The 56408-nt window shown below is 43.6% G+C and overlaps 1 protein-coding gene and 1 pseudogene across 1 annotated transcript; both read right to left on the minus strand.

The window, feature by feature from the left end:
* Positions 1-2878: 2878 nt before the first annotated feature.
* On the minus strand, positions 2879-42838 carry PLA2G4D (phospholipase A2 group IVD). Its single transcript, XM_078151643.1, has 20 exons — positions 42794-42838; positions 32759-32831; positions 30698-30834; positions 28884-29015; positions 28016-28056; positions 27110-27152; positions 25732-25795; positions 23304-23440; positions 22544-22654; positions 22307-22344; positions 21974-22109; positions 20090-20226; positions 19282-19504; positions 13974-14091; positions 12686-12823; positions 9368-9475; positions 8963-9154; positions 8490-8656; positions 5004-5190; positions 2879-3471 (listed from the first exon to the last, which is right to left on the minus strand). Exons 1-20 carry the CDS (start codon positions 42836-42838, stop codon positions 3263-3265), a joined length of 2436 nt encoding a protein of 811 aa, XP_078007769.1. The 3' UTR covers positions 2879-3262.
* On the minus strand, positions 15847-18891 carry LOC110223634 (lupus La protein homolog; annotated as a pseudogene).
* Positions 42839-56408: the final 13570 nt, after the last annotated feature.

Consider the following 56408-nt stretch of genomic DNA (forward strand, 5'->3'; position numbering starts at 1 on the left):
TCACCAACTCTTCTCAATTTTCAAATCGAGTTGGTCTCTTTACAGTCGTCTGTACAGGCTATGCCTTTGCTCATGCTGTTTCCCCTGCCTAATGTGCCCTCCTTTTTCTCCTACCTACACATATATAAATCCAAACTAACTTTCAAACTCGGTTTCCACTACCTCTGTGAAGCATTCTCTGGTAATCTGAACCTACACTGATCCTCTCCCTTTTCTGAATTCCTAAAGCTTTAAAGTATTTCAAACAGTTTAACACTTAGTTGTCTGTAATTGTTTCATGTGTTTTTGTTCTCTCCTAGCTAGAATAAAAGTTCGTTAGTGTCTTGGACCATGTGTTGTGGCCATCTGACCCTCTTCCCTTGAAACTCCCATGGTGTCTATCAGAGTGGCACAATCTTCCTCATGAGACAAAGTGGGATAGTGAAGAGAGCACTGGATTTGGAATTCTAAGACCTGAGTTCAAAATCCAACTCTGCTACTCACGTCCTCTGTGACCTTGGGCGAGTCACTTTCCCTATTGGGGCCTCAGTTTCCTCATCTGTAAAATGAAGAAGCTGCACTAGCTGAATTGTAAAATTCCTTCCACCTCAAAATCCTATGATAACCAATTAACAATAATCAATTAATCAATAAACATTTATTAAGTACCTAGTATGTGCCAGGACACAATAGATGCTCAATAAATTCTTGATGGATTGATGGAATATCCCTCCAGTTCTGTCCTTGGAAACCCTAGCCTCAAAAGCTGGAACAACAGAGTCACCCAGAAAATATGGCACCTGTTCATCCAGACCACCTGCCCACACCACAGAGTAATACTCAGAAGAAGCAGAGAGCCAGATCAGCCTGGCATAGAGGCTTGAACAACCTGCTGGGGCCCTTTCTGTCTCTTCTGTAATTACAACTGTTCTGGCCAGCTCTCAGATGCAGGAAGTATCTTATGCAATCATCTTCAGTCCCCCTTAGGGGAGGGCAGGCTCAGTTTGGGACACCAAAGAGCAGTCTTCACACAGAGCCAGGCAGGGTTTGCAACATTTCACACCCTTCAGTGTGGCTGGGTGGATCTAGGGTGTTACAGCCAAGGCAGAGGAAAAAGCCAAGACACAGAAGCTGGGGGAGCTGGGCAATGAAGAGAAAGCCCAGAAAAAAAGACTCTAGGGTCATTAGAGGATACCTAAAGACAGAACAGAGAGCACCAGATTCAGCCCAGGAAATTTGCTCTGAAAAGGTCTCTCCAACAAACACACCCTCTCTGGAAGTCGGTCAACTTTAATGCCAGTCTTGACTCACCTGCCCATGCCCAGAGCCAGCTTTGCCCAGGAGAGTCCTTTAGCCCCAGGCATTGCTCTGAGGGCCCAACCCCAGACTGAGGGCAGTCAAGAACTCCCTCCTTGACAACTATAAATGCTTAAGATTAGAGATTTTTTTTCTTCCACTTTTGTGTCCTCTAAACTTCACTTTACCTGAAACACACAATGTAGGGCTGGGCAAATAAGAAACAAGTAATTTATACCTACAGAAAGACAGGAGGAGTTTAAGAGGAGAGGAGAGGAGAGGAGAGAGGGATATTAAGAAACAGAAACAAAGGCAAAGAAAAGAGAGACCAAATTTATTTTTAACGGACGTAATTGTGATTTATTAACATGAGTTAAAATGCCCAACCAATGCTGCAATGTGACAGTATATTAAAAAAAAATGTTAATGGAGAGACCAAATTTGAAAGAAGACACCTAGACCCCTACTAACTCTAAATATGGAAAAATGCTGATAGTTGCTATCTATCTAACTAGGTTTTTTTCTGGAGGAGAGGAGCCCTGAGAAGCAGTCTGGAGAATAATGAGATCATAAAAATGGGCTCTGTGAAGGAGGAAGCTCATAGACTCTTAGAATGAGAAGAGAATTTTCAAGTCATGTAATCCAAGTCCTTAGCACCATATTGGAATCCCTCTCTCTGTCTCTGTCTCTGTCTCTCTCTCTCCCCCTCCCTCTCTCTCTCTTTCTCCTTCTTCCTCCCCCCTCTCCCTCGGATTCATCCCAAGCTAGGGCCTTCCCTCCCTCACTACCTTGTGTTTATTTATTTTACAGATATTTTGTAGTTTCTAATTTTCTCATTTATGTGTGTATTGCTCCCCCCCCAACAGAACGTATGCTCCTTGAGAGCAAGCACTGTTGAATCCTTTTTTTGGCCTTTGTATCTCCAATCCCTAACACAATGTTTGGCACACAGTAGGCACTTAATAAATGCTTGGTGTTTGATTGGCCGCAATAATTAAGAAGTCTTTCTTTACATTAACCAGAAATCTGCTTCTTTTCTCTCTCATTAGAATGTAAGCTCATTTTAGATAGGGATTGTTTCATTCTTTACGCTTATATTCCAAGCACCAAGCCCAGTGACTGGCATGTGTTAGAAGGCTCATAAATGCTTTTTATTTGATTGATTAATAGGATTTTCAGTGAAGTCCTGGTGCCTGTCCAACTAGTGTCCGACTCAGAGCCATAATTAGGAATTTATGCAGCTAGGACAAGTATAAACAACGCATAATTACACAACTGTACCCTGTGGGTAAGAACAACATATACTCACAAGTGACCAGAGGGCCAGTGCACTGTCCCACCGTGGGGAGACAAAGACCCCAGAACAACAGCATAAGATGGCTTTGGGGGAAGTAAGAGTGGAAAAGGAAGTGTTCATACCAGCACACCTCCTAGTAGCTTCCTATTTTAACTAATTAGTCTAACTAGGTGTTAAACTCTAGTTTCTACACTGCTCTAAATTTAGCACCTTCTAAATTCATCGCCCTGAGGCAAAGCACTGATCCCCTTGCCCTAGTTACAGGTCTTCTCCACTCCAGTCTTGGCCATTCCCTTGCTCAGACCTTAAGTCCAACTTCCCCAACATACACATAAAATTCATTCTGCTCAGTGGATGAAAATTTTCAGATGGAAAATTGGTCTGGGTTGAGGACCTGCTTGAGGAGGGATAAAGAAAGTTTTTTGTCAGCTGCCTCACCTTGCCAGGTCTGGCCATGAAAGAGTGGTTTGGATTCAGGCGGAGATGCCTCTCCATCCAATGGGCCAACTGCAGAGCTGATTAGACAACTCCCTGGACCTGGGAGGCTTTGTCAAAGCAAAGCCAGATGGGGGATGTGACTGTGTCCAGCCTACTGGGACTCAAGGGGCAGAGATGGAGTCTGAAGGGCTTTGGGGGCAGAGGGCCAGCCTGGCCTTCTGAGCTTCTGGGGTTGTCCCCTCTTCAGCCCCATCAAGGCTGGCGCTGTTTGCGATGCTTCAGCGCAGTCCTCAGAGCCCTTAGGATCTCACCCTGGTTGTTCTGCACATTGTAGGCACTGAGGCAGAGCAGTCGGTCAAAATCATCCCCACTGTATGTCACGTTGGCCAGGGAATATGGAGACAGGAAGCCTGTGAGGTCAACGTGGCCTCTCTCAAGCTCTTCAGGGCTGCGCTTGACACCTATGACATGGGTGAGAGATGGGGAGATGAGGAACAGGACAGGGACCTTTCCCAAAGCCCTACCTGCTGCTCTTGGGCACTGGGGAGCTAGTTAGGATAAATCCCCCAGGAACCCAATGAGGAAAACTGTAGAACTAATTAGGACAAGACTCCTGGGAATCCAATTAGGAAATCCAATTGCCCTAAGGGGCAAAGAGAGAAATAGAAGACTTGTAGGGACCAGGCCTAATACTGTGGGCAGACTCAAAGAACCCCTTGCATTTTTCCCAATTTCGTTTGTCCAAGAAGATAATGATTCTATACTGCTGTTAATAGATCACTATCCCATCAATTTCCCCCTCTGTAGGTTGAATCCATCTTCCACATAGATGTCAAATCTGACCTTATTCCCTTACTCAATAAACTCCCATGTCTCCCTATTACTTCTAGGACCAAATATAATCTCCTCTGCTTGCCACTGTTGGCCCTTCAGAACCCAAACCCAACCTCCTTTTCCACTCTTACTACGTCAGGCCCTGTTCAGTGCAGTCTAGTCTAAGCTGTACCTCATCCGCGGCACTCCATGGCCATCTCCACACCCTTGCCAACTATTCTCACGTCTCTCTCTGGAGCCATCGCTGCCTTCTAGGCTAGCTCTAATGCCCCCATCTACATGGAGTCTTTAGCTGCTAGCTGTGTGACCTTAGGTGAGTCATTTAATCTCACTGTGCCTCATCTTCTGAAAAGTGCATTAGCCTCCATGGCCTCCAAGGTCCCTTCCAGCTCTAAATCTCTGATCCCATAATCTAGTGCCCCACCTCCCCAAATAATCTCACACTGATTTTGTGGGTATTTCATGTGTGTATGTGTGTGAGCATACATGTGTATATATAAACACATGCATGTACACACATGCATATATATACATTGTACATTCGTATGTGTATAAGTATGCACAAATGTGTGTATATATATATACATGGTTTTGTGTATACTCATAGACATGTGTGCAAATATGCATTGTGTACATACATATTTGTGTGTGCATATATAAACACACATGTGCATGTACATATGTGCACATGCAGACAGCTAGTTTCATTGTGTTCATATAGGCAAACATGTATGTATACACGTGTGTATTATATATTTTGTGTTATATATACATATACACATGTGTGTATACACGTTATACATGTGTATATGTGTGTGTGTGTGTGTATATATACATATATACTTGTGTGTGCATACATATACATGCATGCATGCTCCAAATTCTTCTGTCCAGCCCAGAGAATTCCAGATTCAGAGCTAGAAGAGACCTGATTTGAGCCACTCCTTTCATTTCCATTGAGGAAGCTGAGACCACACACTGCTGGTAGGGTGAGAGGTGAGATTCGGATCCAGGTCTTCCTGACTCTAGGCCAGGCTGCCTCCTCTACTTCACCCTGTGAAAAAGCAGCTTGCTCTGGGGTGGGGAGAGATGCCTTCCTGGTTGAGGGTGAGGCAAGGCTAGGGGTGACTAGGGCAGGTAGGCTTGGGGGCTGGCTCACCAGGGGCTGAGTGCTCTCTGAAGGAAAGGTTGACCAAGGGGAAATGCAGCACAGTGGGGGCTTCGGGGCAGTCAGGGTCAGAGAAGACGTGGCACTCCCTAGGCTGCAGGCGTTCCTCCTGACTCAGCTCCACTCTGGGGAAAGGGATGCCCTGCCCTCGGCAGTACGTCTCCATCTGCTCCAGCGTCTGGAGGAGAGAGCTGTGTTGGAGCCAGGACTGACACAGGGTCATAGCTAAAAGCGACCTCAGTAGCCAACTACTCCACACTTATCATTTTACAAGTAAGGCAGCTGAGGCCCAGAGACATGAAGTAACTTGTCCAAGGTAGCACAGGGAGGGCAGAGCCAGGATTTGAACCCAGGTCCTCTGGTTTCAGAGCCAGTGCTCTTCCCACTATACCATAGGACATCTAGCCCAATTCCTTCATTTTACAAATGAGGAAACTGAGGCCCAAAGAGGGGCAGGGGCTTCTCTGAGGTTATAAAAATACATCATTTGTAATAAATAATTTATAATAATAATAAATAAATACATTTATAATAAATAAATAGATGAATGGATGAATAAATAAATGAATAAATGAATAAATAGATAAATAGATAAAGAAATAAATAAAAAAAATAAAGAAAGAAAGAAAGAAAGATAATAAATAAAAGGCAGAGCCAGAGTTCAAACCCATGTCCTCTGATTCATATCAGGAGCTATCAGCCCCATTTCTGGTTGGATTTGGTCACTAACTGACATGCCAGTTTCGTTCTAGTTCAACAATTTTAGGAAATCCCTAGGTTTAGATTCCAGCTCAGACTGGGTCACTTGGTTCAAAGACAAACAAAAACTCCTTTGGTTTGGTCCAAGCGGCGCAGTAGGAAAGCAGTGTTGGATTGGGACTCAGAAGACCCAGGTTCAAATGCTGCCTCATTTACTAGTTCTTTAGCAGAGAGCATATCATTCATTCTCTCTGAGGCACCAGAGTGTCCGGATCTGTAAAACGGGCAAATCATGTGTACTGTCTAATCCTGACTCTCTGGTGAGGACTAGATGAGATAAAGTTGCTTAACCAGCTTTATAAACCCTAAATCTCCATGTATGTAAACGCCAGATATCACCATCCAACGTGACCCAATGTAAAACAGAATAGTGTTGGGGTCTGGCTCATGGCTCACTCTCTCACAGATCACTTCGGCTTCATTGAGTAGTGCAATCTGTTTCCTGTTCTGGTTAATAGTTCTAGCACCAGGTAATAACATCTCACATTTTTTTATAGGCTTAAAGTTGTGCAAAGAACTTTCCTCGTAGCAACGGTGGGAGGGAGGTTTTGTGACTACTATTATCTCTATTTTATCAGCGAGGCCTAGAGAAGTTTAGAGACCTGCCCAACATTACAAAGCTAGTGAGTATGAGAGCCAGGAATCATCCCCATCCTGATTTTAAGTCCAGTGTGGCCACTTCGTCACACCAACACCCACCATCCTCCTCAAGAGAAGAGGGGAAGGAGATGGGGAAAGGGAAGAAGCATTTATAAGATCCTACTATGTGACAAGGACTGTACTAAGCACTTTTTACAAGTATACCTCACTGGATCCTCACAACACCCCTGGGACACAGGTGCTATTATTATCCCCATTTTACAGTGAGGGAAACTGAGGCAGACAGCAGTAAAGAGACTTGCCCAGGGTCACACGACTATTAAATGTCTGAATGTGGAGTTGAATAATAATAACGATAATAATTGCTGACATTTATATGGGGCTTACTACGTGCCAAGAACCGTGCTAAGTGTTTTAAAAATATCTCATTTGATCCTCACAACAAATCTGAGAGGTAGCCCCCATTTTACAATGGGAAAACTGAGGCAGACAGTGGTAAAGTGATTTGCCCAGGGTAACACAACTATTAAATGTCTGAGTCTGTGTTGAGGGCTTGCACTGATGGGTTTGAGGATATAGGCCAGGGCGGGTTTTATTTCCAGCCTGTTCTAAAATCTAAGAGCCACCTAAGTCAGAAAGTAGGCTCTCTGACCCCTCCCCTGCACTGCCTTTCCCTGGAGAACAGAAGGACCTTGAAAGATAACCAGGAAGCGAGGAGAGGACTCCAGGGGGACTCCCCCCAGTTACTGTTCCCATGAGAAAAATTATCATTGATACTTCTGCCTTTTCCACTCTGGGTGCTGTTCCCATGAGTGGGGTATAAAAGTCTTAACTCTCAGATCAATAAATGGAGCTTGTTCATAACTTGCTACCCCCTGGTCCGCATGATTTCTTTCTCTCTCTCTCTCTCTCGCTCTCTTTCTCTTTTTCTTTCTTTTTCACCTCACCAGAGATTAAACATCATAGTGGACACAGGCGTCTGCTACAAGTCTGGGTTTTAATAATAATAATAATAATAGTTAACATTACATAGCACTTAACTATGTGCCAGGCACTGTGCTTTACAAATATTATCTCATTTGGGTCCTCACAACAATGCTGAGAGGTAGAAGCTATTATTATCCTCATTTTACAGTGGGGGAAATGAAGGCAAACAGAAGTGAAGTGACTTGCCCAAGGTCACACAGCTAGTAAGTGTCTATGGTCACATTCGAACTCAGGTCTTCCTGACTTCAGGCCCAGCATTCTATCCACTGTGCCCTCTAGCTGTTGTACCTACTCAGAGTAAAACATGGAGGGGGAAGTTAAGTGATTTCCCTCCCCACCAACTCCAACCCTAAGGCTGCCATCAGGGCATAATGATCCCTGAGATCTTTTTCTAGCTTTGCCCTGATCCACCTCATGACTCTTGGGGAAATTACACTATCATAGAATCATAAGAGAATTGATTTAGCATTAGAAGAGATTTTAGATGCCAAGTCCATTCCTTTCATTTCACAGATGAGGAAGGTAAGGGACAAGGAAGTTAAGTGACTTGTCCAAGGTCCACACAGCTAGTGTCTAAGGTTAGATTTGAACTCTGGTCTTCCAGCCCAGTGTCCTATCTTCTACATCAAAGGCATCAAACTAGAGATCTGTTGGTGGCAAGAGGCCTGTAAAATTCCCAAGTGTTGACTCAACCAGATTAAAATGAAATTGGGAAGTGTTTTAACAAAATGAATAAAAATACAATAAAACATAGAAAATGTTAATTCATGATTTTCTAAGTCAATATGCAGCCCACAGGGATCGGCTTCTGAGTCTGGCACCACTGTAAAATCTAAATCATGCCCACGTCCACTCCTGTGTGTCTGAGCACTTACCACCTACCACGTCAGAGGGTCTAAACGCGCCCCCCTCCTCTTGTCATGTCAGAGGGTCTAAATGCGCCCCCCTCCTCTTGTCATGTCAGAGGGTCTAAATGCTCCCTCCATCTTCTTGGGGTATCAAGTGGCTCAGGAGGGCAGTGGCTCAGCTGAAACTGGAACTTGAGCTTGGAGGCTTAACATAGGCTGGGGGCCCCAAGAGGAATACTGGGTGGTTGGTCTCTGGGTGGGTGGTAGGGATGGGAAGAGGCACCTCAAAGGGAGAGTTGAGGGAATAGCCAAATGAGAGGATGAGGTCTGGACTCCGGCCTGCCCGCAACAAGAGTGGGCAACTTGTGTTGATGAAGTAGGCGGCATCTACCAGGCAGAGCTGGGGTTGCAGAGTGGTCAGTTGGCTGGGGTCAGAATCTAGCTGGCGGTCTAGGCAGGGGAAGGCAATGAAAGTTAGGGACAAAGACCATGACCCAAGCCTGCCCCAGAGACTCATCCCCTGCGCTCTTCATCCTAACTCTGCCCCAACCTCTTCATCTTGCCTTTGTCTGAAATGGGTTCTCCTTGACTTGAGTATTAACCCCAATGCTCAAAACCCACAAGCAGGAGGCCAGACACCCCCAGAACTTTCGTGACTTGGAAACCCCCAACCCTGACAGGGAGCTTGGACTTTGGCCACCGCCAGCCTAGCCCGGCAGCTTTCCTCATGCGGCAGGAGAACAGCCATGCCCTCACCACCCCAGATGCGGAAATTTCTCTGGCCACAGTAATCCTGGTGCAGATGAAGGCCTCTCAGGAAATTATGACATTGGTGATGAAGAGGCCGCCCAGTCAAGAGGCCCCGAAGAGCCTGGGTGAGAGCAGTTTTGGGCTGCAGCCATGACATTTCAATCCAGGAGGTCCTCCGGGAGCCAGGGGGTTCCTTTTCTGTAGCCAGAGACACACAGAGAAAGAAAGAGATGTCCCCAGCATTTCTGGGGCTCTTGGGAGTTTTGCTTCAGTGAACCTGGCCAATCCCATCCCTTCCCTTGCCCTGCCCCTAACATCCAATGCTTATCAGAAGCATGGCCCAAAAGGCTGTTTACCCCATCAGTGTCCACCTAAAGCCCCAGGCTTTTCCTCAAGGTCTCTGTTTCCTACCAATGTTTCTGGTCTTGTCCCGGATATGCTGCTTCCAGGTCTCTTCTGAGCTGGTGAGATCATACCAAGCATCCATCAGATTCACAGAGAAGATATTACTCCATAGGCCTGAGGGAAGCCCCAGACCCACCTACCCCCACCCTCGAGTGGGGGAGGGGGAGGGGAAGGAAGGTCAGTTCCAAGCTCCAAACCCTTCCAGTCAGAGCAAGGGAATGCCATCCCCCTTCCCCTAATCCCAAGTCATTAGGAGTAAGCTCTCAGTAGCCTGATGGGAAATAGGTCCACCATTCTATTTCTCTGCTTTGGGCTTTGCCACTCCTAGGAAGTAGTGGGCCTCCTGGATGTTGACTGTTCCTCTTCTGCGTAGACTCCTGTCCTTGAGCCCTGGGACCTTTGCTGATCTGAGCTAAGAGAGTCATAGGACCATAGGGTCATAGATGTAGGCTCTGGAAGGTCTACTCAGAGGCCATCTAATCCAACCCTCTCATTTTACAGATAAGGAAACTGAGGTCCAGGGAAGGTAAATGACTTGTCCAGGGTCAAGTGTCAGAGGTAATTTGAAACAAGATCGTAGGATTTGGAAGGGACTTCAGAAGCCATCTAGCCACACACACACACACACACACACACACACACCCATTGTACAGATGAGGAAACTGAGGCCCAAGGAGACTGTGATCACCCCTAGGTCACCCAGATAATAAGCATCAAAGGCAGGATTGAACCCAGATACTCCGGTTCTGATGGTGATGGGATCTGAACCCCTAAAAAGAAAAGACCGTGTCTTTGGGATCTGGACTCCAAAAAAGAAAATCTCTGGACTTTTCCTAAATCCCTGGCATTTGCCTGAGGCTGTAACCCACTCAACTGGTCTTTCATTGTGGCTCTGCCCAATCTCCCAGTTCTGTTCTGTTACCTCCTGATTGTTTCTGGCCACTTCCCACCCTTAATCCTATCTAGATTGTATTCTCCCTTGGCCCCATGGTCCAAGTCCCTGGTGTATCGTTCACCCCAGCTTACTATCCACTCCCATCCAGATCCTCCTTAGACCCCTCCTCCAGTCACCCCAGACTACTTAGCCACTCCAGTCTTTCTGGCCTCCATTAAGGTACTCAGACTCTTCAGATCTGGTCCACTTGCGTTAGCGATACAAATGCTTAGATTCCTTAAGAGTCTGGCCAATATGTTGGATCTTTAATGAGCCTTGTCTTTGGCTGAAACAAAGCTTGGGTTGAATTCATTCAGACAGGACCCATGTATTGTGATTTTGGGGTCCCAGAACCTCTAAACCTCAACAGTTCCAGAACTGTAGAATCTCAGAGTTGGAAGGAACCTCAGAGGGCATCTAATCCAACCTATATTTGACCAAGAAATCTACTCAACATGCCTCACTGCTCTTGGTTACTCCAGAACCTTTTTCTTTGTCTTCTGTCTGGTTGTGAATTCCTGTGGCACAGTGGATAGAATACCAGGCCTGGAGTCAGGAAGATTCATCTGGGCAAGTCACTTAACCCTGTTTGTCTCAGTTTCCTCAACTATAAATGAGCCGGAGATGAAAATGGCAAACCACTCTAGTATCTTTGCCAACCCCCAAATGGGGTCATGAAGGGTCGGACATGACTAAAAAAACAATTAAACAATAACCAAAGTTATCCCTTTGGCTTAAGTCTGCCCCTACCACCCCCACCCTCCCACCATGGGGAGAAAGAAAGCTTTTTCCTGTTTGGGTCTGAAAAAGACAGACACCCCCCAGGATGTCTTGGGGAAGGGAGGGTGGCGGGAAAAAACATTAGAAAATGTAAGTGATATGGAAATTAAATATATCCATAAAATTTAAAATAAAGATTCCCTTGGGCTACGGGATCCGGTGGTTGGTCTTTTCACCTTTTATGAAGGTCTTTATCACCCTAAATCCCTGGAAGTCCTTTTTTCCTCCCAGCCCCTCTTTTTTTTCTGTCTTGTTTGCTTTGTTTAAAGCATATTCCCTAGATGGTTGTAAAGCCTGTCTCAACCTTTTGATGAAGCTCCATTCTCTCCTGCTATTATATGCTAGAATCCTAGCTCAGCTGTTACTAATTGTTCTGTAACCATCTCTTGAGTTTTGCAGCATGAGTTTTACTGCCTCCTCCAATCAGAAACAAGGCTTCTCATCTTTTCCTAATTCAAAATCTGGGCTTCCTTTTAAGCCATTTACTAGAACAGGTTTTTTTTTTGTTGTTCAGTCATTTGAGTTGCATCCAACTCTTTGTGACCCCATTTTGGGGTTTTCTTGGCAAAGATACTGGAATGGTTTGCCATTTCCTTCTTCAGCTCATTTTACAGATGAGGAAACTGAGGCAAACAGGATTAAGTGGCTTGCCTAGAGTCACACGGCCAGTAAGTGTTTGAGGCTGGATTTGAACTCAGGAAGATGAGTCTTTCTGATTCTCAGCCCAGTGCTCTTTCCATTGTGCCACCTAGCTGTCCCAGAACAATGCTCAGCATAGTATTTTACATATGGTAGAGGCCAGTGGTATGTTGGAGCCAGTTTTTACCAGTTCATGAGAGCCAACTGTTAAATTTTCAGTGTGAGCATTAGTTTACACCTCAGGAATCACAATACAAATAAGGGCTTAATTTATTGTTTCATTAGTCATCTAGACTTAAGAAAGTGAGAGAGAAAATGTGGATAACGCAGATTAAACTTTAAAATGTACCATGAATACAATTGGGAAAAGGAAGAAGAGCCTGTTGTTAAACATTTACCAGCATAACCCTGGCAAGGGCTTAACAAACATTTATTGAATGAATGAAAGAACTGATTGATTGAGGACTTCCTCTGTTTTCTGTCTGGGGAAGAGAAAAGTGGTACCTCAAATGTCCTGGGTTTAATGAATGACCAAACCTTTCCTGGCTCAAGATCACCTGCTCTACTCGCCTCTCTAGGTTCTCTCTGATGCTGACTCATCGCTGAGGTCATGTCAGAAAAGGAGTAAAATTACTCCTTTCTTACAGTAAATGATCACTTAAATTCACTGCAAATCTTCATATACATACTTCCCACCAAGATTTAGAGGAAGGTACAGGATAAAGTCTGAAATCCTTTAGACTGGCATTAAAAACCCTTCCCGAGCTGATGGGAAAGGTGCCCAGCTTTATTTTTGCCTTTTCCTTGGAAAGCCTCCTTCCCTGACCTCCCTATCCTGCCCAGCCTTACTCTCCAGAGGCAGTCTTCAAAGTTGTGTTCTAGTTCAAAACCACTCGTCCACCTTTCCCCCTTGTACCTGGAATGAAGTCCCTACCTGATGGGTCCTGAATTCAACTTCCAAGACCCCTCACCTTCTAGGAAGCAGATCCTGGACTCTGGGAGCTTCTTCATCAACCGTCCCATAAAGAACTCAGAACCAAAGAGCTCAGAGGGGATGAAGGCCCCATACTTCAGGAAACCAATCTCATAGGGGGAGAACTCCACCCATTCTGCACAAGGAAAGAGGGACAGATGTGGAAGGTGAGGAGGGAGGGGGAAGGAGGAAAGAGGGAGGTGCTGCCCAGGGCTGGACAATGTCAAGGGCTACTGACCCAGCAGGACCCACCCTCCAAGTCTTCCTCCTTCTCATAGGGGTTAGGTAGCTGGCATTTGCTCAAAGGATAGCGAGGACCCCAGGGCTGACCATTCTGTCTATCCTGCACACATTCCCGTACCCATGGGAAGCTTTACAATCTATTGGCCTACCTTGTAGAATGTATGTGTGTGTTTGTGTGTGGATGGGTTATGGTGGGAGGGGAGTGGTCAAGGAGGGGGAATATGTGGGTATGGGTGCGGGTGTGGCCATTACCCTAGTGATAACACTTTTCCCCTGAACTCTTGTAATAGCCTCCCCATTAGTTTCTCTGCCTCAAGTCTCTCTCATCTCCAATCCATCCTCCACAAAGCTGGCAAAGTGGTTTTCTAAAGCACAGGTCTGACTCTGTTGTTACTCCCCTGCTCAATAAACTTCACTGGCTCCCTATTACCTCTAGAATCAATTGTAAACTTCTCTATTTGGCATTTAAAGCACTTCACAGCCAGGCCCTAATCTGCCTTTACAGCCTTATTATACATTACTCTGTCTCATGGGCTCTTATAGTTCAGCCAAAATGGCCTTCATGCTATTTCTCACCCCCAGAACTCTATCTGTCGCCTATATACAGACTATCTTCCATGCCTGGAATGCATTCCCTCCCCACCCCCATATCTTGGAATCCCTTGTTTCCTTCTCAAGTTTCATTTTAGGTATCTCCTCCTACCTGAAGCCTTTCCTGATCCCTGTTCTCCCTGTCCCCATCCCCCAGCTCCAGGGCTCCCCTCCCAAAATTAACCTGTATTTGTGGTACATTTATGCTGTACCTACTAAGTTATATGCATATTGTCTTTCTCAATAGATGTAAGCTCCCTGGGGCAGACTTTCATTTTTTTGTCTCCCCAGAACCCAGGACAGTGCCCATTATAAACATCTGATAGATGCTGGATGACTGACCGACTATTGACTGTGTTCATGTGGGAGTAGAGCCCATACTTGACTCTGAGAAGGATCTCGGGCTCCTTGGACCTGGGGGGAGGAGATGACTTTGATTAGGGGTATTTTACCTTTGAAGTCCAGGGTTCCAAGGTTGTTTTCTTTGACGTTTAGACCAAGGTATAGTGGAAGCGGATTCTGGCCCTGCTCCAGTGAAGCCCTCTGCTCTGACAATTTCTGTTCTGTTACCTGGGAAGGGGAAAGTAGCTGAGCTGAAGAAATGCTAGAGAGTCCACCCTACAAGGGGAAGAACAAGGCCCATCTATGATGGGGCCTTTACTGGATCTCTTCCCAAACTATGGAGAGGGCAAGACTGGAGAGTAGGGTCTGGATGGAAGGCTGTTCCTATGCATTAATCCTTCTCTCCTAGTCTGAAGAGCAGAATTCCTAGCATAGAATGAAGATGATAAATACCTAAAATCCCTCACCCCAAAATGGACTCTCTTCTTTACCCCCTGGTATTTAGGGAAATGCCTCTAATTTAGAATGCAAGCTCTGTGGGGAGACAGAGTTGCACTTTTTGATTTAAATACGTGCCATTCCCCTTATCAAATCCTCTCCATCCTTCAAATTTCACCTCCTCTATGAAGCCCAGGGATCCTTAAATAGGAAGGCCTTTTTCAGCTCTTACTAACTGCTCTTCTTCCTAAACTTCAAAGCGACTTATAGCACGATGACACCACTTGAGATACAACCGGAATTTAGACCTCGAAGGGGTTTCAGTAGTCTAGGACAACTCCCTTATTTTACGGATGAGGAATTTGATGCCCAAAGGAGTAAAGGGATTTGCTCACCAAGTATGTCAAAGGACCAGAGAATCCCAGCTTTAGAAGGGGCCTCAGAGGCCATCTCATTCAACCTACCCTTAGGCAAGATTCTGCTTTCCAATATCCCCGACAAGTCATCAACCAACCTGTGCTTGAAGACCTTTAGTGGAGGAAAGCACATGAGCTCCCGAGACAGACCATTCCATATTTTTGATGGCTGTAACTGTTAGGAAGCCTTCCCTGACCTCAATCCAAAATTCATCTCTTTGTAATTTCCACCCGTTTTTCTTAGTTCTATCCTCTGGAACAAAGAAGGACAGATATATCGAGTCCTTCATCCATGTGATAAGCCTTCAAATATTTCAAGATAGCTATCCTATATTACATCCCCCAGGAACTTCTCTTCTGCAAGCTAGGCACCCTCAGTTCTTTGAATCGTCTACATGGAATGAACTTGCGGCTCCTCACCATTCTGGTTTTCTTCCTCTGGGTGTTCTCCTCCTCCAGTGTCCTTGAGAGAGCTGGGACAAAGAGACTCCAGGCTAGTCTTGAACTCTAGCTGAGTCCAAGAAATGAATTCAGCTCAACTCTAATGGAGTTCAAGACACCCTAGTCCTTTGAAACCCAGTCCAATAATCTCTTCATTATATCACAACTCAGGAATAGACTGTCATTTTATGCCCTCATATTGTTCCCTGAGTGCTAGTCTTTTGTTCTCAGCGAGACCGTTAGCTCTTTAAAAGTAAAGGTTGTGTCTTGTATTTATTCTGTATCTCTCCTCCCCATACTTAGCACAGTGTTAGCCACCAAGCGTTATGAACTGAATTTTTTAAGATGAACATGGAAGTAGATTTAATTTGTTTTTCTTTTTAAAGACCTCCAAATCCAGAACAGCTTAAAGTGTATTTAAAATAAATTACAAATGTTGTGTCAAGCTCCTGATCTCTGGCTCCATTTTCTGTTTTCAATTGTTTTGGTACAAGTTCTTTTTCCAGATTCTTCTCATGCCCTTTTAAGGGATTATCTTGCAGTAGCTCAAAAGAAACATGAGATGTACAAATTTGGAGACATCTCCACTCTAAATGTTCATGTGGACTATTTGTGCCTGATCTGTGGTAGAGCATTCCAAGCTCATGTTAGTCTGATCAGCCACAGCTGGACGCACTGTCAGTTGACTCTAACGTGGTGATGTCATTTTGATTCTCATAGAGAACAAAGGACAACCACCATCATCACCACCAAGGGATTGTCCAGCATCACCATTTTCCTGTCCTTCATCACTATTACATTTTGTTTTCTTTGCTTGGACCGGTATTTTTCATCTCAGGTGTACTCTTGGCAGTTTTTAAAACCCCTTCATTTTCCTTTAAATTTGCAACCTTTTGGCTTCACCTTATTTAGAAATTCCTTTGGATCCTCAATGATTTTTTTTCAAAGCTTCTTTCTGTTTCTCTTAATATGTTTCATGCTACATTTGTTTCTTAATGTTAAGTGTCCATTATTTGCTTCATTGGCTTTATCCAATGCTTCTTTTGCCTATTCTTTTCTTTTTTTAATTTTAACATTAATTTTTTTTTCATTTTCAGTTTCAAATTCCCTCCTTCCCTTCCATCCAAAATATATTTTCATATTAGTCATGTTGGGCAAAAAAAGCCAAGAAAAATACAGCAAAAAATATACTTCGGTCTGCACTCAGAGTTCATCCATTGTCTCTCTCTGGAGGTGGATAGCATTTTTCATCAGGAGTCCTTTGGAACTGCCATGGATCATTCTATTGTTCAGAATTGATAAGTCTTTCACAGTTGATTACTTTTACAGAATTTCTATTACTGTGTACAATGATCTTCTCACTTCATGTTGCATCAGTTCATATATGTATGTCTTCCCAAGTTTTTTTGAACTCATCCCCTTCATCATTTCTTATAACACAATAGTATTCCATCACAATCATATACCACAAGTTGTTCAGTCATTCCCTGATTGATGGGCAATTCTTGATTTCCAATTCTTTGCCACCACAAAAAGAGCTACTATAAATATTTTTGTACATATAGGACCTTTTCCTTTTTCTTCGATCTCAGCAGTATCATTGGGTCAAAGGGTATGCACAGTTTTATAGCCCTTCTGGTATTTACCTTTCCTTTAAATCAGATTATTATCTCTTTTGCTATTCTCATGAAGTCTAAACACTTTATTTCTCCGTGATTAGAGAAAGGTAGATGGAGATCTTCTCTATGGGTTTGATCATCTAAATCATCCAAATTTTCTTTTCATTCAGGGATTTCAACTTATCATCTTAACCATGCTTCTATTTTCCTTCTTGCACGTTTAACTTTTCCTTTAGCTTCTACTTTATTTTACTTCCTTTCTTCATTCTCTAATGCCTTCCCTCCATTAATCATTTCCTATTTCTCCTGTATACAGCTTACTTTGTATATATTTGTTTTCATGTTGTCTCCCCCATCAGACTGGAAGCACTGTCTTTTGCCTATTTTTGTATCCCCAGTGCTTAACACAGTGCCTGGTACATAGTAGGCACTAAATAAATGTTGATAGATTGAACAATTGATTGGTTGATTTTTTGCAAAGTAATGTTCCTTAAAAAGCATCAGCAGCTCTATATTTTTGTTATTTTTGTCCAGGGGGTTCTATAAACTCCTCAGCAGATTAAACACTATCAAACATAGCAAATATCAATCCTTTTAATGCTTTTAATGTTCTCCTCATTTGATTATTTTATACTTAGCCTTTACCTTCTAACCATTCTTTTATGGAATCAAGGGTTCCATCTGCTGGAAAACCTTTAACAAAAATGGATCTGTTTTTTACTTCACTTTGAGACTCCCCTGTTACTTCAGGGAAAGATTTTCTTGGAGATGTTTTGATTTCTTGTTATGGTATTTATCCTCACTAACTTCCTGGAGTTCTGCATTTGATTCCTTTAGAACACTTTGTATACATCAAAATCTTTGTTAGCTTAATCTGTTGAATTAGATCATTATCTCCAAAAGTAGGTGCCTTCATCTATCTTGATGCATTCCTTTAAAATTTTGTCTTATATTGTAATGGAATACTATTATGATTTAAGAAATGATGAGCAGGAGACTTTCAGAAAAACTTGGAAACACATGAACTGAAACTAAGTGAAGTGAGCAGAACCAGGAAAACATTACACACAAGTAACAGTAATATTATTCAATGATCAACTGTGCATGATTTAGCTATTCTCATTAATACAATGATCCAAGACAATTCTGAAGGACTTGTGATGAAAAATACTATCATCTCCAAAGAAAGAACTGATGGGACACTTAACCCCATTGCCTAGCAAAAAGAAAAAGAAAGAAAGAAAGAAAGAAAGAAAGAAAGAAAGAAAGAAAGAAAGAAAGAAAGAAAGAAAGAAAGAAAAAGAAAGAACTGATGGCATCTGAATGAAGATTAAAACATTATTTTTTAAACTTCATTTTTCTTGTTATTTGGGTTTTTGTTTTGTTTTTTTTTGCTCTGTGTTTTCTTTCATAACATGACTAATATGGAAATATCTGTTGTTTGACTTATACCTTATATCAGATTGCTTGCCTTCTCAATGACAGGGGAGGAAGGGAGAGAATTTGGAACTCAAATTTTTTAAAAAATGAACGTTAAAAAATTTTACATGTAATTGGAAAAAAATTGAAAAGGAAAAGAATTATCTCATAGGATGTTAAAGTCACCAAAATGGAGCCATTCTGCTGGCTTCCTTCTGGCTCACTCCTCAGTTTGCTCTGACAGTGGAGCTGCCTGGCTCTTCCTCTATTTAAAGGCCAAGATGACCTCCCCTTGGGGAGGGAGAGTGGTGGTGGAGAAGGGTGCTTCCAATTGAATTTTACAGAAGATATTTAAAGTTTTTTTCCTCACAATCTGGCTCAATGCAATCTACCTTTGTGGGTTTACTACATCGTATTCTTCTTCGTGCTATGTTCCAAGCAAACTGGCCCACTCACTGTTCTTTATACACAACATCCCACCTCCTTGGCTTTGCATGAGCAATGTCTCCCAGGACTGGAATTCACTCCCTCCTCTCCTCTGCCCTTAGGAATCTCTAGCTTTCTTCAGCTCAGCTCAACCGCTGCAGCCGACCTGAGGCCTTTCCCGTTCCCCACTGGGTGCTGGTGCCTCCTCCTCCTACAATTACCTTTGTTTTGTTTATATTTTGTATTCCCTTGATACATTGCTTCCCCATGCAACGTAAGGACAGATCTTGTTTTCATTTTTCTCTTTGTATCCCTAGCACCTAGCACAGTACAAATTGGCACATAGTAGGTATTTAAATAAGTGCTTATTGATTGATAGAATGGCTAATTCATAAGCCAATTCAAGCCCATACATGCTTCTTCCCCTGATAGAGTATAAATGCTATGAGGGCAAGGCTCCTGTTTTCATTCTTGTTTTGTATCTTCCCCCAATACCTAGCACCATATGTGGCATGCAGTAAGAGCTTAATAAATGCTTATTGACTGATAGCTTGGTTAGTCCATAAAAACATGCAATTATGCACCTATGAATGAATGCATACATACTTGCATACCCCAGTGTATGCATGCACATACATAAGCCCACAGCTAGACCTCACCTTGCCATGTAAGAGGAACTCCAGGACTAGGGCCCACAGGTCGACAAAGGAAGGGGGACGCCCCTCTCTGGCCCGCTGTCTCAGCTCCTGCTGGTACCCTTTCATGCGCCCCAGAGAGAAGGCTCCCAGCTTGCTCTTCGTCATGTGCTCTCGGGCATGGTGGATGGGCTTCTCCAGGTCCTGCTGTGACCACTCAGGATCTGCGTACAAGCTAGCTAAAGTCCTGATGGGCAGGAGGAGAGGGACACCTTGAAGCCAGGAGGGACTGGGTGGTTTCACTGAACTCCTCCTCTTCATTCCAGACCCCTAAATGAGGCCCCAGCCTGGGGAGAGCAGCAAAGTGCCCCCAACTGATGGATCTCCTGCATGGTGACCAGGCTTATAATTTCCTCTCTGCTCTCCTGTTTTCTCTCTCCCTACACTGGAGGTGACTATCCTGTATTCTATTCTCCCAGAGTCTTGCCCTTAGCTAGCTGTCAGCTAATCTACTCTTAGGTGTTAACTACCTGTAAGCTTAAGGTTAGACCCCTTAATATTTGTGTTTTTAACAAAGGATTGAAAATGCTGTAAGAATTCTTTAGGAATACCATTCAAAAGAATGAATCTCTAACCAAAAAATTTCAGACCCTGTGGTAACAGTGAGAGAGATATTTGGGGGTAAGGATTTGGGAGTTTTCATCCCCAATGCCCTTCAGATCACACTGTTTGTACCCATTCCATCCCTTCTCCCATAGGCCTCCTATTAATTTCTTCATACCCCATCTTCCCTTCTACATGTGGCTGCCCAGCTTCCCTGCAGGGACCTCACCAGGTAGATCCTGAAGTGCCACTTATGTAGGTTACACAGTCCAGGAGGTCCAGTTTCTTGAGGGCAGAGAGATGGCCATACAAAGACGTCATTGCCCGAGCCCCTCCACCGATGGCCATGACCCCAATGACTGGAACCTGCGACCACAATTAAGAACAGACACGACACAGTAAGAAACTGAGGCTCAGGAAGTCTGGGTGCCTTGCCCACAGTCACACAGATGGCTAAGTATCAGGGGTGGTATTTGAAGCCACATCATGGGATCATAAAGGCAGAGTCGGCCTCTTAGAGGCTAACACCCTCATTTTCTATATGAAAAAACTGAGGTGAAAGAAGGTTTAAGTGACTTTGCCTAAGGCCACACAAGTGTTAAAACATCAGGCAGGATTTGCTCATAGTCATAGAAAAAGCAAGTGAGGCCCATCAGAAAGTCTATTGGAACCAGTCAGAGAGTGTGAGTTCAGATCCCAGCTCTGCTGCCTACCCTGTGTGACCTTGAACATGATCTTTAACTTCTCTGGGTCTGTGTCAGCTCATACAAGTGTTCCCAAGTTCTTCCAAAAGGGTCCCTCTTGTCATTTCTTGTAACACAATAGTATTACATTCATATGCTAGATGTAGAATAGACATACTTTTTTGAACATGGTCCACGTGGAAATTTGTTTTACTTGACTGCATATCTATTTCAACGATATAGGGGTGTGTGTGTGTGTGTGTGTGTGTGTGTGTGTGGTGTGTGTGTGTGTATGTATGTGTGTGTGTGTATGTGTTTCTCCCTGTTGAGGTTGGGGGGGAGATGGGAGGGACAAAAATAAATGCTCATTAATTTTTTAAAACTTTTAATACAATACTTCTCTGAATCTCAGTTTTTTTCATCTAGGCTCCTACCTCTACCTCAGCTGCTCCATATGCCAAATTATTTCACATATATTTTGTTTTACATCCATGTATATATTGTTGTTTCCCCTTGTTTTGTGTTTTTTTGTTTTGTTTTGTTTTACACATACATGCTTAGGGAATGAGGGGCAGTTAGCCGAGAAAAAGAAACAAGCATTCATGGAGTTTCCACTTTATTTCGTAGAAAAGAGACCATGTTGTGGGATGGAAAGAGCCAAGATCTGGAGATAAAACATGGCTCTGACACTCATTGGCCACAGCAAGTCAATGAGCATTTATAAGTCACTTAACTTTCCTTTGCCTCCATTTTTCCATCTGTCAAATGGAAGCAATACAACCTGATATACGTGTATAATAGGATATCGAATATATACATATATGTACATATATAATACATAGTATGTATGTGTGTGTGTGTATATATATATATATGTATGTATATGTATATGTATATATATATATATCTCACAGGCATATTGTAAGAATGAAGTGAGAATGGGGCAGCGAGGTGGCGCAGTGGATAGAGCACTGGCCCTGGATTCAGGAGGACCTGAGTTCAAATCCATCCTCAGACACACAACACTTACTAGCTGTGTGACCCTGGGCAAGTCACTTAAACCCATTGCCTAGCCAAAAAAAAAAAAAAAGACTGAAGTGAAAATGAAATAATATAAAAAGTTGGTAGAATGCAAATCCTTGAGAACAGAGACTTTCATTTTTGTCTTTGTTATCACTAGAAGCTAGCACAATGCCTGGCAGGTATTAGGCATTGAATGAATGCCTTTTGACTGCTGGATAGACTAACTGATTGATCTATAAAATGAAGGGTTTGGATTAGATGACCTCACATAGCCCTTTCCAATTTTAAATCCAGGCTCCCAAGATCCTGAAAGCAGAACCAAAATTTGAGCCTGGACCTTTTGTCCCTGGCATAATGGGAGAAAAGCAGGAGCCCCTCACCAAACCCACCCAGCTCATCCCTCCAACCTCATCTTCCTGCAGCTCACGCGCCAGCCGCAGAACCCGTTTCAGGGCCTTGGCCACCACCTGCTTCCTCTTCTTCAGGAATGTTTGCTCCTCATCACACAGCCCGAAGCCCAGGCGGACAGCCAGCTTCTCAGAGCTGTGACCAGGGTGGAGAGGAGAAGGGAAATCATGGGGCCCCTTAGCGATCCAGGGCTCCTCCAAGCCCCGATTGAGGGGAGCCCGTGTGTCCATCCTGCTGACCATTCTCTCCTATATGGATCCTCCCAATGCTCACTCTCTGTTCCCCGCAGCCCCTTCCCCTGCCCTCTACAGATTCCAAAGGCGATCTCTTACCAAGAATTGGCCCTGAGCTTCAACTTCAATGCTGTGGCCTATAAACGAGAGGAAGAATTTTATTCATATGTTAAAAACCATCCCACTGGACCACCCTTGATACTGTATGCTCCAAGGATTCTGCTTTTCTTGGAGCTAAGTCCAGGACCCATCCCCCTTCCCTCCACACCCTCTCAGTACCAATCTCTCCATGACCACCCCAGGAACTGGCAGCCATCCATCCAGGAAGCTGCTTACATCTGGGGCCGGAACGGTGACTGCCACCTCCTCCCCCCGAGGCAGGTACCTCAGGGGCACAGTGAGATTCTCGGCAGGGCTGCTCTCACTCTCTCCACCAGCCGCAAGCCTCTGTAAAGAAAAGGCACCTGTCAGCAGCCTCCAAGAGGAGACAAGAGCCTGTCTGTGCCAGATTTCTAAGGAGGTCTCCTCAGCCCCCTTTACCATTCAGGCAGGGCCACCAGGTACCTCCATTACCTTGGTCACTTTTGAGAAGGAAGATAGCTAGCAAGGAATAGCTGCTACCTGCACCACCCAATGGAAAGACACCCTCAGACCAGCCTCAGCAGTGTGAGGGCAAGAGAGATGAGAGAATCATAGACTTAGAGCAGAAAGGAACCTTGGTCATGGATAGACTTAGAGTCAGGAAGGCCTTACTTTAAATCCTACCTCAGATACCAGCTACGTGATCTTGGCCAATTCACTTAACCTCTCTATGCCTCAGTTTCTTCATCTATAAAATGGGGATAATAATAGAACCTACCTTTCAGGGTTGTAGTGAAAATCAAATGAGATAATAAGCATTTGGTAAAACTTAAGCACTATATACATTTTAGTTATTATTTACAGATGAAAAAACTAAGGCCATGTAGCTAGTATGTGTCTAAGGAAGGATTTAAACTCGGCTTTTCCTGACTACAAATCCAGTGTTCTTTCCCAGACACCTCCTAAAGATTAGGTGTTAGGGGCAGGGGAGACATTCCAAGCAACTAAAACCTACCTTCAAGCAACCCCTCATCTCTGTCTCTTGAGCTGTTATATAGTGGAAGAGGAAGGAGTCAGCCATACCAGAGCCCAGAGCAGAGATCTGAGTGTCTTCACAGGATCCCTTCAATGTCAGCTCTAGCTCATCCTCATCTGAGGAAAGAAGGTGGAGAAGGTCATAGATTAGGTCTGCAATGCTCCTTACCTTAAATAAGCTAAGAGAGTCCTATCCCAGTCCTGCCCACATTTGATATTTGGGATCCTTGTCTCAATCCCAGCTCCTCCATGCCAGACAGAGAGACAGCATGGTGTCAAGCAGTGGTGGAGAACCTGTGGCTTTCTAGGTCCTTGGGTGTGGCCTTTTGGGTGAGTCCAATTTTTTTTTTTAGGCCATTGGGGTTAAGTGACTTGCCCAGGGTCACACAGCTAGTAAGTGTTAAATCCGGGCTCTGAGCCCAGATTTGAACTCAGGTCCTCCTGACTTCAGGGAGGTGCTTTATGCACAACAGTTCCTTCTCAAGGGCCCTGTTCTCTCCCACAGAACCACAGAGACCTCCCTGCTTAGAAAAGCTGTGTTACCATCCCCTCTAATGCTGTGAACATTGAGTAAGGAAACCCATCCCAATGCAGAGCCCATCATAGAGGCCCCTCAGCAATGTTCCTTGTCCCCAGGCTAGGTCGACTCTGTTTCTCTAGGATGACAGACTCACAGAATCTCAGAGTCGGAAGAAGGAACCTCACAGACCAATGATATTCGTAAAGATCTGACCTTCTCACTCTCCTGCTAGAATTAAAATGGTTCCCTATTGCCTGAAGGGAAAAATACAAACTCTTCTGTCCATGCCTTTACATAGACTGTTCCCTAGTCTTAGAATGGATTCCTCCCTCACCTCTGCCTCTTACCATCCCTTCCTTCCAGCCTCAGCTCAACTGCCACCTCCCAACCCTCCTCTCCTAGTGCCCTCCCCCAAGAAATGACTTGGTATTCATTGCATGGTCAACATACTGATTGTACTATCCTATGTTGTATATGTAGTATATATAATAATACATATAATACACAACATATATAATAATACAGAATGATATTACATATATACAATATGTGTAACATATATTGTATATGTACAAAGTACGTTGTAAATATATTATATATACAAAGTATATTGTATGTGCATTTATTGTATTATTGTGTACATAATTTATATATTGTATTGTTGGTATTGTTGTTCAGTTGTTTTAGTCGTGTCTGACTCTTCCTGACCCTGTGCATTTATCCGTGGGGGTTTTTTGGCGAAGATACTGGAGTGGTTTGCTATTTCCTTCTCCAGTGTGTCCCTACACTGCAGGAGTTAGATTAGATTACTTCTAAGGTCCCTTCCAACTCTAAATCTACTACTACTAATACATGCTTGTTGGATGGATGGATGGACAGAAGATGGATGGATGGATGGATGGATGGATGGATGGATGGATGGATGGATGGACAGACAGAAGATGGATGGATGAACAAATGAACCATCTGGTCCAGCTTAGATCTGGTCAGGAGTTCTCTCTTCAACATCCCTGACCATTGGTCACCCAGCTCTACTCAAAGTCTTCTAAGTGAGGGGCAACTTACTACCAAGGTAACCCATTCCATATGGGGGCAGCTCTAATTATTGGGGAGCTTTTAACTATAGCAAGCCAAGAACTTCCTCTCTGCACTTTCTGCTCCTAGTTCTTGCCCTCAGGGGCCAAGCAGAAAAAATCATATCCCTTGACAGGACAACCCTTCACATACGTGAAGACATTTATTGTGTCCCCCAAAGAATTCTCTTCTCCAGGCTAAAACATTGCAACCAAACTTTAGGCAATGGTTGTTATCACCCTGGGCCCTTCCCCTCTCCCTCCCCCTTTTTAGGCTTATTCTATCCTACGCTTTCCCCACACACACATTTTTGGATCCATTGACACTCCCTCCTTGGTGTTATTTGAACAAGACAATCCATCTGCCAACTCTTATTTTCTCTGACTGTCCCTCATGCCCAGAATACTCTCCCTCCTCACCTCCACCTTCTGGTTTCTCTGGCTTACTTCAAGTCCCAGGTAAAAGCCCGCTTTCTACAGGAAGCCTTCCCCAATTGCTCTTGATCCCAGGGCCTTCCCTCTGTTGATTGTTTGTACATAGCTATTTGCAAATTATCTCCTCCATTAGACTGTCTTTTGCCTTTCTTTGTATACCTAGTGCTTAACATAGGGCCTGGCACATAGTAGGTTCTTAACAAATTTTTATTGACTAATTGATTCTGGGTCACTCTCCTCTGGGTACACTTAAGCTTATCAGTGGCCTCTCTAAAATGTGGTGCCCTGACTCAAATTCAATATTCCAAATAAGGAGGAAGATGGAGGGACCAGCACTTGCCATGTTCTGGGGTTGTTTCTGGGCATGACTTGGGGCTCACCTGTGACTGCTGCCGTGCTCCCCGTCTTGTCCACCTGTACTGTCAGACAGGATAGCTCCCGGCTCTAGAACAGATAGTGGAAAGGGAGAGAGGGATGGTGGGGTCCGAGGCCTGGTTTTCCGCCTCACCCAACTCTGAGGACTATGCACCTACCCTCCCTGCCCCAAATCCAAGCTATGAAAATGGGAATGGGAAGGAAAGGAAGCCTTGCTGGATAATCTCCTAGTTTCTCCTCAGGACCTGAGGGCTAAAAGACCCAGAAGCTGCCTCCAGATTCCTGCCCTCAGTATTCTGGATACCAAGAGAATAAACAGTTTTGTTGAACTCTCCAAGATTCCAGGAGGAGTCTTTTAGAACATCTCATTCCCAGCTCTCAGGCAGTCAGTTCTCAGAGCAGTTGTAGATGGAATCATACTCCCACCTGGTGGCCATGTCTCAGGATTGAACCTTCCCGAGGTCTGTCCTGCTTCCTGCCCTAACTCTGAACGAGCGTAGAGAGGAGTTAGGTCACCCACCCCAATCCCCAAGTTCTTAGAATGGAAGCACAATAAAATTTGGAACTCAAAACTTAAAAAAACAGCTCAAAAATTGTTTTAACATGTAATTGGTAGAAAATAAAAGATATTAAATAAAAATCTTTCTAACAATAAGAAAAAAAAGAATGGAAGTACAGTAGGTTAGCAAGTCACTGAAACTTCTCTGGGCCTTAGTTGACTCCACTGCAAGATGGGGGCAAAATATCCTGTGATTCTGTAATGTTATGTTCCTGAAGAAACAGGACCAAGCCCGATTATTTCTTGATGTCCTTTTCCAATCTAATATATGTGATCCTAAGCTTAATCAGGAAATGTAGAGACCTGGAAGCCACCAGGAATTCCCAGCTCCATTTCCTACAGCTCTCACTGGGATATCCCTAAGTGTCCCAACTTCCCCCCTCCATCCCTGGCCCAGGGGGTAGTGCCAAGCAGGGATATGCAAAAAATTATATTCACATTTTCATTGTGAACATCTATACCTCAGAAACTGGTAAAAAAAACATGTCAGGGCTTGGTGTACTGTTTTGTCGATTGTCTAAACCTAAGAAAATTAATAATTCAGATTAAATTTAAAGTATATAAGGGGTACTTTTTTCTCCAGAGAGAAGGCTGTTAAACATTTACCAGCATGCCTCTGAGGTCAAGTGAACGGGCCTGCTCAGGCATTGCCATTCTGAAGCCCTGTCTGGGCCTGAGGAATGCGTGAGATAGAGAACATTTTAGGCACCAGTTTTTCCAATCTTAAGTACTTGCCCTGACCCTCTAGCCTCCTTATTCTGACTTCTCAAACCCCCAGCTCTGATTCCTGCTCTTCCTAGAGAAAGCCCCCACGATCTGGTTACCACAAGGACATTGTTGGTGATGAGGTTTTCTGGAGAATCCGATCTGTAGAAATCAAAGCATTTAGAATCAGACACGGAAAAGGGAACGGGAAGGAAAGTAAACCCTCCTTGTCCTGGCCTGAGCCAAAGATTTCTCAGAGACTGAGGGAGCTCCGAGTTCCAGCCCTATCTACACACACACCACACACACACACACACACAGAGCTTCCCACAGCCAGGAACACTTGAGATGAGTCTCTGCCCCTCTCAGACTTCCTACCCCAATTGGGGAATAAATCCAATAGAGTCTCACTTAATCATAGTAAGGGGCTACCCAGGTTGTCAAGGGCTCTAGACTAGGAAGGCTCAATGTTGAGCACATACTGAGGGAGTTTTATGCGAACTGTAGGTGGTTATGAAAAAATTCTCCTACCCACCCCCAAAATAGCAGCTAGATTGCATTTCTATAGCATTTTAAGGCTTGCACTTTTTATACGTTATCTCTTTATATCCCAACACCCCTATGAGGTAGAAGCTATTATTACGCCCATTTTAGAGGTGAGGAAATGAAGGCTGAGAGAAGCCTAGGCCACACAGCTAGTAAATGTCTGAGGAAGGATTTAAACCTAGGTCTTCCTGACACCAAGTCAATGCTGCATGCACTATATCACCTAATCTCCCCTCCCCCCACCCAAAACAAAAAAGATCCAAACTTTTTGCTATAGTCAGGGACAGTAAGGGAATAAGATCTTTGGGAAAATCCAGATGTCAGCACTGCCTTCTGCTGGATAGATACCCTTGAATGTCCAATAGAAAGCTGGAGACCTGGGACAGGACCTGGAGAACCCCAATCAGAAATAGGCTCTGTCCTCTGTTCCATTATGCATGCATGACTTTCCACCCTACTTTCTTTTCATATATACTCACATTTCCGCTACCTGGAACTCCACATCCAGCTCCTCCTGTCCCTGAAATCCCAAGAGGAAAGGAACAGATGAAGGAACCCTCCTTGTCTCTCCCTGGATGCTCAACCCCGTATCTAGTAATCAATAAATATTCATTAGGTGTCAACTATGTGCCAGGTGCTGGATGGTATCCCCTAGTGCCAAGCAAAGGACAATGGGAAGGACCCACAGGTATGTACCTTAGGGTGTGCACCTAGGAAATTTAATTTTTTTAATTAAAGTGAATATTTATTGAATGTTCAGTAATAGGAGAGAGACTAGACCTGTTATCTCTTTTATATAGGAAACTTCCAGGTAGGGAACTTGGTCTGTCAAGGAAGGCAGCATTTTCTCTGTAACTTATAGTTTTAAATGGTTTCCTAGAACACTGAGATGTTAAGTGACTTGCCCGGGGTCACACAGCCAGTATGTGTCAGAGGCAGAGCTTAAATTCAGTTTTCCCTATCTCTGAAGTCAGTTCTCCATCCCCTATGCCACAACTGCCTCTCACTTCAAACATAAAATGAATTATCTTTATTCACCAAACTAAAAAAAAAACCTTAAGACAATTAAAAAAATTAATAACTAAACTTTACTTTGAAAATAGAAACAAAAATGATTCACATAATACTAAGTCCTTTGAAACTTTAGGAGGGTCCCTGGGCACACCAAATACATCCTACACATGCATGTTTCTGGAAAGACCCTGCATGATTTCATAGCTCCCTCTTCCCCAGGGCAGGCTCTTCTACCTTATGACCGATGGGGAAAAGCAGAGACAACATTATTGCCTATCCCCCCTGCCCCTCGCCCTGGAAACTCTTTCCCCAAGAATTCCAATGCCTCTTTACCTGGGGATTCAGAGAGAAAGTCTTTTGGATGGGTTTGCCAGGGCTGACTTCAATGGTATCAAAAAAGACAGTGAAGAGGGCATCATCTTCCGTGGCTAAGTCTGCATCATAGACCTTCAGTTCTAGGATATTCTGGAGATCCAGGAGCAAATATTTGGGAGATACAGATGATAGATAGAGACAGATAGATGGATGGATAGATAGATAGAGATAGAGATAGATGGATGGATGGATAGATAGATAGATAGATAGATAGATAGATAGATAGATAGATAGATAGATAGATGATGGACGGACGGACAGACAGACAGACAGACAGATAGATAGATAGATAGATAGATAGATAGATAGATAGATAGATAGATAGATAGATAATTATGCATGGCGATATACATATGTATACAGACACACACAACACATAATTCGCTGGATGATCTTGGCCAAATACAGTGACAAAGACAAGGACAAAGACAGAACTTCCCTTGCAGAATCATGTTTCAGCCAAGTCCAGTAGCAGCGACACTTATTTTGAACCCCAAGTTTCTCAACTTAACTGACCAGAGATATAACATTGATACCCTGCTTGTCCATTTCAGGCCGAATCCCTAGACTCAGCTCTGTTCCCTCGGGCTAACAGAGCTCATCTCCTGGCTGGCTAGCTGGATCCTAGAGGGAGGAGCTCCAGATGGGAACTGAGGGAGATTGGCTGGGGACAGCATTACCGTAACCATTGGGAATTAGCATAATGTGGAGGAATGAGAACTGGCTCTTGAGTCAGAAGTCCAGAGTTCTAACCTTTTTTTTTTTTGAGGGAGGTGAGGCAATCGGAGTTAAGTGACTTGCCCAGGGTCACACAGCTAGTGAGTATTATGTGTCTGAGGCCAGATTTGAATTCCGGTCCTCTGACTCCAGGGCCGGTGCTCTATCCACTGCACCACCTCACTGCCCCCCAGCACTCTAACCTTGAGCAGGTCATAACCCCGGGCCTCAGTTTCCTTATCTGTAAAAGGAGGGTGATGGACCAAATGGTCTCGAGGTCCCTTCCAGCTCTTAGATCCCATAAATCATTTTATCTCTTAGGAACACGGGTTTAGAATTTCCTCAAGTATGGAGCCTTGACTGAATCTGAATCTGATGTGAATTCAGTCAAAGGGCTGCACTTGAGGACCTAGAGGGCCACATGTGGCCTTGAGGCCACAGGTTCCCTACCCTTGGTTTAGGTTCAGAAGGGATCTTAGAGGCTACCCTTATATTTTATAGATGAGGAAATTGAGGCAGAGAGCAGTTAAATGATTTGACCAGAGTCACACATCTAATAAGTGTGTGAGGCAAGATTTTAAGTTCTAGGTTTCCTGACACTGAGTCCACTAGTCTATAAAAATGAAAGGGTTGGACAAAATGATCCCTGTGGTTCCTTTAACTATAAAGTCTGGAATTCTATGTGCAAAGATGAAGACATGCACACAAACATGGACATACACATATAGACATATACAGATAGATCCTAGCCTCTCTTAGCTTTAGTTTCCTCATCTGGAAAATGGGACAATAATAACTGTAGCAATTATTTCATCCAGTTTTTGTGAGAATCAAATGAGGAGTATTGAAGTATTATATGATGTTATTAGAGATGCAAATGGCAACTATCTCCCCCCCACCTTTTTTTAAACAAGCCTCATTTCCTGGCAGAGCTCTGCAGAGAGGTTGTCTCCATCCCTAAGAAGCTTCCCACCTCCACCCTAGGTAAGGTAGGTACGTCCACTTTCTGGAAAAGGCTACAAGCCAAGTTCCCTCCTTTGGGGTCTGGTCTTTACCTTGACTTGCTTCTGGATCCGGAAGCTGAAGGTCTCATTCCAAATGGGGTGATTCGAATTGGAGACAATTTTGGTCTTAAATGTGGTGCCTGATGCTGTTGGCAGCTTCAGGACGACATACGGGTCAGCCTCACTTACTGCCACAAAGGGAGAGAAGCAGGATGTCAAGTTTCGCTGTTGTTCAGTCGTTTTCAGTCATGTCCAACTCTTTATGACCTCATTTAGGGTTTTCTTGGCAAAGATACTGAAGGAGTCCATGAATACATGAATGGAGTCCATGACTCCATTTGGGATTTTCTTGGCAAAAATATTGGAATGGTTTTCCGTTTCCTTCTCCAGCTCATTTTACAGATGAGGAAACTGAAGCAAACAGGGTTCAGTGACTTGCCCAGGGTCACACAACTGTTAAGTGTCTGAGGCCAGATTTGAACTCAGGAAGATGAGTTTTCCTGACTCCAGGCCCACCATTCTACCCACTGCACCACCTAGCTGCCCCTACTGCACCCCTATCCTATTGACCTGAGGGCAGCCCTTCCCCAGGTTCCATTTTAAGATTCCATTACTTATCAGTCAGTGATTATTATCTCACTAGACTGGGAGCTTCCTTCAATCAGGGGCCTCAACTTTGTATCTTCTCTTTCCCTAGCAAAATGGAGGCGATGTTGTAGAGTGGGAAAGTGTGATGGATTTGGGTTCAGAGGATCAGAGGTCAAACCCTGACTATTCTTTAATGACCTGGGACAAGTCACTTCAAGTCTCTGAGTCTCACTTTCCTTATCTGTAAAATGAGGGTGTGGACTAGAGGAGCCCGAGGTCCCTTCTGGTTTTGATCCCATGATCCCAAGACCCAGCACTTAATAGATTGTTTGCTGAATGAATAAGTTACGATTTTATTGGGATGCCTACTGTTCTTTGGAGAGTCTAGTGTTACTGCGAAGCTTCATCGCGGCCTAGAAATGAGACTGGCTTCCCAAAGGCTGTCTCAGAAGAGGGAAAATGCTGCCAACCATCGTGGCCTAGAAATGAGACTGGCTTCCCAAAGGCTGTCTCAGAAGAGAGAAAATGCTGCCAGCCATTTGGGGAGGCTTGGAGCACATGTTCCACAACAGCTTGTACCTGCTGTCTGACCCCCAGCTTGGGAAAGAGCAGAGAAATGCATCGCCAGACTGGCTCAGGCAGAGGAATTTTTTCACTGGCAGTGCCCCACAAAGACTGTCTGCTGAGACAAAGAAGGATCACCACTTGAATCAATGGAGGGGGCATATGTACTGGTGAAATCACAGATCCTCGAAGTACCCTAGACGCACGCTTGTCCCTAAAGGGAGAAGCAAATGCACCTCCCTCCTGCCATGGAAGAAGTGGTGGACTATGGGTGTGGAATACTGTATGCATTGCCCAATTCAGCTGGCGTGTTGGTTAGTCTGGCTGAACCAATTTTTTCCCCCTTCTCTTATTGTTAATGTGGGTTCCTTGAGGGCAGGGCACATGTTTCTGTCTTTCTTTGCAATCTCCACCTCCACCCCCATACTTAGCACAGGGCCTGGAATATATCACTGCTGCTCAGTCATGTCTGACTCTTAATGAACCTATTTGGGGTTTTCTTGGCAAAGATCCTGGAGGGCTTTGCCATTTCCTTCTCCAGCTCATTTTACAGATGAGGAACTGGGGAAATGGGGGTTAAGTGACTTGCCCAGGGTCACACAGCTACTAAGTGTCTGAGTCCAGATCTGAGCTATGGTCCTCCTGATTCCAAGCCAGCGCTCCATCCGCTGCACCATCTAGCTGCCCCTATGCCTGGCATGTAGTAGGCTCTTAACAAATGCTTGTTGACCAACAGCAGGTGGCTTTCTGGGTAGGGGAGGAAAGAGACATGTAGTCAAAAATGAAGGTGATAGACAAGAGACAACAGTAAAAATTAACGAAAATTAATTGTATCTGAAGGGCAAAAAATAACACAGGGTCAACCCAGAGATACCCTGCTAGATCCTTTCCATGAATTGTGGGCAGATAAGACTAGAGTATGACTATGCCTCCTTGAGATCCAAAAGATGGGCTACTCACGCAGGTCCGTCTGGAACAAGTTTCTGGCTTCCAGGATCTTCACAGAGAGCTGGCAGCAGGGAAAGGCTTCCCCCTGAAAGGAAGCAACGTAAACAAGTCTCCCGATCACGACCTTCAAAGCCAAGCCAAGAAATCAGCAAAGCTCGCCGGGAGGCGCTCTGCTCCCCGCCTAGCCCTCATGCGTGCAGAATTGTTACAGCCGCTTCGAGAGATCTCCTGAGACTTCCATCTCCAGGCCTCTAAGGTAGCTTGGTGGGTTGAGTGCTGGACCCGAGTCCTAATATGACTTCACATGCTTACAAACAATGTGACCCTAGGCAAGTCACTTAACCTCAAGCTTCCTCAACTGTAAAATGAGAGTCCTAAAAACTAGTGGTGATGAGAACTCAGGTCAAGAAGCTAGGGAGAGCATTGTAGTAAGCACTGGTAGTTAGTATGGTGAAGAGGAATGAGCTTTGGCTCTGGAAGCAGAGACCCTGAGCTCTAACCTTGGCCAGGTCGTAACCCTGGGCCTCAGTTTCTTCATCTGTAAAATGAGGACTAAATGTTTCTGAGGTCCATTTCATCTCTTAGATATTTGACCCCACAAGTCCCTTTGTTTCTGAAGGGCATGGTTTAGAGATGGAGAGGATAAAAGAGGTGATCAAATCCCACCCCCTTCCTGAATTTTCTCAGACCTTCTGCCATGCCTGGAAAGCTCCCCCTCCTCAACTGAGTCTACTGACTTCCCTGGGTCCTTTTAAATCCCATCTACAATCCTATCTTTTTTTACAGAAGGCCTTTCCTAACCCCTCTTAATTCCAGTGCCTTCCCTCTGTTAATTATTCCCTATTTACCCTGTATATAGCTTGTTTTCCATATATTTGTTTGCATCTTGTCTCCCCCTCCCCCTATTAGATGGTAAGCTGCTTGAGGGCAAGAACTGTCTTTTGACTGGTTTTGAATCCCTGCCACTTAGCACAGGACCTGATAACATAGCAGGCACGTAAATGTTTTGGGCCCCTGGATAGAACGTTGGGCCTAGAGTTAGGAAGACCTGATTCCAAATCTGTCCTCAGACATTTACCGGCTCTGGGACCCCTGGGCAAGTCACTTAACCCCATTTGCCTCTGTTTCCTGAGCTAGAGAAGGAAATGGCAAGCCACCCCAGTATCTCTGCCAAGAACACCCCATATGGTGTCACAAAGAGTCGGACACGACTGAATGATTGAAAGGAAAGATGTAACGCTTTAAGATTTGCAAAGCATTTTACATGCCACCTGATTTGATCTTCACAGACACCTTGTGGGGCAGGTGCAATTATCATCCCCAACTTAGCAATGAGGAAACTCGAGGCTAGGAGAAAAGTTAAGTGACTTGCCCAGGGTCACACAGCTAGGAGATATCTGAGGTAGGCCTTAAATTCAGGTCTGGCAATCTGTCCACTATGCCACCTAACTGCCTAATACACTCTCTTATCACTTTCCATCAGCCATCATTGGTTTTCTCTCTATACTCAGACACTCAGACCTACTGAAGTCACCCCCTTGTGTGTTACATCCTCATTAACCTGAATTCTAAATGTGTCAGCCTTTCTCCCCACCTACCACTACCCTCCTTCCCCCTCAGAGAACCATGCCCAGACAAGACCGGTCATTGTCCCAGCACAAGCCATACACCCTGCAGCTATTGCTGTCTCCACCCTCCTCTGCCCATGTTGCACTTCCTATTGCAAGGACGACAGAAGAGACTCCCAGTGTGGCTCATGGATCAATACCCAGGAGAGCCTCTGGCTGGTGAGAGCAGGAACATGTGTTCCCTGGGAGTGTCCCTGCCAGCTTTCTGCTCCATTAGGGTGGTCACGAGAACACACTAATTAGGTAGGTTCCTTCCTCAATTTGTGGTGATTAATGATCCAAAAAGACACTGAGCAACATTGCCCATTAATGAGCCCTCAACCAAAAGTGGTAACTGACCCAGCTTTCTTGGTTTCAAAAAATACTGAATTTGATCCCCTCCCAGCCTCGCAGATTCTCAAGGCCAAGCTCATCAGGAAGAAGTTGGTTCCATGGGAATACATTAGGGAAAATGAGGTCAAAACCCTGCCCCAGTGTAGAACTTGGTCAGAGGTGCTGACCACACTTAGGGTGCCAGCCTTGGGCAAGGACAGGAGAAGGACAGGATCAGAGATGCTCAATCCCATTTAGAGAAGAGACAATGTGGCAAGATGATGGATAAGGTCAGGAATACCCAGGTTCACTTGGGGAGAAGGGACATTCGGAGAGCTGCTACTCAGCAGAGATAGTCTGATGCTGCTATATAAGGTTCTGCTGCTCCCTCTCCTGCTGGATGGCCAACTGCCCCTCTAGGAATGCTGGCGTCCCCTCTTGGTGCCATTTCCTAACTCACCAATCTCCACATAGCAGGTTGGGGCTGTTCGACTCTGATAAGCTTTCTTGGTTCTCCATTTCTGCTCTGCCTCAGAAGGCTGTCATTTCCTTGGAAAGATTTTTTTCTTTTTTTTTTTCTTTTTTTGGGGGGAGGGGTGAGGGATTAGGCAATGGGGTTAAGTGACTTGCCCAGGGTCACACAGCTAGTAAGTGTTATGTGTCTGAGACCAGACTTGAACTCAGGTCCTCCTGAATCCAGGGCCTGTGCTCTATCCACTGCACCACCTAGCTGCCCCGGAAAGATTTTTTTTTTTTAAGTGAAACCCCAGTTGTCCAAATTTAGCATCAGACACTTGGTCTCCCCAGCATTCCCCCAGCCCTAGGGATTTAACAACCAGACCAGGACTTTGCCTCTGTAACAACTCCTTGTTCTTCTGTTTTTGTTGTTCAGTTGTTTCAGACTCTTTGTGACCCCATTTGGAGTTTTCTTGGAAAAGATAGTGGAGTGGTTTGCTATTTCCTTCTCCAGCTCATAACACAGATGAGGAAATTGAGACAAACAGCATTAAGTGACTTGCCCAAGATCACACAGCTAGTAAGTATCTGAGGCCAGATTTGAACTTAGGCTTTACTGACTCCAGGCCTGTCAGTCTATCCACTGCACCACCTAGCTGCCCAGCTATTATTTTTTCATCTCTGGGGTTCTAATAAACGGCTGTGAGCCAAACTGCTTTATTTCCATAGCCTAGTCCCCTCAATTGAGATGATCCTCACTTAACTAAACTGTTGGGTGAATCAATGGTGGACCATTGATACCGACTTCCATGAGGCTTTCCTATGAGAAGTCCACTGACTCAGCTTTCTCCCTTGGTAATAAGAGCCAACATTTATGTAGCCTTGAAGGTTTCCAGAACACTTTAATACATTACCTCATTAGAGGTATTTTACATTTTACAAATGGGTTTGAAAAAGATTAAGTGCCTTAGGTGGCACAGGGCATAGAGTGCTGGGCCTGGAGTCAGGAACACACATCTTCATGAGTTCAAATCCAGCCTCAGACACTTACTAGCTGTGTGATCCTAGGCAAGTCACAACCCTGTTTGCTCAGTTTCTCATCTATAAAAATAAGCTGGAGAAAGCAATGGCAAATCACTCCAGTGTCTTTGCCAAGAAAGCCCCAGATAGGATCACGAAGAGTCAGATACGACTGAATAACAACAACAAAGTGGCTTGCCTCAGGTTGTATCATATCTGAGGACAGATTTTTAACTTGGGCCCGTGTGTCTAGACTAGCACTCTCTCCACTGTGCCACCTATAGCTCAGAGAGAGAAAGAGAGAGAGCCATACTACCCAGAATCCTGGCACACTGGCCACTTCACAATCTTGGGCTCTGTGAGAGGCTGGGCTTTATCACAGACAACTCAAAGGTTGACCCCTTTGTTCTCAGGTAAGTCTAAGAGACACTGAAGGCAAGAAAAGCCTGACTCCAAGCACAAAGAGAGGTTTGAGAGCCAGTGGGGTGGGAACCCTGGGGCCCATGATAATAACTGACATTTACTTTATGTTAAGGTTTGCAAAAGGTTTCCTTCCAAAATACTAAACTTAGGTGCCACCTCTTACATAAAGTCTTTCCTCTCCCCCAACCCCATGTCCTCCCTCCCACCCCCACCCCCATGATATTTGCAAAGCCCTTAGGACAGTGCGTGGCTCATGGCAGGCACTTCATAAATGCTTGCTCCCCATTCTGTCCCCCCCAACTTTGTGCTTATTTATATGTACACATGTTGTTTCCTCTCTTTATGCCCCAGAGCCTAGTACAGTGCCTGGCACAAATAATAGGTGTTTAATAAATGCTTGTTAAAGGGGCAGCAAGGAGGCACAGTGGATAGAGTACCGGCCCTAGATTCAGGAAGACCTGAGTTCATCTCTGGCCTCAGACACACAACACTTACTAGATATGTGACCCTGGACAAGTCACTTAACCCCATTGCCTAGCCAAAACAAACAAACAAACAAATGGATGAATGAATAAATAAATAAATGAATGAATGAATGAATGAATGAATGAATGAATGAATAAGTAAGTAAGTAAATAAATAAATAAATGCTTGTTGATGGACCAGTTACATCCATTATTTAGGATCCCACAATCATAGATTTAGGGCTGGAAGACAAAGGCGGTTCCTCTGACCTCTTTCCACTATAACAGGGCTGCTTCCCCTTCATTAAGTCCTTATAACCACCCTGGTGAAGGAGGGACTACTGACATTATAATCTCCATTTCACAGAAAAGGAAACAGGCTCGGAAAGACTAACTAGTCATCCAGCTAATAAGTGTTAGAGGTGAGTTTTGAACTCAGATCTTCATGACTGCAGGTCCAGTATTCTGTCTACTCTATCCCACTGCCTCTTCCCAGCAAAGGGTTGAAACCCAGCTATATCTCTGCCTAAACCTACCTTGATTATCACCCTACCCCGCCTGGTCTCTCCAGGCACATTTGGATATTTGGGGAGGAGAGACCATAGATAGACCTATTGGTAAGCCATACCCTAATGAAGTGGGAAAGAAGAGATTGAACCCACTTTCTGGCCAAGTTGGGCAGAGCAGGCATTCTGTAAAATCCACCATAGAGCCAGTTCTGGGCTTCCCTCCCTGATTTTCCAGCTGTTCTTCTGGCTCCTGGGGTAGGATCCCATCATCCCATCCCAGCAGGAAGGAAGGAGTCAGATGAAATCACCAAGACACCTCAACTCACAGCAGGAACCAGTCTAGGGGCTAGGAAACATCTAAAGGAATTCATTGCGTAATTTCCCATAAATGCAACATTGTATATATGACAGTAGGTTAGTTCATTTAACTAAAAATATACCTTAGTAATCATAACAATATAGAACCCAACCGAAACCTTCAAGAAGTCTTACAGGTCTGAAAATGTTTCCCCTGGTAGCCACTGGAATGTCAATGGATCTGGGCTTTCTGGCTCTGCAACTCCCTTTACGTCTTGGTTCTTAATCTTGCTTAACACGCAAGCTTTCCTTGAGAATCCAGTTGTAGAGTCCAACACAAGACTGTGCTGGAATCATAAGACCTGGGTTCAAATCCTGCCTCAGATACTTACTCACCGTGTGACCCTGGGCAAGTCACTCTACCTCCGTCTGCCTCAGTTTCTTCAACTGTAAAATGGGGATAACACTAGCACCTACCTAGCAGGGTTGTTGTGAGGATCAAATGAGATAAATTTGTAAAGTGCTTAGACCAGTGTCTGGCACATAGATGCTTGTTCCATTCCCCTTATAATGAAGAAAGTATGGAAATCTTAACCCACTGTAGAAATGTGAATATTTGCTGTCCTTGTTTTTGACTAGACCTGGGATTTTGTTGAGAAGTCTAGGGAAGGAACTCTCTCTACCAATGCAATGGCACGGCTCTGTAATTTATAGTCTTATATGGTTCCCTAGAGCACTGAGTAGGGCAGCTAGGTGGCCCTGTGGATAGTGCACCAGGCCTGGAATCAGGAAGGCTCCTCGTCCTGAGTTCAGTCCTGGCCTCGGATACTAGCTGTGTGACCCTGGGCAAGTCACTTAATCCTGTTTGCCTCAGTTTCCTCATCTGTAAAATGAGCAGGAGAAGGAAAATGGCAAACCACTCCAGTATCTCTGCAAGAAAACCCCCAATGGGGACATGAAGAGTTGGACACAACCGAAAAATGACAACAGCCAGAATAAAGAGTATTGAGTGATTCATCAGCTTGCCGAGGGTCTTACACAGCATTACGTATCCAAGACAGGACTTGATCCAAGTTTTCCAGTTTCCAAGACCAGCTCGCCACGATTCTAGTACAGCTGCTCTTAATCCTAGGGCCAGTATAGTTGGAGAGCAGCATGGCACCATAGAAAGAAGGCTGACTTTATAGTCCCAGGTTCTGGGTTCAAACCCCCAGTTCTTCCATTTACTACCTGTTTTATGTTAGACAATTCACTTAATTTCTCTGGGCCTCCATTTCCTTATATCTAAAATGAGGGATGGGGGAGAGACAGTTGAACTAAAATAATAGCATATATGACTACAGACACATATATCCTATATAGCATATACTGTGTAGTATATATACAACTATTATATAGAATACATGCTATATATATAATACTATGTAGTATATGTACTAAGTATATATAATAAAGTATAGCATATAGTATATATATATATATATAAAATATAGTATAGTATATACTATAGCATATAATATGTATTTGCCATATATTATCTATGGTATATATTAGTAGTATACATACTTAGTAGTATATATATTATGCAGTATTACATAATATATATTATATAGTATATATTATAGATGCTATAAAAAGTATTTATCTTTAAAGTGTGCAAAGCAGTTTCTCTTTTGATCCTCACAATAACCTGGTTAAGTAGCAGATCCTGTTATTATCCTCATTTTACAGATGAGAAAACTGAGGGAGAGAAAGTGACTTGTTCAGGGTCACCCAGTTAGGAAATGCCTCAGGCAGGATTCAAACTCAAATTGTCCTGACTCCAGGTCCGACACTCTATCTGCTGTGCCGCCTAAGCTGCCCAGGGGCCTCCAAGGACCCTCCCAGCTCCAAGCCTAGGATCCTGTGAGAGGCCAGCTTCGTTAAGGAACAATTGGTTGAGCAAATATCTCTTGAGCAACTGCCATATGCGGTCACTTTTGCTAACTTCTGTGTGAACAGGAAGTAGGAGACACGATCCTGGCTTTCAAGAAGCTCATACTCTGGGCTGAGCCTCGCGCTCCAACCACGACAGGAGCAGACCCAAGAGCAGGCAGGGAAAGGAAACGGGGAATGGAGGCCTGTTGTTCCAAGACTGTGGTGCCTGGCAGATGAGAAACAGCTGAGAGGGAAGGCGGAGAAGCTGGAGGCAGAAAGACCTGAGCTCAAATTCCACCTCAAGATACTTACTAGCTATGTGACCCTGGGCAAGCTCCTTAACCTTTACCTACCTCAGTTTCCTCAGCTATAAAATGGGGTTAATAATAACGTTGTGTAGTCACGTCCGACGCTTTGTGGACCATACTGCGCTAGTAATGTCCATGGGGTTTTCTTGGCAAAGACACTGGAGTGGTTTTTTTTTTTCTTCTCCAGTTGATTAAGGCAAACAGAGATTAAGTCATTTGCCTAGGGTCACTTAATGAGATAAAGATTGAAGAGGCAAACAGCCACTTTACTGTCCCTATGGCCAATCTGAAATGTGGGACCTTCTTCCACGATGGTAATGATGGTCATCGAGGGCCTGAGGCCGGGAAAACTCTGCTTTTGCTCAGCTTTCTGTGGACAGGATGAGCCAGGCCTGTAGAGGCTATCTAAGGGTGACTCTTCGTGACTCCGTTTGGGGTTTTCTTGGCAAAGATGCTGGAATGGTTTGCCACTTCCTTCTCTAGCTCATGTTGAAGATAAAGAAACAGGGTTAAGTGACTTGTCCAGGGTCTCACAGCTAGTAAGTGTCTGAGGCTAGATCTGAATTCAGAAAGATTAGTCTTCCTGACTCCAGGCGCAGAACTCTATCTACTATGCCACCTAGCTTCCCCCAAATCACCTCTTTACAGCTGGGAAAATTGAGGCAAACAGAGGTTAAGTGACTTGCCCAGGGTCACACAGCTAATAAGTAGCTGAACTCAGATCTTCCCGATTGCAGGTCCACCCCTCTATCCACTACACCACCTAGCTGCCCCAGTAATGGAAGCATCTGCCTCCCAGGACTGTTCTAAAAATCAAATGAGAGAATATTTGTAAAGCATTTTGCAAACCTTAAGACACTTTATAAATGCTAGCTGTTATTTATTATATGTACCCCCAGTTCAAGGAGCCTTTAGAGACTGGGAATGGAGTGAGGTTAGAAACATGCAATGAAGGGAGGTGGGTCGGTGTTGTCGTTCTGGGGCGGGGTAGGACATAGAGGGAGCCTCTGTGGCAGGAAGTCATGTTCATCATATCCCGAGGAGGCCACAACCTCCTCTTTCCTTTGCTTTTCTTCTGGAGTCTTGATTGGGGAATGGGTGCAATCAGGGCTCAGGCTCACCCCCATATGGATCGCTTAAAGTTCTAATGCTAGTGAACAATGCCACCTCCTGTCTCCCTAGTACAGAAGGACCCAGGCCAGGGCAGGATGGGTCCTAGGGGAACCTTATTGTAGTAGAACAAGCCTTGTTCTGAAGTCACAAGTCCTGAGTTCAAATCCTTTATTTGCCTCTGTGATCATAGGCAATCCACTTAACTTCTCTGGGCCTCAGTTTCCCCTCCTATAAAACATGAGGGTTTGACCAGATGTCTGAAGTTCTTTCCAGCTCTAACTCTGATTTCTTTTCTGAGAGAAAGGCCACACATCACAGGAAGAGATCCCCACTCACCTCCCTTTAGGGAATGTCCCTAAGACCCCCACTCTTCTCCTACCCAGGCAACCAAAACTTCTAGTGGACCCAGAATAGAGCAATTTGTCTGTAATGCGTTCAGTTCCACAGTCTCCATGGCTCCAAGGGCTCCAGAAACAGCCCAGAATTGAGGGATGAGACAGAATACACCATTATCAGTGACTTCATATAGAGGGTCATAGATCTTGAACTCTGAGGCTATCTAATGCAACACCCTCATTTTACAGATAAGGAAATTAAGACCCAGGATAGTTAGTGACTTACCCAAAGTCATACTGGTAATAAGTAAACATCAGAGACAAGACTTGAACCCAGGTCCTCTGATCCCTGAGTCAGTGCCGTTTCCTTCACACTGTGCCACCTAAGCTGACATTTGATTCTGATTGCCTGCCACCCTGCTCAGGGTTTGGGACATTCAGGGAGATGGCAGGGTTTTCCAATGAGGGAGTCAGACCTGATGTAATCACCATGGAGAATTATGGAGTCTTCTCCCTCCCTGATACTCCGGCTTCAGTTTCATTAATTACAGTGATAACTGACATTTACAACATGCTTTAAAGTCTGCAAAATGCCTTATACACATTTTCTTATTGGAGCCTCACGATGCCCTTGTAAGGTAGGTATGACAGGTATTATTACTATTATCCCTGTTTCACAAATAAGGAAAAAACTCAGATCGGTTGAGTGACTTGTCCCTAATTACCTTCCTGGTAAGTGTGAGAGTCAGGTCTCCCTGACTCCAAGGCTGGCACTCTGTCCACTCTCTATGCTAGGGTGATTAGCATGGAATGTCACATAGAATCCTACAATTCCTTGAGAGGCACACAGGGACCCATGGGCTACTGGCCTGTTCCCAGCTCTACTCCAATGGGAGAGGCTGACCTCCCATCCTGAGGCAAATCCTCCTGAATTTCTCCAGCAGGTAGGAGATATCTCAACATGAATATGACTGTCGAGCAAACTACAATGCAGAAGAAAAGCTACTGAGTAACTAATACCTAATATCTCTCCATCTCTGATTCTCTCATTTCTGTTTCTCTGGACATAATTCCTCCAGCAACTGTGACTGTATCCAAACCTGGCCAGAGAACAGTGGGTTCCACATCCCACATCTCCCCTCAGCACAGGCAAAGGCACATGGTCTGCTTTCTTCAGACAGCTGGAAATTCTCTCCAGTCTAAGCTGAGCCCAGACTTCCACAACCCACCCTGGGTCTGTCCATGAGCTCACGAGGCACTGTTACCTGGTGAGTATGGCAGGACAGTTCCTCAGACACCAGGCTCTCCATGGCATAACAATCCCTCTGGCTGAAAACACTCTTCGATCAGCTCCTGACAAGGACAGCTGCTCCCCAGGTGGGTGGCTTGCCGTGACAGTCTTAGCAGGGATGGTGCCTTTAATCTGACGGCCTCAGCGGATCCAAGAGTCCTATAAACAAATTTGGGGCTCCACCCTCTGGGTGACTCCCACATTTGAGAGCCTTTCCCCTTGCTTCACTACAAAGTACTGTTCATTTGCCTATACTTCAAGGTAGCACCCTAGGGCTCCAGGGTGGGGCATCACTTCCAAAGCCGAGCTGACAAGATAAATACATACAACCAGAAAACTGTCCACATTAGGCACCCTGGAAGGAGATGAGGAAAGCCACAAGCTAGGGTGAACTGGAAGGCAAGGATCACTGTGGTACCAACCTCTGAAGCAACCTTCTAAACTGAGGCGCTTGATGTGAGCCACTCTGGGCATCTCTGTGCTGTAGATCTCAGTGGGAAGATCTGAAATCATGATAGCCCTCAGACCAGCTGAGAACATGGAGACATTGGCTCTTTTACCCAACTAGTGGCCAAGTGGGTAGTTAGCCCTTGTCGTGAGCTTGGTGAGCCAAAGGTAGAGTAATTCTTTATCGTTCTAACTCTACTGTTCTCTTGGGTTGGGATTGGACCAATCTATATTGGAACTCACCCAGGGCAACAGTTCCCATTAGCTGTGGTCCAGAGGATCTGGACCAATCCTAAATGAATCCAGAGTTCTCAGGAGTCCTGTTGAATAGTGACCCAATGGTTCCCAATAGGAACCATTGTCATTCTGACACTGCCAAAGGAAGTAACTATCTGAAAAATGCTCTAAATCGTTATTGGTTAGAGAAATGTAAATTAAAATAACTCTGAGGTACCATCTCACACCTATCAGATTGACCAATATGATGGAAAATGAAAAAGACAAATGTTGGTGGGGATGCAGAAAAATTGGGACACTAATGCACTGCTGGTAGAGTTGTGAACTGATCTAATTATTCTGGAGAACAGTTTGGAACTCTGCCCAAAGGTCTATAAAACCATGCATACCCTTTGACCCAGCAATACCACTACTAGGTATGAATCTCAAAGGAAAAGGATACATACGTACAAAAATATTTATGGCAGTGCTTTTCATGGTGGCAAAGAATTGGAAATTGAGGGGATGCCCATCAATTGGGGAATGGCTGAGCAAGTTGCAGTATATGATTGTGATGAAATCCTCTTGTGCTATAAAAAATGACAAGCAGGATGCTTTCAGAGAAACCTGGAAAGACTTATATGAACTGATGCAAAGTGAAATGAGCAGAACCAGAACAGTGTATACAGTAACAGCAAATTGTACTGAGATAACTGGGAATGACTTAGCTATTCTCAGCAATACAATGATCCAAGACAATTACGAAGGACTTGAGATAAAAAATGCTATCCACCTCCAGAGAAAGAATTGATGGAGTCTGAACACATATCGAAACATGCTTGTTTTTAAACTTCCTTTATTTTTGTTGATTATTTTTTTTTGATCTGTGTTTTCTTTCACAAAATGACTAATACGGAAATATGTTTTGCATGACTGCACATGTATAACCTGTATCAAATTGCTTGCCTTCTCAAGAAGAAGGGAAGAGAGGAAGGAGGAGAGAAAATTTGGAATTCAAAATTTTAAAGAACAAATGTTAAAAATTGTTTTACATGTAATTGGAAAAATAAAATGTTTAAATTGAAAAAAATAAAAACAAACCACACATGTAAAAAATTGTTTTTAAAAGGAAGTAACTATCTGCTTAATTCCAAAATTTCCTTATAAAGAAATGGCTTTTCTTAGACCTTGTTTATTTTGCATGTATGATAATGGTCAGTCAAAATCATTTATTAAGCAGGTATAGCCTATGTGCTAAGCACTGTGCTAAGTGCTGGAGATACAAAGAAAGGCAAAATTTATTCCCTGCTCTAAAGAAATTCACAGTGTAATGGGGGAGACAACTTGCAAACAGCCATGTACAAACAAGATATATTTAGGATCAATTGGAGACAATGTGAAAGGGAAGGCACTAAAATTAAGGAAGGCTGGGAAAGGCTTCTTGCAAAAGGCAAGACCTGAGCTGAGATTTGAAGGAAGCCAGGAAACCTGAGAAGCAGAGATGAAGAAGGAGATGGTTCCAGGCATGGACTACAGAGAACAAAAATGTTCAGTAAGGAGATAGTCGTGTTTGAGAAACAAGAAGGCCGGTGTTACAGAACCAGACTAAAAAGGAGGATGTAAGGTGTAAGAAGACTGGAAAGGTAGGAAGGGGCCAGGTTATGAAGGGCTCGAAGAGCCAAACAAAGGGTTTTATATTTGGAACTGAAGGTGATAGAAACCATAATCTGTTTAATTTTTCTCTTGCCCTAGACTACTGAGAAACTGCTCCATTAATACGGAGAAAAAATGAGATCAAAACTTAGCAATCTGTGCCTATTCTCACACATGGAAAAGTGCTCTAATATGTTGACATTAAATCTTTTGGTAGTTATCCTGGGGGCCCCACTTTTGTTGAATGCAAATATTTAGCTTGAAAAGGATAAGTCTATGATCAGTCCAGCACTCTGTGACACACCCTGCCTTCATTACTCTCACATTCTGTCTGTCTCTTCTCCTCACAAGGATATAGTCTAGTAAATGCCAATGTTTGCTGTGAGAGTGCATTCACAAAGTTTTATTCCATTTAGGTAAACAGAAAATAGTGTTGGCTATGAGAAGGTCATGAGTTGCACAAGTTTTCAGTATTAAGTAACCATTGCTATTGCTGTTTCCAACTCCATTCCTCCCAAGGACTCCTTGCCACGTCTGACAATCTGCACCTACTCTGGCATTAAAGTCGGTTAGAATTACAAACTCGTCCTCTTTTGGCACATTGATGATAAGGGTCTCCAGGTCATCGTAAATTTTTTTTTTTTACTTCGTCAGAGCTCATCATGGTGGGAGCATATGCGCTGAGGATGGCGGCGTGGCATTTTTCCCGTAAGTGGCAATCACAGTGCCACGAGCCTGTCGTTCACTCCTTTTGGAAAATATACAAGCTTGTTGCCTAGATTGTTTTGGTTGTGAAGCCTACGCCAGCTTCACAGTGTTCTGCATCACTTTGGCCACTCCAGAAAAACCTGCATCCAGCTCTGACTTCAATAAGCTGGCCTTTGTTTGCCAGCCTAGTTTCACTCACAGCTGCTATTTGGATGTGATACCCGATGAGTTCTCTCACAACGAGAGCTATTCATCTTTCCAGTCTACTGGATTTCTTATTATCCACACACATGCATGCATTCCATGTACCAATGGAGAGTGGAATCATCTTCACGAAAGTTTTTGTATTTTTGTGTGTGTTTCATCCATAGGGCAGGATCCCCATCTGATTCAGTAAGCAGGCCAGGGTTGGGTGAAGCAGACAATTTTCAGGGCACTTTTCTAGCCCCTTCCTCGTGCCAGGAGGCAAGCAATGCAGTGTTTGAAAAAGGCCGCTCACACACCAAGGGGGCTGCTGAATCCCACTGCTGCTTCAGTCCAGTGAGAAGGCAGCTCTATGACCTGGGCTGCCTGTGTGCAAGGTTGTGACTGCAGCTCCCATCGTGCTCAGACCTGCTGCTTTGTCACTTTCTTGTCACCACAGGACTTTGAGGTAGGTAAAAATGGTAAAATGGTATGGGTGATGTCTTTTAACTCACGCACAAATTGGATGTAAGTGAGGCAGAATTGCACGAAGTCATCAGCCTCATTCCCCCTTGCAGAGTCACCAGAGTCCAATGGCAAGACAAAAGTCAAGGTGACTGGCGATGACCTGGGTTGCAGTAGATCACCTCGGCATCTTCCATGCCTGACCAAGTATCTCAGAGCCTGCTTCAGCTGCCTTCGTGGCCTTTGGAATAAATTGCTTACATCTACCCATTCTGCCAGGGTAAGTCTTCATGTGCTTGGTATAAACACCCCAGTAACTCACTGACAGACCTGTGGGCTATGGGGCAACCTCAACCTGATTTAGCCCATCTGCTGAGATGGTTTTACCAAGGTGTGGCTGCTACAAAGGCTACAGATTCTTGGAGCCAAGGTAAGAGTTGAGTGCCAGGTGGATGCCAAAGGTGAATGAGCAGCCCTGAAAAGGGCTCAGCAAGCCCTCATCCCAAAGGTTCTAGCTCTAGTTCTACACTCCAGTAGCTATGTACCAAAGCTACCAACATCTCGCTTTGCTCCATTTATTTTATTTTTGTTCCTGTTCTGGGTGTGCTTAAGAGACTAGTGAAAATTCCTTTCAACAAGCATTTATTAAGCAACTATCAGGTACAGAGAACTGTGTTAGGTAGTTAGGTAAGATGGGTCCCTGCCCTCAAGAAGCTTACAGTTTACATTAATACAGAGAAGGGTTCATGGAAGAGGTGCCATCTGAATTAGCGCGGATGGAAATTCCATAAGCAAAGAAGAGGGAAAAGATTCCAGGCATGGGACACAAGCTGAGCAAAGGCACAACATATATTTAGGGGCAGAAAATTGTCTAATTTGGTTGGAACACAGTGCACTTTGTTGTTTTTCAGGCGTTTCAGTGATGTCTGACTCTTTGTGAACTCATTTGAGGTTTTCTTGGCAAAGCCACTGGAGTGGTTTGCCATTTCCTTCTCCAGCTCATTTGACAGATGAGGAAACTGAGGCAAGTAGGGTTGAGTGACTTGCCCATAGTCATACAGCTAGTAAGTGTCTGAAGCCAGATTTTGACATAGGAAGATGAATCTTCCTTACTCCAGGCCCAGTACCCAGCACTGTGATGTGAGATAAGGCTTGAAGGCAAGGTGAAGGTGTATGACCCTGGGCAAGTCTAGAATTTGTCTCTCAAAGGTCACCCACGTCCTCTGGAAGGCTTCCTCCCCCAATTTTTAATTTCTTTGTGCCACATAACCATTACTGACCAATGCTCTCCCTTTGGATATTCTTTGCCTTTACTGATCCTCCCCATCTATAAATGACATTTTCTGCCTCAGACCTCGTAGGGCACTTAGTTTTGTGCTTTTCTACTAACAATAGACAAATAATAGCTAACATTTCTATTGCAACTTAAGGTTGGCCTGAGTTTTTTACAGATATTATTTCATTCGACCCTCACAACAACCTGAGGAGGTAGGTGTATTATTATCCCCATTTTACAGATGAGGAAATTGAGGCCCAGAGAGATGAAGTGACTTGCCCAGTGTCACATAGCTAGTGATCACCTAGGGCAGGATTTGAAGGCAGATCTCCCTGACTCCAAGTTCAGCACTCTGTCCACTGTGCCAAGGAGCTTGTTATAGTTAGCTTGGTACTTGTTTTATTTCATTACTAAACTGTAGGACAGAGAATATGCCTTATTGAAATCTTCTCTCTCTGCAAAGCGAAAGGGGTAGAACCAGGAGAACATTGTACACAGTAACGGCAATATTGTACGATGATCAACTGCGAATGACTTAGCTATTCTCGGCAGTACAATGATCCAAGACAACTCTGAAGGACTTATGATGAAAAATGCTGTCCATCTCCAGAGAAAGAACTGGTGGAGTCTGAACATAGATTGAAGCATACTATTTTTTACTTATTTTTCTTGGGATTTTTTGGGTGGGTCGATTTTCTTTTACAACCCAATGTGGAAATATGTTTTGTATGACTACACATGTATAACCTGTATCAAAATGCTTGCCTTCTCAATGAGAGAAAGAGGGAAAGAACTTGGAACTCAAAATTTTAAAAAATGAATGTTAAAAATTGTTTTTACATGTAATTGGGGAAAAATAAAAGACTAAATAAATTTTTAAAAAAGAAATTTTTATCTCTCCCTCGGTGTCTGACAAGCTCTTGGTTTCTTTATTTAATAGAGTGGGACAACAACCCCCATGACCCTCTCCCTAAGGGGGCTATTAACACAACAGGACAGACAAGGTGTGGGATTCCCATTCTTCTCTGACCCACCTGCTTCCCAGGAAAGATGCAAAAGTCCTGGGTACTACAATACTAAATTAATGACATGGTGAGAAGAACACTGACTCTGAAGTCAGAGAATTCTGGTTTAAATCTTGTCCTTGACACTTAATGACCAGGGTGATCTTCAGCCAGTCATTTAACCTCTGTTGGCCTCAGTTTCCTCATCTGTAAAATAAGAGGTGTGGACTAAAAGACTTCTAAGGCTCCTCTTAGCTCTAAATCAATGTTGCTATGACCCATTAGAGTTATAACAGAGAGTATTCTGTGAAGTCTGTCAGGAGCTGAGAGGTCACAACTCTTCATGACCCCATTTGGGGTTTTCTTGGCAGATAATGGACTGGTTTGCCATTTCCTTCTCCAGCTCATTTCAAAGATGAAGAAACTGAGACAAACAGGGTTAAATGACTAGCCCAAGGTCACACAGCTAGTAAGTGTCTGAGGCCAGATTTGAACTCAGGAAGAGGAGTCTTCCTGATTCCAGGCCTGGTGCACTATCCACTGGGTCACCTAACTGCCGTACTCAGATCATTTCATTTTACAGAGGAGGAGACTGAGACCCAGAGAATATAAGTGACTTGCCCAAGATTCTACTGGGCAAAAGCTGAGATCTGAACCTGAATCGCCTGACTCTAAATCCTGTGTTGTTTCATCTAGAGTCTCTACGACCAAGAAGCGTTTTAGCCAAGTGGTACAGTGGAGAGAGTGTTGTGCTTGGAGTCATGCAGACCTGAGTTCAAATCCAGCCTCAGACACGTACTGGCTCTGTGACCTTGGCCAAGTGATTTAACTTCTGTCTCAGTTTTCTTATCTATAAAATGGGAATAATAGCACCTACCTCCCAAGGTTATTGTAAGGATAAAATAAGATAACATTTCAAATGTGCTCTGCAAACCTTAAAACACTATGTAAGGGCTAGCTATATTATTATTAAGGGTATTAAGTATTTAAAAAGGTATTAAATAATTAAATAAGGTTTTAAAACAGTAAAAAAATTAGAAAAAGGTATTAAATAAGACTATTAAAATGACAAACACAAGGAATATTAAAATACAAACTTATACAAAAAGATTCAAAGAGGAAAGAGCAGAATTAGAACAATATGCACACAAAACCAACAGATTATCAGTAATAAGGCAGAAAAGAGATCAGAAAAGGACACAGTATCTAAGTTGTTATTAATACAATTTGGAGTTTAGTCTTTGCATTGGTGAGATGGTTATGTGTGCAAGAAGATGTTATTTGAAAATAAATAAATATCGGGTTAGCAGAAAACTTCTGGGCAGGTAGGAAACACCTGCACCTCAGCACTTTTTGCCAGCTACTTCATTAGCATCAAGGAAAAGATTTGCTGGATAACAATCTGCCATCTTACTGCTGACCACAGAAAAAAGTCCGGTCACTGCCCAGCTCTCTGAGCAGGGTCATAGAAGCAATCTGTCCTTTGACCTCGAGCTGCTTTTTGATGTATTTTTTTAAAGGTGCTGGACCTATGAAGGAGGATGCTATCCACCTCCAGAGAAAGAACTGACAAACAGAAACATATATAGTATGGTCTTACATATATGTATATGTGTGTATATATATTCATATGTGTATGTTTAGAGATATGTATGTAAATATGCACATATATATATTCACGTTTAATTGTAGTCTTCTCTAGGGCAGAGGGGAGGAAGGAGAAAAAATAAAATAAAATTTTAAAGCTCAGAGCAGAGAACAAAAGAAAACCTAGAAAGAAGCACAGAAAAGCTGGGTAGCTTTGAAAACAATATGTAGGGTTTATTACATAAGTTTTCATGAAATGGAAATTTATTGTTTTAGATTGAATCCTCTCATATTCTACTGAGTACATGTAAATGTTCTTTTTTTTCTTATTTTGTATTTAAGCTTAAAATGAATAAAAATCATTTTTAGAATAAGCCTCTTAGAGGCTTCTGATATAAAGAATAGGCAGCAAGTCCTTTTTCTTAGGCTCAAATAATAATAGCTAGCATTTACATAGCACTCTAAGGTTTGCAAAGGATTTTACAAATATGATCTCATTTGATCCTCACAACAATGCAGGGAGGTAGGTATTATTACTCCCCTCTTACAAATGAGGAAACTGAGGCAGGCAGAGGTTAAGTGACTTGTCCAGGAGCACAAAGCTATTTTAGGCAGAATTTGAACCCACGTCTTCCTGATCTCAAGGCCAGAATTCTATCCATTGCACCAAACTAAACCATCCAACTGCCTCAAATCTAGTCCTCAGTTTTATTTCCCTTGGTCAGAGGAATTAGGTAGTGCAAGTATTTGGGAATGATACAAATACTTGCACTATCTACTTCATATTCAGTCAAGAGAATTAAATAAGATAATGCAGTGAATGCCCTTGGCAAATCATAATTACCAGAAGCCTTTATAATGGCTTCATTTGCATATAGTTCTAGCATCACGGTATTTGAGAGCAAGCAGGAGCTTTAAAGATTATATGGCTCTAGCCCAAGGCCATTGTAGCTCCAGCAATTTTCTCCTAGTGCTTAGCACAGTGCCCGGCACACAGTGGGCACTTAATAAATGTTGAAATGATTGACTGGATGAAACCCAACATTGGTGGGAAGCCAAGATACAAAAAAGGCACATGATGAGAAAGGACAAGGTAATGGGACTTGGTTTCATGTATTCTAAACTATGGGTTTGGGTGAAATGTAATGGTTAGGGTAAGGTAAAGCTACCTGTCACTTTGGATTTTTATCTTTAATTTCTTCTTTTAAAAGAAACAGAAGGAGTTTAATTATAGCGCCTTTCCTCGGAGGATTATCTCCAATTTATCCTGTGTATATCTTGTTTGTATATAGTTGTTTGCATATTTGTCTCCTCCATTAGACTGTGAGCTGCCTAAGGGCAGAAATAGGGGAAAGTGGAATTCTGGGAAGATGGCAGAATAGGTCAGAAATTGGCCATAGGGGGTCTCCTAGGGCAGTAAGGTGGTGCAGTGGACAATGCCTTTCTTTACATCTGAAGCGCTTAGCACAGTCCTTGGCCCAGAGTATGTGCTTGATAAATGCTTGTTGCCTTGACTACCTTCCCACACACTGCCACCACTGGAGTCTGGATCCTCATCAGCCCTCACCTTCACTATCCTAAAAAGTGCCTACCTTGTCTCCTTGCTTCCAGTCTTTCTCCTTTCCAATCCATCCTTCACACACAGCTGCTAAGACAATCTCCCTAAAGTACACATATAACCTTGTCTCTCCTTTGTTCAAAAACTCTCTACTGCCTATTGGATAAAATGCAAATTCCTTAGCACCTAAGTGGTACAGTGATTAGGATGCTTGACTTCAAGTCAGGAAGACCTGAATTCAAATCCAACCTCAGACACTTCCTAACAGTATGATTCTAAGTAAGTCATTTAATCCCTCCCAGATTCAGTTTCTTCATCTGTAAAATGGGAATAACTACCACTCTTGCAGGGTTACTGTGAGAATCAAAAGAGCATTTTGCAAACTTTAAAGAACTATATAAATGAAAGCTATCATTTTTTCCACTTTGTATATGTTCCCTGCTATAGTCTTCTTCTGACATGGAGATGACCCTGAACTCTTCTGTTTTTTAAACTTTCAGCATATATATATATATATAAAATTTTTCCCCAATTACATGTTAAAATAATTTTTTAACATTGGTGTTTTTTTTTAAGTTTTGAGTTACAAATTCTATCCCTCCCTTCCTCCCTCTCCTCCTCCCCCTCCCTGAGATAGTAAGCAATCAGATATGGGTTATACATGTGCAATCATGTAAAGCATTTCCTTATTAGTCATTTTGTACAAGAAGACTCATTTAAAAAAAAAAAAAGAACAAAAGAAAGAAAGTGAAAAATAGTATACTTCAGTCTGTATTCAGACAGTATCAGTTGTTTCTCTGGAGGCAGATAGCATGCTGGATCACTAGTCTTCGGGGGATTGTCTTAGATCCTTGTATTGCTGAGAATAGCTAAGTTATTCACAGTTCTTCATTGTACAATATTGCTGTTACTGTGTACAATGTTCTCCTTGTTCTGCTCACTTCACTATGCATCAGTTTATGTAAGTCTTTCTAGATTTTTTCTAAAATCATCCTGCTTGTCATTTCTTATAGCACAATAATATTCTATCACAATAATATATACAGCTTGTTTAGCCATTCCCCAATTAATGAGCATCTCTTTGGTTTCCAATTCTTAACCACTACAAAAAGAACTGCTATACAATATACAGTGTACAAATAGGTCCTCTCCCCCCCTTTTTTGGATGTCTGTAGGATATAAACTTAGTAGCAGTATTACTGGATCAAAGGATAAGCACAGTTTTATAGCCCTTTGGGCATAGTTCCAAATTGCTCTCCAGAATGATTGGAGATGATCCTGCATTCTTGATGGCTATGTGTCAGAGTACAAAGACTTAGAGTAGATACTAAGTGATGGACAGGGTTACAATGTGCATGGGTAGAAGGAGCACCTGTTGATATAACCTTGAAGTATTGGAGAAGTCTCTTCATACATGTTATACCATTCTTTTTGGACCTTAAGCTCCTTGAGGGTAGTAACAGGTTAGCTTTCTAGGCTTCCACCTTACACATCACAGGTATTAATAAGTGTTTGTTGAATCAAGTTATTTACCAGCCAAAATCCTTGTAGAATTTCAAAAGGATGAGGATTAGAGAAAGAGTTAACAGGGTCAGCTGGGGAATGCCTAAAACAAACTATTGTACATGAATGTAATGGAATATTACTGTGCTGTAAGAAACATTGAATATGGAGAAGACTCATATGAATTGATGTGAAGTCAAGTAATAACCACCAGGAAAAAATATATACAGAATGACTAAGTCAATGTAAATCAAAACTGAAGGCTGTGTGATTATAATGACTAAGTCTAGCCCCAGAGAGGGCAACAGGGACTAGACCTGCTATTTCATTGTCCATATGGGAAAGGGGAATTCTGGGAAGATGACGGAATAGGTCAGAAATTGGCCATATGGGATCTCCTAGAGAACTGACCTTGGAATCAAAAAAGTTCATCTTCACAAGTTCCAATTTGATCTCAGACACTTACTAGCTGTGTGACCCTGGGCAAGTCGTTTAACCCTATAAAATGAGCTGGAGAAGAAAATGGCAAGCCATTCCAGTATTTTTGCCAAGAAAACCTTAAACGGGGTCACAAAGAGTGAGACACAACTGAACAAAAAAAAGGCATCTCCCAAAGTGGAAACTTAACCAATGAATGTCAGCACCTTCTTTGCAACCTATGGTCTTAGCTGCTTAGAGCACTCCCAGTCTAAGTGGTCATGAAGCTAATATGTATCAGAGGCAGAATTTGAATCTTGATCTTTCTCATTCCCAAGGCCAGCTCTCTATCCAGTATCTCACACAGTCAAAGAAGATTTGAGAACACACACTTCTATCCCTTCATTGAAGAGGTGGGAGGACTTTGGCTATGCAGCATTACATATATCATGAGACTCCATACTGGCAAGCTGAATAAGTCTGAGGATTCAGCGGGTGATTGATAGCTCAGCCTGTCTGGCTCCCCAGTGCCACCTGCTGCCTATATTTTGTTACAAGGTATAGTTATAATGGGAGTATTTTTTAAATGAAGATACAAGTAAAAGCTATTTAAAAAAAAAACATTTTAAAGCAAAAAAAAAAAACCTGATGGGGGATAGTGAGCAGTCCCCTACCTTATCCTCCAGTGACTCATCTGAAATCTGATCATGTTCGTATCTCAAAGCAAACTGACATCCATATGATGCAAACAAGAACATTGCCCAGGGCTCAGCTCAGGAAGTAGGATGTACTCATGCACACCTGCACATCCCTCCCTGCATCTGAGGAAACAGTTTTGGTCAGATGAGTCTCACTGGGTAGAAGTTAGGTTTCTCGGGTTCCCCCTCCCAACTCTGTCTTGCAAAACAAGGACAGCCTGGCTTTTTTTTTTTAATTTTGCCCTGGAGTAGGGGTGCAGTTCTGACAAATACTATAAGGAAGTAATTGACTAGAGCCTGGAAACAGGTCCAGGGCAGAGTCAGTGGGCCTGACTCAGCGTGATCCATAAGGGAGGGAAGGAAGCGCTGAGGCTCTAGGACTTCTCTCTTCCCCAATACCCACCCACCCTAGAGTTCCTGTTGATCTCTCTCTCAGCCATGCATACTTACAAGACAATCATCCCAGCAAATCTGAGACGATCCTGATTTCTTTACTGAGACTTCCTTTACCAGACTAGGTGTCCCAATTTGGGTCTCGGAAAATATAAGCATATTAATTATAGCTTAGTGTATCTCTAAGGAGCTAAGGAACAATTTCACCAGATTTCAGCATTCATCCCCACAGATGTCCCTTAATCCATTCTGTATTTGAACAGAGATATCCTACACAACATCCTTTCCCCTACACCATCCCCCACCCAAGTGGTTGGCTAAACTCTCAAAGACCTATGGTGAAAGGAAACCTACAACCTCCCAAAGGGTCCTCTTATGCTTTGGGGCAGCTCTAATTGTTAGGAATTTTTCCTTATATTGAATCTAAATGTGCCTTCCTGAAACTTCTACCCATTGGTTCTGCCTTCTTTTATATAATAATAACAATAATAATAATAGCTAGCATTTATATACTGCTTTAAGGATGATAAAGTGCTATATGTTATCTTATTCCTGGGAGGTATTATCTCCATTTTACAGATAAGGAAACTATGACATAAAGGTTAAGTGACTTGCCCAGGGTCACTCAGTAATCCTCTGACCTTCACAAACTTGAAGAAAGCTATTGTGGCTCTCTTCCCCACCTATGCCCCTTTTACCAAGTCTTCTTCAGGACAATAATTCCAATTTCATTCAACTGATCTTTCTCTGCCATGGTCCTTCCTTTTAGCCTCCCCAAATCAGGATCATAGATTTATTAGAGTTGGGAGGGGCCATGGGGATCATCAAGTCCAACACTTTACAAGTGAAGAAACTGAGGTTCCGAGAGGCTTAGTAACTTATTCAAAGTCATACCGGGAGAAAATCAACCCAGGACACGAACGCCAGGTCTCTTCCTGGTTTCTCTCATTCGAATGTCCTATGGCTTGTTAACATCATTGTTAAAATGTTGTACTCAGAATTGAACATGAATGTAGTCTGGTATCAGCTCCTTTGTTTTGGACATTATCTTCTCCACTAATAGCAGTTATGTCCCCACCAAGCTGTAGATTCAGTTCAACAGAGCTTTTTTTTGGGGGGGGGGCTGTGGGGAAGGTGAGGTAGAAGTAGAAATGAGACCTGAATAGCGCCAAGGCCCAGAAAAGATCACCTTATTCTCCTCCCATTCCAGAGCCTCATTCAGCCTCAATTCTACCAGCCCTTAGCACAGTGCCCAGCAGATAGTAGAAGCTTAATGCTTATTGATTGATTGATTTCCAGCATAGTCTCAGTTCATCTGAGTCTTTCTGTGTTTTGAAACCCTACTCATTGGGCCAATTGTTGTGAGGCAGTCCTCTGGCATAAGGGAACGGATAGAGGTCTCCTCTACTGACCGTTGCTTTCTACAGCTGGGTTCACAGTGCCCTACTCCTTCATGTAGCGCAGCTGTCAATAGGTTAAAC

This window comes from Phascolarctos cinereus, unplaced genomic scaffold, assembly GCF_003287225.1.
Source record: "Phascolarctos cinereus isolate Bilbo 61053 unplaced genomic scaffold, phaCin_HiC Scaffold_3;HRSCAF=262, whole genome shotgun sequence".
In the NCBI taxonomy this organism is placed as follows: domain Eukaryota; kingdom Metazoa; phylum Chordata; class Mammalia; order Diprotodontia; family Phascolarctidae; genus Phascolarctos; species Phascolarctos cinereus.

Excerpts from the sequence above, each read along its gene's own strand:
- PLA2G4D (XM_078151643.1), bottom strand. The coding sequence starts at position 42,838 with ATGGAGAGCCTGGTGTCTGAGGAACTGTCCTGCCATACTCACCAG. Across the intron at positions 29,016-30,697 it reads GGATCCAGAAGCAAGTCAAG|AATATCCTAGAACTGAAGGT; the intron begins GTAAAGACCAGA and ends CTGGATCTCCAG. Across the intron at positions 14,092-19,281 it reads AGTTCCTCTTACATGGCAAG|GTAACAGAACAGAAATTGTC; the intron begins GTGAGGTCTAGC and ends TCCCCTTCCCAG.